At 42.4% G+C, this 72,089-nt stretch overlaps 2 protein-coding genes across 4 annotated transcripts; both read left to right on the top strand.

Annotated features, from left to right (window-relative positions):
- Nucleotides 1–2,228: 2,228 nt before the first annotated feature.
- LOC111973749 (piwi-like RNA-mediated gene silencing 2) lies at nucleotides 2,229–31,070 on the top strand. 2 transcript variants are annotated; one of them, XM_024001134.2, is made up of 23 exons: nucleotides 2,229–2,308; nucleotides 3,123–3,624; nucleotides 3,837–3,939; nucleotides 7,386–7,500; nucleotides 7,977–8,156; nucleotides 8,366–8,476; nucleotides 8,614–8,731; nucleotides 8,995–9,119; nucleotides 11,565–11,645; nucleotides 11,746–11,859; nucleotides 14,214–14,402; nucleotides 14,649–14,733; nucleotides 15,052–15,144; nucleotides 15,431–15,571; nucleotides 23,031–23,144; nucleotides 23,426–23,614; nucleotides 24,006–24,107; nucleotides 24,929–25,045; nucleotides 26,259–26,347; nucleotides 26,720–26,825; nucleotides 28,918–29,171; nucleotides 29,670–29,777; nucleotides 29,987–31,070. In XM_024001134.2, exons 2-23 carry the CDS (start codon nucleotides 3,151–3,153, stop codon nucleotides 30,141–30,143), a joined length of 3,165 nt encoding a protein of 1,054 aa, XP_023856902.1. In that variant the 5' UTR covers nucleotides 2,229–2,308; nucleotides 3,123–3,150; the 3' UTR covers nucleotides 30,144–31,070. The 2 variants fall into 2 exon arrangements, with proteins under 2 accessions (XP_023856902.1, XP_023856901.1); XM_024001133.2 differs by having other exon boundaries at nucleotides 2,237–2,352.
- A 3,465-nt stretch (nucleotides 31,071–34,535) lies between these two features.
- Nucleotides 34,536–63,513, top strand: LOC111974493 (poly [ADP-ribose] polymerase tankyrase-1). 2 transcript variants are annotated; one of them, XM_024002201.2, is made up of 28 exons: nucleotides 34,536–35,029; nucleotides 35,896–36,120; nucleotides 36,451–36,546; nucleotides 36,728–36,764; nucleotides 36,857–36,932; nucleotides 39,580–39,600; nucleotides 43,030–43,124; nucleotides 43,356–43,422; nucleotides 43,533–43,719; nucleotides 43,941–44,062; nucleotides 44,384–44,475; nucleotides 44,697–44,775; nucleotides 44,957–45,128; nucleotides 45,418–45,497; nucleotides 45,638–45,783; nucleotides 46,239–46,404; nucleotides 49,295–49,514; nucleotides 49,827–49,936; nucleotides 50,339–50,527; nucleotides 52,257–52,497; nucleotides 52,660–52,742; nucleotides 52,902–53,022; nucleotides 53,264–53,361; nucleotides 58,070–58,144; nucleotides 58,442–58,547; nucleotides 58,740–58,926; nucleotides 59,162–59,318; nucleotides 60,981–63,513. In XM_024002201.2, the coding sequence occupies exons 1-28, from the start codon at nucleotides 34,576–34,578 to the stop codon at nucleotides 61,065–61,067; spliced, it is 3,789 nt and encodes a 1,262-aa protein (XP_023857969.1). In that variant the 5' UTR covers nucleotides 34,536–34,575; the 3' UTR covers nucleotides 61,068–63,513. The 2 variants fall into 2 exon arrangements, with proteins under 2 accessions (XP_023857969.1, XP_023857971.1); XM_024002203.2 differs by lacking the exon at nucleotides 39,580–39,600.
- The last annotated feature ends 8,576 nt before the right edge of the window (nucleotides 63,514–72,089 follow it).

Raw genomic sequence — 72,089 nt, 5'->3', positions numbered from 1 at the left:
ACAAAATTAATATTATAACAATGCTATTCTATATAGGCCTATATAACTGTTTAAAAAACAGATTCATTCCCAAAGGTGTTCATGAGCTAGGTCCTTTATTTATAAACTGAATATCAACTGTTGGGGGGACAAGCTCACGCAACTCCACACACAGCTGAGTGGAAAGAAATGTGTTCTAATAGGCCTAGTCACTGCGCAACATTCCTAAACGCAATCTCTGGAAAATATTTTGATGGCAATTATTTAAAAGAACAGCATCCCAGCTTTTCAGTGCTGTATGATTTATTTCCCAACTTTTGCGCAATAGGCAGCGCTTTATAATCTTGAGTGTCTTGCATGACAATAAAAAAGTAACCGCGGGAAGCGCGTCGGCCATTCGAATGCATAAACGGTAGGCCTACATTCACTGTAAAATTCACACAATTACACTGTATTTACGAACACAAAATCACATCATTTTATTAGTGCCCGTGGTAGTTTTTTAGGACATTAAATAAGCAACAAGATCATATTCAGTGTCTGTGAACTAGCTAATTGTGGTAAACAATGCAGAGGAGCAACCCCATGCTCCAGCCATGTAGTCACGATGCTGCATCAGGCTACAGGTGCTAATGCTTTTGCAAAAATAGAACACCTGCCTGATAATATGGAACATGTACAGGCCCTAAAGATATTGCTTTTCATCAATATGGGCCAATTGAGATATCGCGCGTGACTACCATATTTCAGTTACCATGTGTGACCACATATTATCAATTATATTTACTACTCAAAAAATGGCAACTGCCTGCAACACAGGGTATGTTCAATTTTATCTCGTTGCAACACATCAAGCAAATCTCTCACAGCCCCTTGTGTACAGCTATCAAAAGTATGAAGGAACTGTAATCCAAACAGCAGGCCCACCTTCCATCTTCCATTCAAGTGATTTGTGCTGCTGATTTCGGTGATATCTTTCTAACCTTTATTTACCTAGGCATATATTCTATCCTGTTATCATCCAGCAGCAGCATCAGAAGATTTAGAGGACCGCAATGACAAGTCACAAGACAAAACGTTTTACTTGTCTCAGGTGCCCTCTAGTGAGTTTATACATTCAGAGAAACAAATAAAAACGACTTGCTACTGTAGCCTATAACCATACTATATAACCTTCAAAGTCAATGGTAAGTCTGACTGATGATTAGCATTGATGCATGCAAAACAACTGTCTTACAGGTCATGGCAATGATGGGCATGTTTAGAATTGTCCATAGCATCTTCTACAAAATCATGTAAAATATTATAAAATAGATAACATTTTTACAGCATCATTTGTGGAAATGTATGCTGTCAAATAAAATATTGCATCATAATTTTCTTACACACATATATATATATATATATTTATTTTATTCACTTGTATTTTGTCAGACTAGCTAGGTTTCCATCCAATTGCTGACAGAATTGTATGCAAATATTCTAAAATCGGCATATAATCATGCGCATTTTCCCACCAGAGATGTTTCCATCAAATTGACTTGTTGCAGATTAAAGGCTGTGCATGATGACATAGTGCATATAAAAATACATTTTGCTTTTAAATGACCAGGTACCGAATAAAAAATACAAATTAAATGGGCTCCCATCGCTTTTTCAACTCAACTCTTTTTGGGCTAGCGTTGTTGGCTAGAGCGCACTTATAGACTACATGATAATATTTCATATTATTATGGACAAAGAAGCGAGATTATTTTAATTTGTCCAACGGCAGCCAAGCATTGATTATCATGTCACCAGAATAATACCCTCGATATTTACTCCAAAAAGCATCAAACTCAACCTTGCACTTTCATCACCCTGTGAAGTAATCCACAGGCCTAAACTGCATGTTTTCCCGTAAAGTCCTAGTGTGGACCACACAATCACAAATGTTATCGTGTGACTCCCAAGTTTACTACGATATGATCTGATTTGATGGTTATTTTGTAAATATTTGTGCATAAAAGCGTTTCTGCCGATATTTCTCGCATAATTCATTTTACCGACACAAAAATATCCCACCTTGTCTAGCGTATTTTGATTTGTTGACATTTGGAAAATTTACCGGAAAATGTTAATTTCCATCCATCAGCCGGTCATGAAATGTTGTATCCGACATTGAGTCTACTTTACTCCATAAAAAGGTTTGACGGAAACCTGGTTACTGACAGCTCTCGAGAGCCAATACACTTTTGACAAATTTGTTCGATTAACCAATACTTTATTACCATGGGCGTGTCCAGGTGGCCAAACTTTTCCCGGTAATTTTGACTACAGATGGTAAACGGTCTGTACCAATGTTGAGAAGAAAGTGCTCCATACGCATGTAAAGTCAGTATAAGTTGATGAAAAATAAGATTTGGAGTTATATTTGAATTGTAAAGAACGTACGACGCAACGAAATGTGCATTTACGTTCCTAAAAATGTTTATCTCTCGGCTCCCGTTTTTCCCCTGGTGCATTTGCTTGTAATCAAAAGCAAGCACGCTAACTAGCTAAAGTTAGCTAGCTAATGTCGAACCTGTTAACATTCATTCGCTTTTGCTAAAACATACATTGCTAGCTATTGCAATATTTAATATACCTTTGGTGTGAAATGTAACCATCTATTCTAGCAAGTAGCTATTAGTCTCGTACATTTTAGGGAGAAAATATGCAGGCAGGTAACTAGCTTATTCCCAACTGGGGTGTATTCATTATGGAAACAGTAACACGTGTGTACGGTGTCTGTTGCGAAACGTTTTGCAACAAAATCGGCGTAATGATTACAGCTCTTGGCTGAAACCGCTTGCGCAAGCGTCGAGATTGGCATTACGACGTTTGACCTGACATTAACAATAATGGTGTCTGCACCTTGCTGATTGTACTCAACTCAGAGGTATACTCAACTCAGGTGGTTCTCCGTCTGAGTTAGGTACACTCGGCAATATGCTCCCTGTCTTGCCCCGTCAATACATTTATCATAAATGTTTTGATACTAACAAAGTAGCTAGTTCTTTCATTATGACTAAATACAAATGACATGCCATCTGGAGCATTCACATGGTGTAGCAAGTTTACACAATTCCCCTTGCCAATAAGCCTTTGCATTTGCACTACAGGCATTGCATGTGAGAGGAGCTAGCTGGAATGGATCCAAAGAAGCCTTGTTTCCCAGGCCTCCCTGGTACAACCCGCATTCCTTGGCTGCAGCAGCAAGCATGGGGTCGAGGACTGCGGTCAGATGAACCAGCAATAGGACGAGCCAGAGGTCTTATGTTTGCAGCAGATGGGTCTGCTGGCTTAGGACGAGCCAGGGGTTTCACCACCGCTGGTGATACACTGCTTATGCAGTACGGGAGAGGAGTGCCCTTCCCAGTGAGCGATCCCTCCATTGGCTTTGCCAGGGGGATACCCATGCCTACATCAGAAGATGGTGGGATTAGCCGCACTAGAGGGTGGCTTCTCTCGACAGCTGATCCGACCGTAGGTGTGGCAAGAGGGGAACCCCTTCTTGGTTTGGGGCCTCACCCTGGACAAGCCACTCCAGGTCAGCTCGCAACGCAAGACTTGCCTGAAGAGATGCCAAGTCTGCAGGCAGAAGAGGAAGTAGTAGCCAAACAGGTTTGTGTTGTGTTCCTTGGGGTTGTAAAGTCTTTCTCCTAACTTCTACCCAGACCAGGGTTCAAGGGGGTTTGCACTTATAGGTCTAGTCTATTAGTTCCATGCAAGCCCTGCAATCAAGGGCAGATTAAGTATTTTAAATTGTTAAAATACCATTTTAGCCAAGTAATTTTTTTCTCTTATAGTTCTTGTAACGATATTGTAATTGGCAGGTGGACATGCCCACCCAAGGCCAGGGGTCGTCGCTGGTGTCCATGTTCAGAGGCATGGGGATCGATCCCTCAAAGACCTGGGGCAGGGGAGGGCTGCCAGTGGGTGAGTAATCTTGAGTTTATGAAAACTAGGTTTATATTCCAAATGGCACCCCATTCCCTATGGGCCGTGGTCAAAAGTAGTGCACTACATAGGAAATAGGTTGCCATTTGGTACATAGCCCATAGATGAAGGCATACTGGATCAAACTAACTGGGAAGAGTATCACGTGTTCCCCTCCAGCTCAAATGGCATGGGTTAAGAGTAATGGTTGGCCTTTACATTTAATAAATTAGAACATTGGAAAACCATCATATTGATGCACTCTGATTAGGGCTGGGCAATATGGCCTAAAAATCATCCTTTTCCCCCCCTAACATATGGGCGATTCACGATATATCTAGATAAAAAAAAATATATGTTTTCTCTAAATAAGTGTTGTACAATTTAAAGGTAAAATACACTGCATTTCAAACAGTCAGAAATAATCAAATTAATTCAGGGCTTGTGAAGCTATACCTAAGCTAAATACACTATATATACAAAAGTATTTGGACACCCCTTCAAATGAGTGGATTTGGTTATTTCAGCAACACCTGTTGCTGACAGTTGTATAAAATCGAGCACATAGCCATGAAATCTCCATAGAAAAACATTGGCAGTACAATGACCTTACTGAAGAGTTCAGTGACTTTCAATGTGGCACTGTCATAGGATGCCACCTTTCCAACAAGTCAGTTTTTCACAAATTTCTGCACTGCTAGAGCTGCCCCGGTCAACTGTCACATTCTGACTAGACAGGGCGCATGCATCCGCGTGTTGATTTTGTCCATCCACACCAGATGCAAGCAGAAGACGCAGGTTGAAATATCAAAACGAACTCTGAACCAACTATATTAATTTGTCGAAACACAAACATTCATCGCCATTTAGCTAGCTAGCTTGCAGGTGCTAGCTAATTTGTCCTGGGTTATAAACATTGGGTTATTTTACCTGAAATACACAAGGTCCTCTACTCCGACAATTAATCCACAGATAAAAGGATAAACCGAGTTAGTTTCTAGTGATCTCTCCTCCTTCAGTCTTCTTCTTTGGACTTTATATGGCGGTTGACAACCGACTTTCAGGTGCATTAACACCACCGACTGGAGTGTGGACCGCAGTTCATCTTTCAATCACCCACATGGGTGTATGCTCCTAAAAACCAATGAGGAGATGGGAGAGGTGGGACTTGCAGCGCGTCAAGTGTAAAAAAATAGAACCAAGTTCTATTTTAGAGCTTTGCTATGCAGACGCTCGTTGGTGCGCGAGAGCAGTTTGTATGAAATTATTGAATAACATGTATGTGTACATTTATTTTGCAACGCTCACGCATGTAACGCGGGGGGTGAGGTCACTATGTAAGTGCTGTTATTGTGAAGTGGAAAAGTCTAGGCGCAACAACGGCTCAGCTACGAAGTGGTAGGCCACACAAGCTCACAGAACGGGACTGCTAAGTGCTGAAGCATGTAAAAATCGTCTCCTCGGTTGCAACCCACACTACCAACTTCCAAACTGTTTCTCGAAGCAACGTCAGCACTGTTCGTCAGGAGCTTTATGAAATGGGTTTCCATGGCCGTGCAGCCGCACCCAAGCCTAAGATTACCATGCGCAATGCAAAGCTTCGGCTGGAGTGGTGTAAAGCTTGCCGTCATTGGACTCTGGAGCAGTGGAAACGCGTTCTCTGGCGTGATGAATCATGCTTCACCATCTGGCAGTCTGAGGGACTGGGTTTGGCGGATGCCAGGAGAATGCTATCTGCTCGAATGCATAGTGCCAACTGTAAAGTTTGGTATGGCTGTTTCTCATGTTTCGGACTAGGCCCCTTAGTTCCAGTGAAGGGAAATCTTAACGCTACAGCATACAATGAACACCTTTTGGGATGAATTAGAACACTGACTGCGAGTCGGGCCTAATCACCCAACATCAGTGCCCGACCTCACTAATGCTCTTGTGGCTGAATGGAAGCAAGTCCCTGCAGCAATGTTCTAACATCTAGTGGAAAGCCTTCCCTGAAGATTGTAGGCTGTTATAGCAGCGAAGGTGGGACCAACTCTATATTAATGCCCATGATTTTGGAATGAGATGTTCGACGAGCAGGTGCCTACATACATTTTGGTCATGTAGTGTATAAGCCTGCCACAACCATAATCATTTTATCAAAATAATCACTGATCTGTCAAGTTAATGAAAATGCCCTTTTGTTACAAATGTAACTAGAACCATGCATAATGCACATTCACCAATAATGGCTATGTTCTTGTAGCAGGCATTAAGCTATAGAAAAGTAACACAGGTCTCATCAGCAATCTCTCAAGCCCATGTGCTAGTGATTAGCCAGATAATCTTTATTTCAAGTTTAGCCAACTTGGATCTATTTGCTAGATACCAAGGTTGAACAGTTGAATTGTTATGTGCACACTCTTCTCTGTCGCCAACTATTTGCAAAGCATGTTGGCCTGTCCACTTTGTTTAGATGTTGAAATCAAGTGGCGTACCTTATTTCTCAGAATGAGAACGAGTTGCCAAATCCTTATATAATTGTTTTATGCTTATTGCACATTTATAAAACAGACTAGACAGCTACTATAAGTCTTTGGCTAAAATGCTGCTAGCAGTATGTGGTACCCCAGTGCGACAAACTACATTCATTTACCAGAATCAATGTCCATTGATACTCTTGTTTTCATAGTGTCTGCTCTGCGTGCAATTTGAGTAGTTGAGGCACAAAAAAAAGTATTGTCAGAAAAGTTAACTTCGCCTCTATTATAGGAAAATAATGTCTCAATGTGTTTTGGTGTCCATATAACCAATTTCTGTTCGACCAAACCTCAAATGCAAATAGCGAGTTGAAACCGCTTTTCAGAGAGGAAAATGTGATCTCTCAATTTTGGTGGTGTGAGTGGCAGGGGGAGGGGCTTGGTGTGTGTGTAAACCAGAGGAAGAGGTGAAGCAAGAGTGCTAAAATCTGTCCAAAATAAGCCAAATGCGTTTCTATGGGCTTATTTTGGACCTTAGCTTTCGCTTGGCTCCCCGCCTTAAGGACATCCTTTCCCATTGTTAGGGTGGAGACAAGTGCATCTCATCTTTATATACAGATCTCTGGTGTAAATGGGAAGGTGCATGCAGCAAAGGAGACAATTCCAAAAGGATATGAGAACAAGTGGACATAAACACTAATAAAAACGAAAAATAGGAATTTGGAATAATGCTCAAAAACATAAATTCGCATTAATCGCCTTAACTCTGATGCACTAAAGTTGAACCATTTTTGTTACGCAATAAATAGATTTGCCTTATCCAACATAGCCTCTAAGTTCTGAGCACTGTCAAAATGTAGACAGAATCAAATAGTAATTTGAGCTTTAAAATATTTAGGGAGGTCGCTTGATTTCCTTATGCTCCAACTGAGGCCTTGAGGATGAATCCACTGAATCTTCTTGTGTGTTTTTCTCTGGTGTTTGGCGCAGGGAGGGGTGCTTTTGGAGCAGAGCTCCAACCACAGACAGCCCCTGTTGGAGCAGTAGCAGTCGCCGGCCCGGGTGGAGACAGATTCCCTGAGGACATGATGGGCCAAGGTAACAGGTGAGAAGGAGATGATGAGCTCAAACTCTGCGGCTTAACCTGTGGCTAAAGCAGGCCAATTCCTCCATGCTACTAAGGTCTTTAGGGGCCTGGCAGTAATGCTTCTAGAATGCATCATTCATGCTGTGCACATACACAGGTCCCTCTCACATATCCCCATCCTCTTCAGTATATGCCCATCTCATTTCAAATTATTATTGAATTATCCATTGTTATTGTGGAGGTAATCAGACTTTCCACTTTTCGGTGTGACTCATTGTCAAGGTTCGTTCCTGATAATTCAAAGACAGATAATGAAAATTGAGAATTTTTTCTTCAGACAAATAGATGAGCAGTAAGATTGATTCGATAACAGATCTCATTATTTATGGTGAAACGCTTTTTTTTCTTCTATATATTATTTAACACACTTATGGATGGGAATTAAAAAAAAAAAATCAATCAAGAACTTGTAATGCGTCTGTTTCTGTCTGCAGCTTCCTTGGCCGAGGTGTACCATCTCAGATGGTGGGAATGGGACGAGCATCGATGCCCCCCTTGGGTACTGGGAGGGGACCCACTGTGCCCCCTACTCTCCCTCCATCCCCACCCAAAGAGGCTCATATGACTCCAGGTTGCTCTCAAACTAAGGGAGAACTTAAGATGGAGGCCACCTGGTAAGTACCATCAAAGTACCATTATTTGTAAAACCATGTAATGAAACCATCTATTATGAAGTAAATTATGTTGCTTAAAAGGATGTTACTGTTGTTGAAGGCAGTCAAATGATGCAGAAATGTATTTAGGTCAATTATGAATTGTTTTATGAGGACTATAACTATTGTTAGGCCTATTCATTGAAAGGTTATTTCCTCTCCCTTTGCAGTGAAACATTACACAAGACTGGTACCAAAGGAACGCCATTGCCCATAGGCTCAAACCACATCACCATTCACTGCAGGAATGAGGCAGTCTATCAGTACCATGTCACTTTCACGTAAGTACATGTATTAAGAGAAAAGTGTTAGCTGAATTCATATTTAATGCAGCATTCCTGTGTAAAATATCTGCTCTGGGAATATCATTTGGTCTGTTAAAGAGGAGTAACTTATTACATTTTGTCCCACTTTTCAGTCCTAATGTGGAGTCGATGGGTATGCGATTTGGCATGATGAAGGACCATCGCCCCACCACTGGGGAGGTTGTTGCTTTTGACGGCTCAATTCTCTATCTCCCTGTGAAGATGGAAGAGGTATGTTACTTTTCTCTGTCTGGCCTACTGTGTCTGTGACTATAGATGTGCAGATAATTGGCTTATACTTGTAAATACACAAAACGGGAACAGTTGCTTACGCATTTGAGTTATAGTAACTATACTGTTTTAAATGTGTCTTCATGCAACTACACCCAACATTAACGCGCAATACCGATGTGGCACATAGGGTAGCTAAACTCCTGTCTTTAGCTATCTTCTCCTCTGCCCCATGTTGTGATGTTAATCTTTCCTCCATACAGGTGGTTCACCTAAAGAGTGTGAGACGAACTGACAACCAGGAGGTTGACATCAAGGTCCAGATGACTAAGATCCTACCACCCAACTCTGACCTGTGTATCCCCTTCTACAACGTGGTGCTGAGAAGGTAACAGGACCGTCCTTATTCATTAGGGTAAAACTTAGCCATCATTAGGGCACACTGTAGCAAAATATTTTACAATGGAAAACAATGTTTCTTATTGGACAAGTTTGTGTAGTCCCTGCTGTTTTTCTGTTGGCTTCCATTTTGAATCTAATAATAACACACTGGTGCTGCAATATAAACCGCTAATTGCCTACCACTAATTGACATTTTCACTTTAAATTAGGATAAATTGGGGGTGTTTTTCAACAAAAGGCCTGTGGTCTACTTATGAGGGAAGTTCTCTGTGCGCTAAGCTGGCCTTAGTGAAGCCATATTGTCAGTAATGAGCTAATCTATTATCTATTGTGCTTGCTTGATAGCTTCATGCAATAACATGCTTTATTGAGAGGCTTCAGCTGTTTTACACAGAAAACCAGACTTCTTTTAAAACGTTCCATTTCCCCCTAAATCCTAAAGATTTTTCACTGAAGTAGCGAATTATACACTGAACAAGAGTATAAATGCAACGTGAAGCTGATTAAACAGCATGATCATTGCACAGGGGCACATTTTGCTGGAGACAAAAGGCCGCTCTATAATTTGCCGTTTTTATCTCAACTCAGATGCCAGGTTTTGAGGGAGCGTGCAATTGGCATACTGACAGCAGTAATGTCCACCATAGCTGTTGCCAGAGAATTTAATGTTAATTTCTCTACCAGAAGCTGCCTCCAACTTTGTTTTAGAGAATTTGGCAGTACGTCCAACCATCGTTGTGTGGGCGAGCGGTTTGCTGATGCCAACGTTGGGAACAGAGTGCCCCATGGTGGCGGTGGGGTTATGGTATGGGTAGCCATAAGCTACGGACAATGAGCACAATGGCATTTTATCAATGGCAATTTGAATGCACAGAGATACCGTGAAGAGATCTTGAGGCCCATTGTTGTGCCACCATCACCTCATGTTTCAGCATGAGGTGATGTTACACAATTCTTAGAAGCTGAAAATGTCCCAGTTCTTCCATGGTCTGCATACTCACCAGACATGTCACCCGTTGAGCATGTTTGGGATACTCTGGATCGACGTGTACGAGAGCGTGTCACAGCCATTGAAAAGGAGTGGGACAACATTCCACAGGCCACAATCAACAGCCTGATCCACTCTTTGAAAAGGAGTTGTCACGCATTCGTGAGGTCGGACACTGATGTTGGGCGATTAGGCCTGGCTTGCAGTCGGCGTTCATCCCAAAGGTGTTCGAAAGGGTTGAGGTCAGGGCTCTGTGCAGGCCAGTCAAGTTTTCACACTGATCTCGACAACTATTTTTGGATGGACCTCGCTTTGTGCACGGAGACGTTGTCATGCTGAAACAGGAACGGGCCTTTCCCAAACTGTTGCAACAAAGTTGGAAGCACAGAATTGTCTAGAATGTTATTGTATGCTGTAGCGTTAAGATTTCCCTTCACTGGAACTAAGGGGCCTAGCCCGAAACATGAAAAACACCCCCAGACCATTATTCCTCCACCACCGAACTTTACAGTTGGCACTATGCATTCAGGCAGTTAGCGTTCTCCTGTCATCCACCAAACCCAGATTTGTCTGTTGGACTGCCAGATGGTGAAGCGTGATTCATCACACCAGAGAACGCGTTTCCACTGCTCCAGAGTCCAATGACCGCAATCTTTACACCATTCCAGCCAACGCTTGGCATTGCCCATGATGGTCTTAGGCTTGTGTGGGCTGCTCGGCTATGGAAACCTATTTCATGAAGCGTCTGACCAACAGTTCTTGTGCTGACGTTGCTTCCAGAGGCAGTTTGGAACTCTGTAGTGAGTGTTGCATCCGAGGCCAGACATTTTTTTACATGCATCAGCACTCTGCGTTCCCGTTCTGTGAGCTTGTGTGGCCTACTACTTCTCTGCTGAGCTGTTGTTGCTCCTAGATGTTTCCACTTCACAATAAAAGCACTTACAGTTGACCGGGGAAGCTCTAGCAGGGCAGAAATTGGATGAACTGACTTGTTGGAAAGGAGGCATCCTATGACAGTGCCACTTTGAAAGTCACTGAACTCTTCAGCAAGGCCATTCTACTGCCAGTGTTTGTCTATGGAGATTGCATGGCTGTGTGCTCGATTTTATACACCTGTCAGCAACGGGGGTGTCTGAAATAGCCGAATCCACTAATATGAAGGGTGTCCACATCGTTTTGGCCATACAGTGTATCTGTGACCAAAATATGCATATCTGTATTCCCAGTTATGTGAAATCCGTAGATTAGGGCCTAATGAATTTATTTTAATTGATTGATTTCCTTATATGAACTGCAACTCATTAAAATCTTTGCATGTTGCGTTTTATATTTTTGAAAAAACAAAACATAAAATCCCCCCCAAAAAAACGTCTTGCTGGCTTTACCAAATGTTACATTTGTCTGGTGCAACAAGACATTGTTCTCCCCATGTGTGTTGTCAAGGGTAATGAGGATCCTGGGACTGAAGCTTGTGGGGCGGAATCATTACGATCCAAAAAGCGCAGTCGTACTTGGGAAGCATCGGTAAGTAATTAGATTAGATTAGAAATTATACTCCAATTGAAATCTCAATGATCATAGCAGCTGACTCAAGCCCCTTGGTTTCTGTCTTCTGTTATCCTAGGTTGCAGGTGTGGCCAGGTTACTCAACGTGCATAAAGCACACTGATGGAGGCCTGTACCTCCAGGTGGATGTGTCCCACAAAGTGCTGCGAAATGACTCTGTCCTCGACTGCATGTGAGATTATTTCAGTGCACCTTACACCACATAGAAAAATTGTTGCATTACGTAATTTACTAACTTTTGTGATACTCTAAAATATGCATGATAAATCTCTTCTCTTGCCAGCTATTTGTTCACATGGTGTGTATGTCCACATGATGCACTGTCTACAGTACGTGATGAGTTCATAAAAATTTAAACAGGCCATATTCTTACGCTGGTCATAGAGATATTTACAAATAGCATATTCATTGATACACCATGTACAGTTGAAGTCGGAAGTTTACATACACCTTAGCCAAATACATTTGAACTCAGTTTTTCACAATTCCTGACATTTAATCCTAGTAAAAATTCCCTGTTTTAGGTCAGTTAGGATCACCACTTTATTTTAAGAATGTGAAATGTCAGAATAATAGTAGAGAATTATTTAATTCAGCTTTTATTTATTTCATCACATTCCCAGTGGGTCAGAAGTTTACATACACTCAATTTGTATTTGGTAGCATTGCCTTTAAATTGTTTAACTTGGGTCAAATGTTTCGGGTAGCCTTCCACAAGCTTTCCACAATAAGTTGGGTGAAATTTGGCCCATTCGTCCTGACAGAGCTGGTGTAACTGAGTCAGGTTTGTAGGCCTCCTTTCTCGCACACACTTTTTCAGTTCTGTCCACACATTTTCTATAGGATTGAGGTCAGGGCTTTGTGATGGCCCCTCCAATACCTTGACTTTGTTGTCCTTAAGCCATTTTGCCACAACGTATGCTTGGGGTCATTGTCCATTTGGAAGACCCATTTGCGACCAAGCTTTAACTTCCTGACTGATGTCTTGAGATGTTGCTTCAATATATCCACATAATTTTCCTACCTCATGATGCCATCTATTTTGTGAAAAGCACCAGTCCCTCCTGCAGCAAAGCACCCCCATAACATGATGCTGCCACCCCCGTGCTTCACGGTTGGGATGGTGTTCTTCGGCTTGCAAGCATCTCCCTTTTTCCTCCAAACATAACCATGGTCATTATGGCCAAACAATTCTATTTTTGTTTCATCAGCCCAGAGGACATTTCTACAATAAGCACGATCTTTGTCCCCATGTGCAGTTGCAAACCGTAGTCTGGCTTTTTTTATGGCAGTTTTGGAGCAGTGGCTTCTTCCTTGCTGAGCGGCCTTTCAGGTTATGTCGATATAGGACTTGTTTTACTGTGGATATAGATACTTTTATACCTGTTTCCTCCAGCATCTTCAAAAGTTCTTTGCTGTTCTGGGATTGATTTGCGCTTTTCGCACCAAAGTACGTTCATCTCTAGGAGACAGAACGCGTGCCTCTCCTTCCTATGACGGCTGCGTGGTCCCATGGTGTTTATACTTGCATACTATTGTTTGTACAGATGAACGTGGTACCTTCAGGCATTTGGAAATTGCTCCCAAGGATGAACCAGACTTGTGGAGGTCTTAAAAAAAAGAATCTGAGGTCTTGGCTGATTTCTTTTGATTTTCCCATGATGTCAAGCAAAGAGGCACTGAGTTGAAGGTAGGCCTTGAAATACATCCACAGGTACACCTCCAATTGACTCAAAGTATGCTAATTAGCCTATCAGAACCTTCTAAAGCCATGACATAATTTTCTGGAATTTTCCAAGCTGTTTGAAGGCACAGTCAACTTAGTGTATGTAAACTTATGACCCACTTGAATTGTGATACAGTGAATTATAAGTTAAATAATCTGTCTGTAAACAATTGTTGGAAAAATTACTTGTCATGCACAAAGTAGATGTTCTAACCGACTTGCCAAAACTATAGTTTAACAAGAAATTTGTGGAGTGGTTCAAAAACTAGTTTTAATGAATCCAACCTAAGTGTATGTAAACTTCCGACTTCAACTGTATATTTCAACACACATCAACAAGCTTTCACAGAAAGTAAATCTGTCTGCTCATAGAGGTTTGGACACCGTTTTAAAGTGGTTGAGACATATTATCTCAGGGACTTGAGACTGCGGGGGTATGTCTAAGCTAGGGCACTAAAGGGTCACATGCAAGGAACAAATGAGTTTACAATTTAGTCATTTAGCAGATGCTCTTTTTCAGAGCAACTTAGTGCATTCATCTTAAGGTAACTAGGTGAGACAACCACATCATATAGTAAGTACATTTTTCCTCAAAGTAGTTATCAGCAAAGTCAGTGGTAGAATAAAAAGACAAGTGCGAGTGTTATTCCCTTGTTTTTTTTCTTTTGTTGTTTTTTTACGTGGAGGTTATAAATGGAATGACATGCAGAGCATAAATGGGGTGATTTTCAGGCCATATTGGGGTGAGTTGCGGGGCCCTGATTGGTAACCTTTGACCTTTTGACCCCTCTCCCATCCAGGAACGTGATCTACCAGCAAAGCAGGGAGAGCTTCCAGGATGAGTGCACCAAAGAGCTGATCGGCAGCATTGTCATCACCCGATACAACAACCGCACCTACCGCATCGACGACATTGAGTGGGGAAAGTCCCCCAAAGACACCTTCACCATGGCCGACGGCTCCACGACCACTTTCGTCGAGTACTACAGGTAAGGCTGGAGAATTGTGTGCATTTGTTATGCAGAGTTCTTCTAGCGTTAGCGCAATGGCATGCTAGCTGTTCCCATAGACTTCCAGTCATTGAGCCAACAACTATCCATTTAAAAGCGCCTCGGCAGAAATGTGTGTGTATATATAAAGAAAATTACATATTTTTTGCAGCGGTAGCCACTGCTGCTAAATGAATATAAGGGAAAAACTTGTCTGTTTTAACATTTTTCCTATAATCTGAACAGCAAAAACTATGGCATCACCATAAAAGAGATGGACCAACCCATGCTTATCCATCGACCCAAAGAGAGGTCCAAGCCTGGGGGAAAGGTAAAACTATTTCAAAGGATGTTATGAAATGTAGCTTTATCTTGACATAGTTCACTTTTTGTGCTTATTTATTTCATACTCATCGATAAACAGGATCTTGTCTTTCCTCACACACCCAACTACCCTGTAACAAAATACTTGTCTGTATCCTTGTAACAGAATGACACCTTGTGGCTTGAGTCTGTATTCATTACGTCTTTATGTTCTACTATCACACATGCTTTGTAGATAGTCATTTGAGTTTTTATTGAGTTGGAGCCATTTTCTCCATAAAGATACAATATACATTATATTTAATTGTGTGTTTTTGTCTTACAGCAAGTCATAACCGGCGAGATCTTGCTTCTGCCAGAGCTCTCCTTTATGACTGGAATCCCTGACAAAATGAGAAAGGACTTCCGCGCCATGAAGGTAAAGTCATTGTGTCGGCAATGAATTCTCCCTGGGGAGTGTTCTATGACATCCACTGTACATGAAGGCAACACAGTGATTTTGATAACGCAGCATTTGATAGCAATAGTAACCAGCCAATTTTTCTATCAAAGACTTTAGCTGCGCTTGCTTTAGTTTTCCTGGCGCAAAGAAATCAATTGAATAGGGGGGCAAATGCTATTTGTACCCAGACACGTCACATAGTAACTGGGGCGGAGAGTCTAGTACTGTATAGATTCTGAAAGTGCTGGTTTTACCGTCCCAGGACTTGACGATGCACATCAATGTGAGTAGTGAGCAGCACACTCACTCCCTGAAGCAGCTCCTGAAGAACATCAACACCAACCCAGAGGCCCAGACAGAACTGTCACGCTGGGGGCTGGAGATCAGTCAAGACATCCTGGTGGTGAGCATACATTGCACAATCAAACAATACATTTCATTTATCTCAGAAACAAATTAGTTGTGTAGCTAAAGTCACACATAGAAAGACACAATTAACATGTATTTATCTGGTGATGAGTAGGTTGGGGCGGTTTTCAGATTTTCATACCGTTCCTGTACCATACTGGGGTATACGGCAGTGTACAGAATAGGTGCTATTTATTTCCAAATTAGATTTTTTTTAAACAACAGCACAAAAAATATTAAGTCATCAGGGATCTTGATCCAGGAGGGGATTATTTATCTCTGCTGTAACCACGAAGCTTGATCTGGCATGCTAGCTGCTTACCTAGTAAGTTAGCAAACCAAATGCATAGCTGGAGCCCTGAGCTGGAGATAATTTATTTGGCGGTATTTCAAAATACCCCAGTATACGGTATACCGCCCAAGCCTAGTGGTGAGTAGGGTGACCACATATCCCGGATTATACAGGACAGTCCCACATTTTGGCCCTTTGTCCGGCGACCAACAAGCAGGTCCCCACAGCAACTTTCCCAAGCCTCCCCCATTTCTCCTTCACCCAAATCCAGTCAGCTGATTTTCTGAAATAGTTGCGAAATCTGGATTTCTACAAATCAGCTGGGCTAGACAATCTGGACCCTCTCTTTCTAAAATTATCCGCCGCAATTGTTGCAACCCCTATTACTAGCCTGTTCAACCTCTTTCGTATCGTCTAAGATCCCCAAGATTGGAAAACTGCTGCGGTCATCCCCCTCTTCAAAGGGGGAGACACTCTAAACCCAAACTGTTAGACCTCTATCTATCCTACCCTGCCTTTCTAAGGTCTTCGAAAGCCAAGTTAACAAACAGATCACCGACCATTTCGAATCCCACCGTACCTTCTCCGCTATGCAATCTGGTTTTCAAGCTGGTCATAAGTGCACCTCAGCCATGCTCAAGGTCCTAAACGATATCATAACCGCCATCGATAAAATACATTACTGTGCAGTCGTATTCTTCGACCTGGCCAAGGATTTCGACTCTGTCAATCACCACATTCTTATCAGCAGAATCAACAGCCTTGGTTTCTCAAACGACTGCCTCGCCTGGTTCACCAACTACTTCTCAGAGTTCAGTGTGTCAAATCGGAGGGCCTGTTGTCCTGACCTCTGGCAGTCTCTATGGGGGGTGCCACAGGGTTCAATTCTCGGGCCGACTCTTTTCTCTGTATACATCAATAATGTCGCTCTTGCTGCTGGTGATTCTATGATCCACCTCTACACAGACAACACCATTCTGTATACTTCTGGCCCTTCTTTGGACACTGTGTTAACTAACCTCCAGACGAGCTTCAATGCCATACAACTCTCCTTCCGTGGCCTCCAACTGCTCTTAAATGCAAGTAAAACTAAATTCATGCTCTTCAACCGATCGCTACCAGCACCTGCCCGCCCGTACAGCATCACTACTCTGGACGGTTCTGACTTAGAATATGTGGACAATTACAAATACCTAGGTGTTTGGTTAGACTGTAAACTCACATTAAGCATCTCCAATCCAAAATTAAATCCAGAATCGGCTTCCTATTTCGCAACAAAGCATCCTTCACTCATGCTGCCAAACACACCCTCGTAAAACTAATTTACAAAATAGCCTCCAACACTCTGCTCAGCAAATTGGATGCAGTCTATCACGTGCCATCTGTTTTGTCACCAAAGCCCCATATACTACCCAACACTGTGACCTGTATGCTCTCGTTGGCTGGTCCTCACTTCATATTCGTCGCCAAACCCACTGGCTCCAGGTCATCTACAAGTCTCTGCTAGGTAAAGCCCCGCCTTATCTCAGCTCACTGATCACCATAGCAACACCCACCCGTAGCACACGCTCCAGCAGGTATATTTCACTGGTCACCCCCAAAGCCAATTCCTCATTTGGCCACCTTTCCTTCCAGTTCTCTGCTGCCAATGACTGGAACGAATTGCAAAAATCACTGAAGCTGGAGACTCATATCTCCCTCTAACTTTAAGCATCAGCTGTTTTTTTTTGCAACCAATTCAAACACCTTTTTTTTTTTTTTTAAGGGTATATTTGTCCCGTATTTCAGTCAGACATTCCGACCTGCCTCTTGCAGTCATGTTGCGTTTATGAAAACATACACTATATATACAGAAGTGTGTGGACAGCCTTTCAAATTAGTGGATTTGGCTATTTCATTGCTGACAGGTGTATAACAGGTGTATAAAATTGAGCACAAAGCCACGCAATCTCCATAGACAAACATTGCCACCTTTCCAACAAGTCAGTTCGTCAAATTTCTGCACTGCTAGAGCTGTCCCGGTCAACTGTTAGTGCTGTTATTGTGAAGTGGAAACATCTAGGAGCAATAACGGCTCAGCCGCGAAGTGGTCTGCCACATAAGCTCACAGAACGGGACCGCCGAGTGCTGAAGCATGTAGTGCGTAAAAATTGTCTGTCTTCAGTTGCAACACTAACTACCGAGTTCCAATTTGCCGTGAAGCAACGTCAGCACAAGAACTATTTGTCGGAAGCTTAATGAAATGTGTTTCCATGGCCAAGCAGCCGCACACAAGCCTAAGATCACCATGCGCAATGACAAGTGTTGGCTGGAGTGGTGTAAAGCTCGCCGCCATTGGACTCTGGAGCAGTAGAAAAGCGTTCTCTGGAGTGATGAATCAACCTTCACTTACTTGCAGTTCGAATGACGATTCTGGGTTTGACGGATTGCAGGAGAACGCTACCTGCCTGAATGCCTAGTGCCAACTGTAATGTTTGGTGGAGGAGGAGGCCCTTTCCTGTTTCAGCATGACAATGCCCCTGTGCACAAAGTGAGGTCCATACAGAAATGGTTTGTCGAGATCGGTGTGGAAGAACTTGACTGGCCTGCATAGAGCCTTGACCTCAACCCTATCGAACACCTTTGGGATAAATTGGAACACCGACTGTGTGCCAGGCCTAATCGCCCAACATCAGTGCCCGACCTCACTAATACTTTTGTGGCTGAATGGAAGCAAGTCCCTGCAGCAATGTTACAACATGTAGTGGAAAGCCTTTCCAGAAGAGTGTTATAGCAGCAAAGGGGAGGACCAACTCCATATTAATGCCCATGATTTTGTAATGAGCTGTTCGACAAGCAGGTGTCTACATTGTTTTGGTCATGTAGTGTATGTGACGAGACGTAGGCCAATGTCATAGGCCTATCGTCAACCAATCATATTTCTATAATCCTTTCGGGCTAAATTCCAGCTAAACTTGGAGAGGACAGTTAGGCTTAATAACTACAAAAAAAAAGAATCTGCTTCTGAAGATATGGTAATTTCATCAAACTTGCGAGGCTCTCGTGCTCATTAGTTGCTCTTTCCACATATTTGCTTCTACTTCATTCAATCCTGTTTTTAAGTCTAAGTAGATTTAAAAAATCTACTAGCCACTCAAGATATTTTAGCTGGTAAAAAAAATCTTTCATAGTTAAGTACAAAAAAACAACAGATGAGCATGCTTTCGTAAACAAGAAATGTATTAGTAAGAAGTAATGTGGTGTAATGCTCACTTTCATTTTTTGTGACCGGAGTCTTTTAATAATCAAATATCAGAGACAATGTTCAGATGTCCCTTTTAAGGCCGGGAGGTTACCTAGTTAACGTGGCCACTGGAGTCCTATCACATGTCTGTTTGTGTGAGATTTAGAATCTGGCTAGGATGTCTGTTCGCTATCAATTGATGCAGTCGACTCTAACGTTCGAAAAACAACTGAACTTGTGAACAAAACAATGTAAATAGCCCCAAAAAATCACAAGGACAAAGTCTCACTTAGTAGACTGTCAAGTAAACTAGACCAACTTTTATGCCTGTGCCATCAGCACTCATTGCGCACATCTCCTATGCCAGGCAGTTTATGCTCGAGGTGAGAGGATTTGTATTTCTTTGTGCAATTAGCAGCTATGAAACAAAAGGGCAGGAATACTTAAACAGCTACCGCAGCATTGTTCTAACTCGCACATGCTCATACTTTTGACAATTTTTATTTGCGAATGTAATGCTCTCAATGTAGAGCTCTGCAAATTGACCACCCACCAACGTGGCTGGTGAAATAGACGTTCTTACCCGCCAATAACTAAACCTACCCACATTTGGCAGGTGTGCATTTTATGCCCTGGTATAACGTCAATGTTACACCAAAAACACCACCACATTTCTTATACGATTTTAGAAAAATGATGTAATGTGGCCAAAACTCAACAGTGCCGACCACTAGGCAGAATATGCTTTGATTGAAACAAAATTAAGGAAGGCTTTATACTTTAACACCATCTACTACACTGTCCCGCAAAATCATCTTGTTGTCACGCTTTTGGGTATTTTAAATGTGGTGAGACTACACACAGCTCATTACATAATAGACAACATTCTCACTCACACATTTTTCAAAAATGGTCGGGTGCTGGATCGTCGTGAGTGAAATCCATTGACGGTAAATGGACAAGAAGTCAGTCGTGTGTTAAATTAAATGCACAGTTTAAGATTACGATGAAATTTAATGAAGTTCTTCTGGTCCTTAATCACTTGCTATGGTTAGGTCTATTTGGCTTGTCCTGTATGCAGAAAGGTTCCCAGCACAGCTCCCAGGGGCCACGTTGAAGCTGAGTTTAGCCTTCGAAAAACTACTTAGAACTGTGAAAAACAGGGTAACGTTAAATGTTGTCGTCCCCCACGAATGATGTAGCGCCCCCCCCCTGGGCCATTTAGTGTAATTTTGTAAATGGTGGATCTCTATGGCAAGACCCAACTTTTGTCAAAATCGGGCCAGTGGTGTCTGAGATTGCAATGGTCAGCTAGACTTATATCCCTGAGCATGTGTGCCGTATTTAATCTCACTGAATAAAACAGATCAAGAGATATAAGCATGTGCCTGTTATAGCACCACCGTGTTGTCGATATGAATGTTCTTGCATATGTTGAGTCTTGACAGTGTTTGCAACTTGTGTACCAAATGTTACAGTACAAATATCCTTGACTGATTTATGTGCCAGACCACACTCATGTTGTTTTAGGTACTAGCCTGGAAAGGATTACATTGAGACCTTAGTCCATAGATGCCACATATCAAGTTTTGTGCAGATTGATCATTCGGTGCCATAGGATTAGTGTTTTAAGTGTTTTTTTTTGTTTGTTTTTTTACAACATTTTCAATTCCAACATGTATGACCTTATGGGTCCCTGAGGAAAACGTGTTCCTTGTGAGGAGAGGCACCTATGTCCCGAATTTCATGACTTTAGGTCAAACAGGGTTTCGGGGTGACCTTTCAGATTTTGCATTTTCAATCGCTTGTTATAGCACCACCATCTGGCCAATCAGAGTAATTTAGTAAAATACCAGATCTCTGGCAAGACTCATCCTTCTCCAAAGTTTAGTCAAAATTGGGATAGTGCTGTCTGAGATATCGCGCGTGACGAATGAACGTACTAACGGACGTAGACGGATCCACAGTCTCCACCCTGATTTTCATCTTGGGGACAAACGGCTTATCCCTTGATGTTTACCCACAAGAGTATGTCATAAATAGTCTAAAACCTGCTTTTAAAAGTCATGGAATAAAAGCAATTCCCAGGAGTGAATCTAAGTTGATTAACAATTGGCAGTGACCTGCTGGCATCTCCTAATGGATTAGAATAGCTCTTAATGGGTTAGAAAGTCTCCTAAAATACCTGGTGAGTTAATCAGACTCGAGGGTAAAGAATGTTTATACAGAGCTCTTACCCTGACCCCTTAACCACAGTAGTATATATCCACTACTCTCTGGTTTTACTTTTCCCCACGCTGGAGACGTTCTATGCATACAGGCTCACCGACCTTTCTTTGTGTAACTATAAAAAGTAGTCAAGTAATAAAAGCAATTCCCAGGAGTAAATCTCAGTTGATAAGCAAGATATTTTTTTCCACTAGCACCGGCTGTCGGCTATACATCCGATTACGGACTCATTTTCAGCTGGCTACTTTTTCCACTTAAATTAATAGGCAACTTTTCAATTCTCTTCAGAAAAAAAGTCATGCTATTTGTATTTGAGCAAAATGAATGACCGTTCATTCAAGCACCGCTACACACCCGCGAGTCCCAAATACCCGAGCGTACATGAGTTGATGCCTTCACACAGCACATGCGAGCTGTCCTGAGCAAAAAGCGCCCATCAATCTACTCGCTGAGCTTATTTATTTTAGGGAAAGTGATTTACAGAAGTTAACCTTCAATAGTGAACATACTAGCAATATGATGGCTACTGTGGATAGTCTGCAAAAATAAAGCTACAAAAAGATGCCTAGCATTCGTCTTCGCTAGCCTACTGTAGCCATGTAGATATTTATTTTGGAATGTTTGTCTAAGAGGCAATGTTCTATTTTCAAATCTTCTCAAAATGACACGCTTTTGAAGCAAAAATTTATGCAATTAATACATCGCAATTCTAAAGAATAGAGTAGACTTGTATTGCTAAATTATTACATAGCATCTTAATACATATCATAATAACCAAATATAGCCTATTAATAGCTGAATATAGAGCAAAAGCATGCCAATCTATAGGTCCTGCATGACCCCAATGCATTTAAGAACTATACCATGTCTGGGCCAATAAATTATGTTCGGGCCAGTAGATTTTTTTGGCCAACTAGCCTGGTAACTTAGTTATATGTCCAAGATATCGCATCGGTGCAAGTAAACCAAAGATCTCACTTGTATTTCCGATATGCAGTCCATCAGGATTTGCCAGACAGTGGCGTTTTTAAGTGAGTAACTCGTCAGTAGCCTATCGCATCGGTAAGACGTTCATTTGGCTCCCTAATTTGCATACTGGTATGCTTTTTAGCAATTATCTGCAGATAAATTGTTGAAAACATTTGAAGATGGTGAATCCTCCTCACTGCAGGAACAATAGGTAGGCTAGTCGAGAGTGGTTCAAAATATGATAAAAGAAAATGGATTGAATGGTTCTAATAGTTAATGATACTTATGTGGGATTTTCAAAGAATATTGATTTTACCTGTGTTGCAGATAGCTGAGAAAATGCCTTAAAAAGAAGCTTGAAGCCTGTGGAAGTCAGCAGACTCTTACAGGATTATTTAAATGCCCAGTGCAGTCAATTACATTTTTCCTGTGTTTTATATCATATTGTACAAGAGCTGATTTAAAATAACACTTTAAAAGTGTGAAAAAATGTGATCAGTGTTATTTCCTGATAGTAGCTGGACTACAATCTAGCATTAGAATGAGCAGAGGCCACCAAAATAGAGCTTGTTCGGAAAAAATGGTGGGTGGGGGGGCCTATTTCTTTTACACACACTATGGCTAGGGTGATAACCGACAATTATTGACCCCGACCATACTGATCACTTATCGCAGGCATTTGTTTTGGGTGGGGGTGGGTGCTTGTGGAAAACTTGAACTATTCTCTGTTGTTCCATCCAGACTACAGGAAGAATTCTGCCTCTGGAGACCATCTGTCTGCAGTCAGTGTCCTTTGTCACCGGAGCTGATGTCAGCTGGTCCAGGGAGGTTATCAGGGATGCTTCTATCAGTTGTGTGAGTCTCAGGGTCAAAGGGTCAAGTACAGCACACTAATGATGTCAGGGGAATGACTAGCTTACTGTAATTTGTGTGTATTGCACTCTGTTTTAGGGTTGATTTAAGGATATTCAGTCTCCTACGCAGTCACTTTAAACATTTTGTTTTAGTTGAAGAAAAATAAACTGAGGAATCAAGAAATCAGCCTGGCTCTGGCCAATCATAGTGCACTATATAGGGAATAATGCCATTTCAGGCTCACACTTCTCCTCTGGCCCGTTCTGTTGTTTTTCTCTCAGATCCCCATGAACTGCTGGGCCATTTTCTACCCGCGGCGCTGTGCTGAGCAGGCCGAGGAGCTAGTGTCCTGCTTTGGGAAGGTGGCCGGACCTATGGGCCTGAGGCTGGATCGGCCCATCCGCGTGGAGCTGAAGGACGACCGCACCGAGACCTACGTCAAGAGCATCCACTCCCAGCTCACTAGTGAGGTAGGACATGACACTACTGCCTCTGAGCACCTTAGAACAGTCTTTTTTTGTGAACAATTGTTGTTATTGAATCACAGAAGCTGTATATAGGCCATGAAGAGAAATACAGTAAAAAAATTCGGAACATTTTCCCAACCTCTATTATACCCCAAACTTCAAACATTCGACTAGTAAAAATGTGGATGTTAATTTGTTTCACTAATGTATCTCAACTTTGTGGTTATTTCTATGATGCTGTTTGAGTTATTCACATCAGTAATACATAAACACTGGTGGTAGGGAGATTTGTCCTTTCATTCTAAAGCACTTTGATGTGGAAAAGCACTATATAAATCCTATTAATTATGAATCTATTATGAGCTTTCTCTTTTTACCTTGGCCCATTTTTCAGCCCAACGTGCAGTTGGTAGTGTGCATCATGACAGGCAACAGAGACGACCTTTACAGTGCCATCAAGAAGCTGTGCTGCGTCCAGAGTCCCGTGCCCTCTCAGGTTAACCATGCCACACCTCCAGACAATTCACTATTGATCTTCATTTAGCCAGGATCGTCCACTCCGCAACAAACACACAACATACAGTAAACGTACAAATAATAACATGACTAGGTGCCAGCACTGTTTTTCTTTACCTACACCTCGGCAGTGGTAGAAAAAGTACCCGATTGTCAAAGTTGAGAAAAAGTAAAGATACCTTAATTGGAAATGACTCAAGTAAAAGTCTAATTATTTGGTTTTAAATATACTTAAGTATCATAAGTAAATGTAATTGCTAAAATATGCTTAAATATCAAAAGTAAAAGTATAAATCATTTCAAGTTCCTTATATTAAGCAAACCAGACGGCAATATTTTCTTGTTTTTTAAATTTACGGATAGCAAGTGGCACACTCCCAACACTCAGGCATAATTTACAGACGACGCATGTGTGTTTGCTGAGTCCGCCAAATCACATGCAGTATGGATGACCAGGGTTGTTCTCTTTAATAAGTGAGTGAATTAGACCATTATCCTGTCCTGCTAAGCATCAAAATGTAACGAGTACTTCTGGGTGTCAGGGGAAAGTGTATAGAGTAAAAAGTGCATTATTTTCTTTAGGTGTGAAGTAAAAGCAAAAGTTGTATAAATAGTAAAGTCGAGAGACCCATAACTGCTTAAGTAGGGCTACTTTACACCACTGTAACTCGGGTCCTATAAGATCTGTGAATACTAAAGGTGTAAGGTTCAGGGAAAGAGGCAAGGAACCAAAAGGTTTATCAACTGTCTAATGCAAAGGTTAATCTAAAATTAAAAATGTAAATTTCTTTGGCTTTGTAGGCCATTAACGTCCGGACCATCTCCCAACCCCAAAAGCTGAGGAGCGTAGCCCAGAAAATCCTGCTGCAGATGAACTGCAAACTGGGAGGAGAGCTGTGGACTGTGAACGTCCCTCTGGTTAGTGTTATATTTTTCACTACTGGTAAGGTTTTGGCTGACGTTGACTGTGTTTTAAGTTTGGTTGTAGGGATGCTATGTGTCCACTAGATGGAGACAGTGTGTTGATGGAGCCAGAGAGACATGCAAGTCAGAATTAAAGCTTTGCATAAGATAAAGCGAGACACAATCAGGAATTCAGAACAAGTCACAAATACCTTATTTTATACTGTAATGTACAAAATGAACACCAATTTACCCATAAAGTGACACAAATGCCAATGGAATAATATAAAACAAGTAGAGTTTATGCAAAATGACTTTTTCAGTAAGCGTTCTGAAGAGGTAAGTTGTTTTTGTTTTTTGTCAAGTCAGCTGTTTAAAAATGTACCTGCAACTTACGGTTCTGGTAAATGCAGAGCACCTCACTTTACTCTTTTGGATGCTGGAGCGGAGGAGAGATGTGACCAGGATTATGTGTTGCCATCAACAGCTACAGGTTGTAGGGCCCTATAAAATTCTTGTTGCGGAGAATGTGGATGGAATCCAGACATTAAAACGGAATTCAAAATATTCAAAAATGTTTTGAACTTAGTAGGAAATCAACTAAATATAATTTTTATCATAAAACATGAATAATATGCATGAGTGATTCGTATTTTCTTTCAACTTTCTGAAGAGGCAACGGCACAGGAATGCCCTGGCTCTGACTGCACAGGAATGCCCCTGTGTGTCTTTGTCTACCACTTTATGTTGCTGTTAGCGATGATGCTAACTTAATGACAACCGTCTTCTGGTAGATGGAAAGGCTTTCCCTAAAACCTTCTCAATTAATTGTTAACTACGAAGTAACCTATGCCCACCTGGCAGAAGGATATCATGATTATTTGCATCGATCCATTGGCCATTTGTTTAGCAAATTCTGCAATCACGAGTGCTACAGAAACATCAGTAACAATGCTAACCAAACAACGGTCTCTGGCTGATGCAGTTGATTTTAAAGGGTAGCTACACCCCAAAATCTACATTTCTCAACCTTAACCTCAAAAGTGGTCTCCTGAGGTGGTTTAAACATTGTTGTGGACTTAGAACATCCAATTTGGTTGTTTTTCTATTAAACAACAGAAGGGGGGTTGTCAATAAGTGATTGCATTCAAACGAATTTACCCAGCTGTTAGATTTTCTGTTTTAGTGTAGTATTTTTAGCATCTGTCTTTGCTTTATGTTTTAACAGAAACATCTGATGGTGATTGGAGTGGACGTCCATCACGACACCAGCAAGAAGAACAGATCAGTCATGGGCTTTGTCGCCAGCCTGAATAGGTAAACACACCCCCTAAAAGACACACCGCACAGTAACATATCAGTGGATGCAATTAACATAACTTAATTGATGGCTTTTCTGACAAATTATAGTTGTATCCCAAATGGCACGCTATTCCCTATATCAGGGATGGGCAACTTTGATGGGAGTGAGGGCCACAAAAAATCTGAACTGATGAGGGGCCACAGTGGCTCGTGGGTCTGTGTACCCACACATGCAGTCAGAGCCAGACCTAGCCTTTTGGGCTTCAGATGGCTACCCTATATAGTGTACTACTTTTTACCAGGCCCCACAGGGTGCACTATATAGGGAATAGGGTGTTATTTGGGATCCAACCTATGATATTTCCTCCTATTCCTCCCCTCCCCCAGCCTGCTGACTAGGTGGTACTCCAGAGTGACCTTCCAGATGCCCAACGAGGAGATCATCAACGGGTTCAGAGTGTGTCTGCTGGCTGCACTGCAGAAATACTATGAGGTGACTGTTTTAAAATAGGCCTACTATGAGTTGTGATGCCTTTTATTTATTTTTAACACAGTGTACTAAAGGCCTTTCAGCCCAGCCTGGTATATATACACACACTACCGGTCAGAAGTTTTAAACACCTACTCATTCAAAGGTTTTTCTTTATTTTTACTTTTCTCTACATTGTAGAATAATAGTGAAGACATACAAACTATGAAATAACACATAATGGAATCATGTAGTAACCAAAAATGTGTTAAACAAATCAAAATTATTTTTTATATTTGAGATTCTTCAAATAGCCACCCTTTGCCTTGATGACAGCTTTGCACACTTGGCATTCTCTCAACCAGCTTCATGAGGTAGTCATATGGAATGCATTTCAATTAACAAGTGTGTCTTAAAAGTTAATTTGTGGAATTTCTATTATAAACTGGGTGGTTTGCGCCCTGAATGCTGATTGGCTGACAGCCGTGGTATATCAGACCGTATACCACAGGTATGACAAAACATGTATTTTTCCTGCTCTAATTGCGTTGGTAACCAGTTTATAATAGCAATAAGGTACCTCTGGGATTTGTGGTATATGGCCAATATACCACTGCTAAGGGCTGTATCCAGGCACTCCGCGTTGTGTTGTGCATAAGAACAGCTCTTAGCCGTGGTATATTGGCCATGTACCACACCTCCTCGTGCATTATTGCTTAAATATAGAACAACCCCTCTCCCCAAAGAGTGTAAAAAGAGTAGGCCATTACCACTTTAAGAATAATGAATTATTTAGACCTTGCCAATGCATTGATATTAAAACTATTATTACATTCTGAAATACGTGCGAGTAATGTGGCCATTGCCTGACTAAATAGGTTGGATGTATGGGGATTTTTCTGTAGCATGTGGCCGACACAGGCACACGTAATAAAGCCATGAATAGTGGTAGCATTAATCTCACAATTTTGAATCTCGCCATCGCTTTTTTATGAGAAAGTGACCAAAAACCTTTCTTAATGGAAGGATTTGTATGGAAAGCCAAGTTGAAACCAACATTGGATGTTGTCTTCCTCATAACCGCACATGGTTTTACCGCAACAGAGTAGCGCAACGCCATTCAATTGAAGCGGCGGGAAACAAACAAAAGTGGCCACATCTCTCACAAAAATGTATTTAAAAAATAATCACTGATAATTATAAGGGAACAGGAGAACTTATACATTGGCTACAATAATTTCAATAACTTTTCAAGCATCAAATTGAAGGTAGTCCTATTCCAGTACTTGAATTTCTGAGCTCCAAATTCAGGTTCAATTAGGCTACTTCAATCCCCTTGCATTGTTTAAAATTGCAGGTGTAACATGGAAAACAAAATGCATTTGTCATTTTATTTCATTACCAGATCATATCGTGAATAATCCCACTAGGCTATGTAATTTGTCATTATATCCAGAATAATTAATTGGAATAGCGTTGGGTGTTGCGCAATAGTCTTTCCTAGACAATTGCGCCGCGCGGTAAGCTGTGTCCAGAAACATATGAAAACATGAACATGTTACCTTGATGCTAGGATATTAGATTGAACGTGGATCCAGGCACAACTGTCTTCACCGGTGTAACGAATGAGACACACATTGTCTGGACATTTTTCCAGCACTTGGACTGTTGCATCAGATGTGTGTACATTTTCACGGCGTAACTAATCAGCTGGACACCAAATGTGCATCCAACAAGTGTTATGCATAATTGAAGAACCACTTTAATGACAGTATCGAGTTTAGGTTTGAAGTATCACGCAAGGTACGGTGACTTTTTCATTTAGGACATTCAATTTTGCAATCGCATTTATTATTTTGGATTTGTTCCCATGAAACTATTTTCACCCGTAACGTAAGACACACCATTTTACGGCATTTCCCGGATCTCCATACAAAAAACTGTTCTGACAGCTAGATCCAGGATTCTTACAAGTTCAATTTCTAATTTAACTGATTTAATGCTTAATATATGATATAAAGACAACTTACTAGTGGCACAGCTAGCACTGCGTTGCAGTGCCTTAGACCACTGCGCCACCCGGGAGGCCATGATTTATGTTTTTATGTTTTTCCAGGTGAACCATAACTTCCCGGAGAAGATTGTGGTATATCGGGACGGAGTGTCTGACGGCCAGCTGAAGACTGTGGAGCTGTATGAGATCCCTCAGCTGCTCAAGTGTTTTGAGACGTTCCCTAACTACGAGCCCAAGCTGGCCTTCATCGTGGTACAGAAACGTGTCAGCACCAACCTGTACTCCTGCTCCGGAGACCGCTTTGGAACGCCTCCGCCAGGAACTGTCCTGGACCACACAATCACCAACAGGGAATGGTTAGTCCTGGCTCTGTCTTTAAGGGATACTTCAAGATTTTAGCGATGTGGCCCTTTGTCTACTTCCCCAGAGTCAGATGAACTCGTGGATACCATTTTTATGTTAGAGGTAGTTTCGTGAGCCAATGCTAACTAGCATTAGCACAACGACTAGCATATACCCATAGACTTCCAGTCATTGCACTTACGCTAGCTGGCATTGGGTTGTGAAACTACCTCAAACTTAATTCATTCTGGACACAGATACATAAAAATGGTATCCACGAGTTTATCTGACTCTGGGGAAGTAGACAAAGGACCTCATTGCCAAAATCCTGAAGTATTCCTTTAATGGAGCGCAATGCTGGTTCTCTTCCCCCTTCTCCCCCTCTGACCCTATCCATGGGGGGAGGGATGAACGACTGCATACTTCAGTGGAAAAGTGGACAGAATTGGGCTTAGGTCATCAGTTTTGTAACGCTTCATCATTTATCAAATTATTTCTTTTTCTCTCCCCAGGGTTGACTTCTACCTGATGGCGCACCACATTCGACAGGGCTGTGGCCTGCCTACACACTACATCTCAGTCTACAACACAGCAAACCTCTCCCCAGACCACTTGCAAAGGTAATGTTAGATGTACAGTGAATTATGCCACCATAAATCTCTAGTTGGCAGTAAGGGCCAAATAGTATCTGCCAGTTTACATAATACCTCAGCTATTGTTGATTTTATACGTTGGTGGGTGGATTGGATGCGTCACATAAAGGCCTGTCATTCTTGCAGCATTAACATATAACCTTGTTAACACAATCTAACCCTTGGTCTCACTCCAGGCTGACCTTCAAAATGTGCCACCTGTACTGGAATTGGCCCGGGACTATCCGAGTGCCTGCGCCGTGCAAGTATGCCCACAAACTGGCCTTCCTGTCGGGCCAGTACCTCCACTCAGAGCCAGCTATCCAGCTGGCAGACAAGCTGTACTTCCTCTGATGTGTGCCTCCTTAGCCTCAGCCCCTCTAGAATGAGCATACCAGTCTGCACAACAATTAACAGGTCGCAACAGAGAAAGCTGTGAAGAAGAAGAAATGGAAGGAGGAAAATAAATGAGAAAGGGGGAGGCTTTCACATTATGACTTTTGGATCAGATAAAACCATTTGTTTTGTTTTGTTTAGCAGCCAGTGTTCTAATGGTGTCTGACATAGACCCCACCCCACCCCCAGGCACTGTTGTCGTAGAAACTTTGTGTCCTATTGCAGGTGGTATGTTGGAATTTAGAGAAAATGCTCTGTTTTTAAATTGAATCTATTTTTGCCACATGAAGTAATCCAGCGAGGTATACACCGCCATTATAGAGTATCATTGTCAATGAGAGAAGACAAATGATACTCTTAAGATGGCGGGGTATAGATTGTTGGACTACTTTGCGCAAAAATTTATTTAATTTAATAATGAAGGATTTCCTAAATTCCAATGTTCCCCCTGCAACTAGCCATGGGAGTTCAGAAAACACTGACTCGAGAACGAAGAAAGTATTGACTAAAGGTTAGTCAAAGATTCTGATTATGGCTACTGATTACTGCTACACAGCAGCTTGTTCATGCCCTCAGACACAAACTTTCGCTCTGCTGCTGAGGTTCGATTTTACATGGCTAACCGTTTGAGAGTTAAGAAATATTGCTGCTTTGAGGAATGGGAACAAACGTTTATAAAACAAAAAAAGGGCCAGTTTTCCACTGTTTGCATGACCCACAGAGACCAGAGGAGATTTTATTTTTGTGAAGTGATAGTGTGAAATTCAAGTCTGTTTTAATTTAATACAACCATAGTGGGTTTTATTTGTGTTGTCCTCTGTTTTGTTGCTCCAGATACATTGCTGTTGCAAATAAAACTGGTGTGTGTATGGTAAGTTTTCTTAAGTTGTTAGTCTTGTCTTTTTTTCTAGTTTGTTTGTGGGGCTATTCCCCAATTGTGCTGCATGTCCAAGTGCTCAAAAAGCTTTCAATGAAATTGACTTAGTCCAGTAGATGTGCTGTACCATCTCTGTAGTTGTATAGGTCACTAGGCACAGACCAGAACAAAGTAATTTGCCATAATGCCGAAAGGTTATCACTTCGAAAGCTACCAGCAAAAACATGGAAGTCTTTCACTTTGACAGGTGATACTGACTGATGATAGATAAATAGAGCTGGAGGAGAGAAGCTGTCACTGCATAACTGGAAGCATGATTAAGTCACAGGAAATGTAAGGGCTGTTTTTGTTATTTTAATGCCCACCACTGGGGGGGAAACAGATGGATGAAAATGGCTATGTGATGGAAAATCTGATAGAAATGAAAGATCTGGTGTGACTGAATGATGGCTGAGGGGCCAGGATTGATGTAGCCACAGGGAAAGTGTCTGCCTTGGACTTCACTGGTATCTAATGCAATGGCAGGAATCTCTATGGGAGGAGTTGACGGTAGGGATTGATGATTACCCCATAGTATGCACAGTAGGCTGGAGGTATCAGTGGATGGAGCAGGCAGGTGGGTGTTTGGAAGGGCAAAGTGAGATCAGTTTCAGGAGCTGAATAAGAAGGTGGATATGAGAGGGGATGTGGATAGTATAAATAATTGGGTGAGAACAGTTAGTGGGGGAAGCTACTGAGGCTATACCTAAGAGTTCAGGGAGGAGGAGGAAAGCAGTCCCGTGGTGGACAGAGGAGTGTGGGGTAATGGTGAGGAGTAGGAACAGGGCATTTGGAGTACTGAAAAGGACATAACTTCCAACATCTGATTCAGTATAAGCAGGCTCTGGTGAAGAGAACTATTCGTCAGGCAAAGAGGTCATGTTGGCTTTGGTGCTGTGACACCATTTGAAGGGCGACACCTGTGGGAGAAGTGTGGGGGATGATTAAGAGGATGAAGGGAGTGGGATTATCCAGTGTTGACAAGTGGGAAGGATGTGGCAGTAACAGATGCGAAGGCAGAAATGATGGCCGAAGCATTTGTCCAAGTGCATAGCTAGGCAAATTTGTCAGAGGGGGAGGGGGAGAACGAGAGAGGAGCATCCTGGGGTGCTGGATAGGAGGATGTAAATTATGTGTTGAATGCACCATTTACAATGGCAGAGGTGAAAAGGGCAAAAGGTAAGGTTGGGTTAACTTCACCTGGGAAGATGTGTGCTATGTTATGTTTTCCCATTTTAGTGATGCACTGTATAAGGTATTGGTGTTGTACAACAGAGTGTGGGAGGAGGGGAAACTACCAGGCAGTTGGAAGGAGACAGTAGTGGTACCAATCTGGAAGCCAGGGAAGGACCTAACGAGGTTAACAGGCTATCTGCCAGTAGCTTTAACATCACATGTATGTAAGATTATGGAACGTATGATTACGAAGAGGTTAACTTACTTTCTGGAGAGCTAGTATCGCCACATCAGAGTGGGTTCAGGAAGGGTGGGGGAACTATGGACCCAGTTCTCTGCTTTGAATCAGAGGTCAGGAAGGCTGAGGTGAACTAGGAGATTGTTGTAGCTGTCTATTTTGATGTGAAGGCATACGATATGATGTGGAAGGAGGAGTTGTTAACCAAGCTTGATATTATGAGGGTAGGAGGAAGAACGTACAACTGGATAAAGAATTTCCTGTTTGAAGGTCTATCCAGGTGAGGGTGGGGAAGTCTATCAGGGAAGATAACGGTACACCGCAGGGGAGCGTGATTAGTCCTATGTTGTTCTCAATCATAATCAATGATGTTTACTTTCAGATACGGACGGATATTGGGAGGTTGTTATTTGCAGAAGATGGGGCCTTATGGAAGAGGGGAAGAAATGTGCCATACATAGTCAGGAAGGTAAAGGAAACAAGTGATGTAGGTAGAGCGGTGGGAATTAATGTGGGGATTCAGGTTCTCTGTCGAGAAAACTCAGACAGTGTTCTTTAGCAGGAGGAAGGTGGGAGATGAGGTATGCTTGAGGTAATATGGGAGAAACTTGGAGACTATGGCAGTATAGCATATGGTTCGGCAGCCCGGACCTCATTGGAAAGACTAGATGTCATACCGGGGCAAGCACTTAGAATATGTAGTGGGGCGTTTCGGACCTCCCCAGTATCTGCACTACCGGTGGAGATGGGGGATATGCCATTGCAGATTAGGAGACAGCAGCTGGCAATGAATTATTGGGTCAACCTACAGGGACATGGGATGTCTCAGCCTGCAAAAGGGATTTTACAGGCATGCTGGGAACACGAGCGAAGACAGAACACAAGCTTTGGGTGGGTGGGTAATACCCAGGCTAAGGAGATGGGATTGTATGGAAGGGAGTTTAGTCCAATGGTAGCTATTCCTGTAAATACACCATGGCTACTCCCACCTCCAGTAGTTGATCTAGAAGTGTTGGAGAGACGACAGAAAGATAGGGAGAGTGTTGATCCATCTGATTTGTTTAAGAGACGTCTGGATACTGTGTATCAGAATTTTGTGGCTATTTACACAGATGTTTCAAAAGATCCAAGGACAGGAAACACTTGGTCAGAATTTGTAGTGCAGGAATGTGGTGTGGCAATCAGGAAACATATTACAGATAATCTGGTTGTATATACGGCAGAGCTGATGGCCATACTGTTGGCCTTGCAGTGGGTGGAGGAAGTCAAACCAGACAGGGTAGTTATTTGCTCTGATTAATGTATAGTGAGTCTCCAGTCCTTTAGCTCACGTAGCAGACAAGACCTGCTTTATGAGGTGCTACAAACCCATTGCAGGATTAGACAAATGAGTACAGATAAGATTTACTTCGGTTCCAGCCCATGTGGGGGTGGAAGGAAACATGGCAGTTGATGTACAGGCTAAACAAGCACTTAGTAGTGGGAATGTTGAAGTTGTAGTTTCAATGACCAAGGCAGAGGCAAAAAGACTGATATGGACAGTGATGTTGCAGAGATGGCAGGAGAAGGATAGACAGGCATTTATTTCATGTACAGAGGAAGGGGAGGGGAGGACAGCAGGAAGGGACAGAGGAGAGGAGGCTAATTTTACAAGATTAAGGGTGGGATACAGCCAGTTGAATAAGACCTTAAATGTGATAGGAAAGTATCTAACAGGAAAGTGTGATTATTGCCAGGAAACAGAAATCGTGGAGCATGTGTGGGCAGTATCAGGGGGGAAGAGAGAGGTTGAGATCTAGTATGAGAGAGAAGGGATACAGGAAATTAGTTTAAAGGGTATATTGAGTAGAAGGTCATTAGATATAGTCTCAAATATTGTATATGTTTTATTAAGAGCAACGGGCTGACAGGTAGGATTTAGTTTCTCCCTGTCGCTGGCCCACACTCCATGACAGTAGGTGGCGGTAATGCACCATAACGTTGGATGCCAACCGCCGATAAACCACACTGAAGAAAAATAAGAAAAAGGCTGTTTTTGTTTCCAGTGAGCTGCTGCGAAAATGGCGGTGTCTCGTCGCTCATCGCAGCAACAACAGCAGGGTAACCTGCAATCTCCGCCACGAAACAGTTCTCTTTCTGTAAGTCCTCCGGACTCTCTGCCAATTGATCTTGTGGCAGCGACGTCAATGCCCCCGGATGGTGAGCGTGGATGCAGTGCAGGCATGGAGAATCCTTCGGGCTCTCCGGATCTTCCAGCCCCGGCCCTCAGCACTGGGAGCAGCACAAGCCCGACCACAACAACCTCCGGCGGGGAGAGTAGTAGTGTCTCGAGCCCCGGTTCAGGAGGCATGAGCCCCGGCGACGGCAGTAGCGGGGCCGGGGGAGCTTTCAGGGATCTATTTGAGGCCTGTCGGAATGGAGATGTATCCCGTGTGAAGAGACTTGTAGACTCGGTGAATGTGAATGCGAAGGACATGGCCGGGCGAAAATCTACCCCTCTGCATTTCGCTGCAGGTTAGCTAAGCGTTAGCAAGCTTTGTTTTTGTTGTCAGCGCGAGCTGGATCGTTGACGTGTTTTCACACATCGCCTTACTTGTGCGTGCTAAAATATCACAATCTGTAGTTGTCACGACGGGAATGGCTCTCTAGTTATTAGTTAACAATACATGTTCATGTTTTTATTCTCTAACGTTAACTATCTGGCTAGTTTGCCAAGACCAAGGCCCATCGAAAACGGCTAGCAAACTATAACGCTAAAAACAGTTTGGCACACCTACCGATGGGGACAGAAGGCCTCAAATCTAACTCATCCCTCGTAGCTGCTAACTACTTACTAAGTGTAAACAAAAATTCACAGATGTGTTGTTTCATGGGTGTTAATACATTTAATAATTGGCGACCCCCAGTGTTTAACTTGTTTTGTTCTTACCCAGTACTAACACACCCCTGTTCAGCAACGCAATGGTTGGTTACCAGCTGATTTATGGAATCCGGACTGTTAGTGCAGGGCTTGGACACAATTGTGCACCCCGTTTTGACATTCTAGAGGAGCTGCAAAAAATTGTTTAGGTTGTTGATATTGTGCTCTCTGTAATGTTGTTAGTTTTCTTTTGTAGAAGCGACATTACTTTACCATTTAGGGCCAAACCTCTTAACCGCTACTTGTACTTATTGTACTTATGCTAAAATGTTTATTCTATTCTACTGACCCATTTACTTTATGTTGGTATTCTTATCTTTATTTCTTATGGTTGTTGCAATGTCGAAGGAACCTGCAAGTAAGCATTTAGTTGGACGTGTATACCACGTGTCTCCTTTACATACACCTAATGAAACTTAACTTGTATGCACTGACCAGGTTTTGTCTGTTGCCATGTCAGGTTTTGGACGAAAGGATGTGGTTGAGCACCTTTTACAGACTGGAGCTAATGTGCATGCTAGAGATGACGGTGGTCTCATTCCCCTTCACAACGCCTGCTCCTTTGGCCATGCCGAGGTGGTCAGTCTCCTGCTGTGCCAAGGTGCAGACCCCAATGCACGGGACAACTGGAACTACACACCTCTGCACGAGGCAGCCATCAAAGGCAAGATTGATGTGTGCATCGGTAAGGATGGATTACTATGATGATGGTCTGTTTTGTTTTTGAATATAATGAGGGTGACATGCACATCCTAAACTTGAGAATACCTGTGAGGTCCACACAATATTGCTGCGCCCAGTGCTTTATTCCTGCACCCAAATATACTATTTTGTTTCTTTCAACACTTAACTTTTCCAAAATTAACAAGGTTTATGTTGACTATATTGAACAACTTAAGTAATCTACAAGGGTGCTTAGATGCATGACTATAGTTAAATTAAAGTACTCAACTCAAAGGTATAAGACTATAATTGAATTAAAATATTGAAACTGTTTCCTGTCTCCTTCACAAAGTACTCCTCCAGCATGGCGCCGATCCCAACATCCGTAATACGGACGGCAAGTCTGCCCTAGATCTGGCAGACCCCTCTGCCAAGGCTGTGCTTACTGGTGAGTTTCATACAACTATCCCCTTTCAGTCAGTTATCTCCCCCATTATGTTGGGTATGTTCCAGGTTGTCTTTCTGTTTTAACTTGACTGCAACTTTAACGACCTGGACTGTAACCTTTTTATGTGAATCATGGCTTGTCTTGACTTTGTGCTGTTCTAACCTGGTATTTTTGTATTCAGGTGAGTACAAGAAGGATGAACTCCTGGAAGCAGCAAGGTCAGTGCTATTTTTATGTTACCTATCACATCTTTACACATGTTATAATGCAACATATGTAATGTCTCTCCTCTGTTGTCTGTGTGCTACAGGAGTGGCAACGAGGAGAAACTGATGGCACTACTGACCCCGTTAAATGTCAACTGCCATGCCAGTGATGGCCGCAAGGTAAAATATCACCATCGCAACCTTCCATCCCCACACATTATGTTAATGTTGTATAATATTGTAGCAGATGCTTGACATGTTCATAAGATTTGCGTGACCAACAGCAACAAAAGTATGGAGAAACTCTGTCAGCCTAATTACCAAAACAAAGTCACTGTGGTGTGGGGATTAAAAACACCATCTAATCCTAGTCTGCATAATTTGAAAAGGATTTGTCATTGGATTGGATTTAAGCAGGGGAAGCTTGACTCAATTTACTGTATTGACTTAAAGGGATACTTGGGATTTTGGCAAGGAAGCCATTTGTCTACTTCCCCAGAGTCAAATGCACTAATGGATACCATTTTTATGTCTCTGCATCCAGTATGAAGGAAGTTAGATGTAGTTTTGTGAGCAAATGCTAACTAGCGTTAGCGCTATGTCTGGAAGTCAGTGGGAAAGATTTTTATAACCAAACCAAGATGGACCACAGCCTGTCGTTTCCAATAGGACCAAATAAGTCATAGTGGGCAGAACAAGCAAGGAGGTGGGCAGAGCCAAGCAAGAGCTAGCGAGATCCTACTGGCCCGTTCTAGCAAGCGTCTGCATATTTCCTTTAGGTAACGCCTACTCAGTGACGTGCACGTATGCAATAACTCAATTCACCTTTGCATTCCTTCGAAACAATGCCATTTTTTAAACTTTGGCAAAGGGTAAAGTCTACAAAACTTAGTCCACTCTGTTCATAACAGATTGTAGTTTTGGCAACAGAAAACTGTATTGAGATCAAATGTTTCATCGATGAGACAATTTGCTAAATGTTGGCCAAACCATCTCCTTTCATCTTCTGCCGGCCACTGGGCTTCCTCTCACTACTATATTTTGTAGTAAGTGGAAACACCAAGCGGGTGCTTCATATTTATACATCTGGTGAAATATCTGTGTCTATGGTATCTATTAGCATGCTAGCAATTACCATAGACTTCCAGTCATTGCGCTAAAACTAGTTACCAATTGCACTAATGCTAGTTAGCAACTTCTTTCACACTGCACACAGAGACATACAAATGGTAATGGTATCCACGTGTTCATCTAACTCTGGGGGAGTCCTTCAGTATCCCTTTAACGGTTATCTATCAACATGGATTTCTCTGATATTTGACCTAAAAGATGCCCATCTGTCTAAATATTTTTAGCTCCTGTGATCAGAGTCGAAATGTCATCCGTTTGTTTCATTGTATATAAACATATCTCACCCTGTTCAACCATCCCCTGTGTGTAGAAGTTAAGTAAAAAATGTTTTTCTGTGGTTAAGACGAAGGCTTTTATCTTATTTTCTACTCCTTCTGTGGTTAGGTATTGCTCCAAATATTTTTGGCGGGTGGGTTTGGTAGGAATTATTTTCACTTTTATTTTGGTCCCTCAGTTACCCCTAACCCTAGAAACACTGATCCTCTGTCTTCTACTCACCCAATGTTTTCTATAACCAAGTTGTCCCTATATCCATCGAATTTTTCTAATTCCTAAGAAAACTGTTATCTTGAGCGCTAATTGAATATAATAGCTCTAAGCCTTCAGCTCTTTTTTATTTTTATGTAGGCCTAAAAATCTGTTTAATATTAGGTCATGGTTAACCACGTCCATTCATATTCTATCATGTAGGGTATATGTTATGGGAACTTCATTTTAAATCATTGCATTCTGCCTCCTTTAGCACACTGTGTCATTGACTTGTTGTCATGACTCGTGCTGGGCTTTGTCGACATACTGTAGATAGAGTGCCTGTTTAGGATTATAGAAATCTTTGCGTTGTTGTTTTTATCTGTTGATGCGTGAGTGTTTAGATCAAAGAGCATTGTGCTTCACCAGAGCCTTCCTTTCTCTACTCAGTGCATCACGACTAGACAATTAACTTCAGTCTGAGGAAAGTGTGTACTTGAAAAGTCAGAAGGCTCTACTTTGCATTGGTAATTGTGGCATTGGACTGGTTATTTTTGATTTTAAATTTTTTGTTTACCCCTTTTCCTGTTTGGCACCAGTTTTTAAATATTCAATTTTTCACCCCCAGTGCATTTTCATAAATAGGCGAGTCCTCGTCAAAAATCTCCTAGTTGGCAAGAAACCATATCTTGGTCTCCTTTTCGTAATTATGAGTAATGTGTACTCTTGAGGCTATTGACTAGGATGAGCAGTATTTTTCTGCCATTGTAATTCACTCTGGCTAACCAGGTCCCAAAAGTGGATAAATTAAAATCCTAATCAATATTCTTTGATATATGTTTTCCAAGCACATTACCTTGTTCTCAACTGACATTTAGGAAATCCTTATTTTTTTCTAATCATAGCAGCTTTTCCTCCTCCATCTCTGATTTGTTGGCGGAACATATTTGGGTTTATGACTGGGCCATTTGTCCTTAGGGGATAACCAGGGAGCCTGGCTGCCTTACTAAGAATACCTCGGAGTCACATTTCCCTTAAGCTGTGTACTCATTGTACCTGGTGTCTCTTTGAATTTATATAAAGTGATAATTCTGGTGTGTCTCTCAATTACTTTAAAAGGGTGATGGGCTAGAAGTATTCTCTCTTGCTGTGAAAGAAAAATGCTACAATTTAGTAATTTTTTGTTTTGTTTTGTTTTTTGTGTGAATCTGGCAACATTGTCGATCAGTCAACATCCCAAAAAATGCTGGTAAGTTTATCTCGATAACAGCCACCTGATTGTTGCACTTTTGTGATGTACATTTTTTCTTTAATCCGTGTTGTATTTGACCAATACGCTGGCTCTCACTCATAATTGCACATCATGGACCTGGGTCTACTGGTCACTTTCATATTCCCCACCCTAATGCTCCTGTGTGTGTGTGTGCCAGACCTGGGTTGAAATATGATTTGTTGTCTTTCAAATACTTTAGCTGTGCGTGATTGAGCTTGTCTGGTGCAATAGTAATGATGGAGTAGGACTAGTCCCCAAAGTGTAAACTACACCCATTTGACACTTCTGGCAGTCTCAATCAAATTCGGAAAGTATTTGAAAGAAATCAGACGTGCCTACTATATTTGAACCCAGGTGTGGTGTGTGTGTGTGTGTGTGTGTGTTTTAGTGCGTGTGGTGGAGGTTGGAAGGTGGTTCTAAGGCCATGGCCGCTCTGCTTGTTGGATTTGGAAAGGAGCTCAAATTCCACATTGCCTGCTTTTCGAGTGCTCCCTCCTCCTTTCTGCACCCCTCTAACTGCTTTACACCCTTTCACCTCTGCCAAGTTTCAATCACTTCTTGCTCTTCAATCATTCTATTTATTGTAGGCCTGTGACTTTTTTCTTTTTTGATAATCATACGTGCATGTCTGGAAGCATCCACCTGCATTTTGTCAATCAGTTCTTGTACTGTTTGTGATTTCGTCACTGTCCACTTCTCACTTCTTCTAGTCTTGACTAGGTCATATTCCTTGGTTAAAAACGAAACAAATCATTCCTCATCTTTAAGTGCTGTGCCGTCGTCGCTGCTCATGCTTTTTGTATTGATGCTTTTCTTTTCTTGTGATTGCCTTCATCAAACACTGAATGATCCTATTATTAGTCAGGGCCCGGTTTCCAAACAGAACCGAAGACCTGTCATTGCCTTAAGATGCTTTTGGGAAACCGGGCCCTGATTTGATTTGGATAATCTGTTGTGTTCTGGTGATTCAGTGATCATCCTCACTATGTCTGAGTTGTGCAGTGGTCTTATTTTAATACCAGTGCATGAATGCTACTGTTTCTTCCTCTCTGTCTGCGAGGTCAACTGTTGGTAGACTCATGGGTGGATAACCGGTATCTATGACACAGCTTTGCATACACTAACGTTGTAATGCTTGGTTCACATAGGCATCATGTGATTTGGAATGGGCATACACATTTTTATGAATACACAGTAGATTCAAGCCTTCCTTAGCCAGCCTTTTAGCAAGCGTTATGTTTTGTAAGGGGTGTAGTTGAGGGACAAACTCCGTTTTGACTAGCTCAATGTTTACATTTCACATTAATTTGATGCATGTTGGAAGTCAGATTTCCCTTTTGTCCTTTATTTTCAGAGGTAAGCTCGCGTCAGTGTGTGACCTAAGAAGTATATTTTTAAGATGCATGATCTGAGACTTGCTGTCAAACTTGCATAGTTAGTGCTAAGCGATTAACCACTTTTTTTAGGGGTGGGGCTATTAAACAACTATTTGACCAAAGTCTGTTAAACTCCTTGAATTCCATTTAGTTTAGGTTTTTTGTGAGACGAACGTGCCGTTTCTCTAGAGAGAAATCAAATAATTCACGAGAGAAGTCAAGAACTGGGAAGCTGGGCTGAAGGGAGTTGTAGTTTTCATTAAGCAAATATTCAACCTAATTCTGCTCAGGAATGTGGTAATTACCTAAATCAAATTTATTTATATAGCCCTTTCTACATCAGCTGATATCACAAAGTGCTGTACAGAAACCCAGCCTAAAACCCCAAACAGCAAGCAATGCAGGTGTAGAAGCACGACGGCTAGGAAAAACTCCCTAGAAAGGCCCAAACCTAGGAAGAAACCTAGAGAGGAACCAGGCTATGAAGGGTGGCCAGTCCTCTTCTGGCTGTGCCGGGTGGAGATTATAACAGAACATGACCAAGATGTTCAAATGTTCATAAATGACCAGCATGGTCAAATAATAATAATCACAGTAGTTGCCGAGGGTGCAACAAGTCAGCACCTCAGGAGTAAATGCCAGTTGGCTTTTCATAGCTGATCATTAAGAGTATCTCTACCGCTCCTGCTGTCTCTAGAGAGTTGAAAACAGCAGGTCCGGTGAACAGGGTAGGGTTCCATAGCCGCAGGCAGAACAGTTGAAACTGGAGCAGCAGTACGGACAGGTGGACTGGGGACAGCAAGGAGTCATCATGCCAGGTAGTCCTGAGGCATGGTCCTAGGGCTTAGGTCCTCCGAGAGAGAGAAAGAGAGAATTAGAGAGAGCATACTTAAATTCACACAGGACACCGGATAAGACAGGAGAAGTACTCCAGATATAACAGACTGACCCTAGCCCCCCGACACATAAACTACTGCAGCATAAATACTGGAGGCTGAGACAGGAGGGGTCGGGAGACATTGTGGCCCCATCCGATGATACCCCCGGACAGGGCCAAACAGGCAGGATATAACCCCACCCACTTTGCCAAAGCACAGCCCCCACACCACTAGAGGGATATCTTCAACCACCAACTTACCATCCTGAGACAAGGCCAAGTATAGCCCATAAAGATCTCCGCCATGGCACAACCCAAGGGGGGCGGGGGGGCGCCAACCCAGACAGGAAGACCACGTCAGCGACTCAACCATAATGACCATAACCCATTGCGCCTGTTCTTTCCATCTTGGACAGAGATGGATACACTTTTATGCCTGCTACGTTAGGTTAGATACACACAGACCGCATGAGGGAGGAATGTACACAACACCACGAGAGAGGGATAGAGACAGTTTGTGAAAGTATGCCTTATCTACTTTGAAGAACTAATAAAACATTTAAAAATGTCAGACTGCTCTGCAGCATACTTAAGCAGGCTAACCTAGCTAAATAGGATGACTAATGACAGTACGGTATGGAGAACACAGAAATAATATTGTCTGGCTGCTACTGCCTGAGCAGAGATAATGACTTTAAGGAATTAAAAATCAAGTAATCAAATAACTAAGTAACATACACAACTGATATTTTAATATTTCATAGTAATTTCCTTGATGTCCACTCATAATGAACCTGGCAATTGAATGTTCACTATTTTTGGCTTGGGAATTTCCTTTTAAAAGCTCTAAAATCATTTTAATGTCATTATTTCTTAATGCATTTAATGTATAAATATATTTATTTTGTAATAATCAAACCGAACCGACTTCAAAAAGCACTAGTTGTTGTTTTAGGGTGGGCTACAACCTTTCTGAGCTTGCATCCTTCCACCATTTACCTTGACTGCAATGAAAACACACAGACCACCTAGTGTATACAGTTTGCTTCCAAGTATAATCAGCCATTCACTCACTCTGGCTCCCTAAAGGCAGTGTGTTCTGAGGTGCATTGACTCTGGGCTCTGTGTCTAATAACATGTCCTCTTTTCCAGTCCACCCCACTGCACCTGGCGGCTGGTTACAACCGCGTACGCATCGTCCAGCTACTGCTGCAGCACGGGGCAGACGTCCATGCCAAGGACAAAGGGTAAGACAATTCTGAAATAGACTGCATCGCAAAAACATCATATAGGCCCTGGTTAAAAGTAGTGAATTATATTAGGAGCCATTACCCTGTTTCCTCATCTAAGCCCCATTCTCAGACATTTTCACAGCTGAGAAAGTCAACCATATTGTCATAGTGATAGAATATGTTAATTTGTAGAACTTGAAATGAATGATGATCATTCAATTAAAAGGCTGTATATTTGTCATACAGTGGCCTGGTCCCTCTTCACAACGCCTGCTCCTATGGACACTTTGAGGTCACAGAGCTTCTTCTCAAGGTAAGGGTTTTATAGACCTGTCATTGAAACCCAGCTTTAATTTGACTTTTAGAATGTCGAATGCTTTTATTGATGGAGAATGATGGATTAAATCGTCTATGTGTTTACAGCATGGAGCGTGTGTGAATGCCATGGACCTGTGGCAGTTCACCCCTCTCCACGAGGCTGCATCTAAGAACCGTGTGGAGGTGTGTTCTCTGCTGCTGAGCCACGGGGCCGACCCCAACCTGCTCAACTGCCACAGCAAGAGCGCCGTGGACTTGGCCCCCACCCCCGAACTCAAAGAGCGGCTCACCTGTGAGTTCTGCTGGGAGACATGCATACACACACCCCTTATACATGTTAACAAAGAAGAAAAACATACTTATATACACACACACACACACATCACTCCCTATTCACAAAGACTATAGACAGCACACAACACACTCTCACACGCCTTCTAAACTGAAGATAAGGCCTGCCTGAGCACTCGGATCTTCTCACATTAATGTCAATATCCTCTTTCTACCATCCAGATGAGTTTAAAGGTCATTCGCTGCTCCAGGCAGCTCGGGAGGCAGACATGGCCAAAGTGAAGAAGACTCTGGCTCTGGAGATCATTAGCTTCAAACACCCACAGACCAACGAGACAGCCCTGGTGAGATCCATTCTCCTTCTGGCTAATGCTCGATGTCACAGTGCTGACACCTAACAGTATCTCATAATGTACAGCTATGGATGTGTCACAAATGGCAAACTATTCCCTTAAGTGCACTACTTTTGAAAAGTGGTCTGCGGTCAAAAGTTGAGCACTATATAGGGGACAGGGCTGCCATAATATTATGTCTCTATCAGAACGCGTTTGTGTGACATGCATAGCCTAGGATGACCACTATAAAACGAGTACAAAACCTGAGGGATTTTGCATAAACCATGTGATGGACAGTGATTCATGGAAGGTGTTGTCCCTCTGTTTCAGCACTGTGCCGTTGCTTCCCCTCACCCCAAACGGAAGCAGGTGACCGAGCTGCTACTGCGTAAAGGTGCCAACGTCAACGAGAAGAACAAAGAGTAAGACACCATTAAAACTCAGAGACCATGTATCAGTGTTTCTCCTACCACTGTATAAGATGCCCCTCCCCCCAACAAAAATAGTTTAGTACCTATTGTTTTCAATTGAGAATGTTGGAGTTTTTGGGACTTTTGCACGACGCCTGGAAACACTGCCATATGCATTCAAATAGCCCCATAGTGAGGTACGAATGGTTGTCTGTCTCTCGTCCTGTCTGTAGCTTCATGACGACTCTGCATGTAGCGGCTGAGAGAGCACACAACGACATCCTGGAGGTGCTGCAGAAACATGGAGCCAAGGTGAACACTGCATGGTCTCTCTATTACCATATCATTTAATGTACCTTTTCATCTAGCTCTTTTCTCTCCTTTCGCTCTCACTTGCCTCTATCTGATAACGTGACTAAAAAAAATTCATAGCTGTGAGTATGTTGCTGTTTGAGTGACTGACTCTTCCCTCTGTCCGTCTCCCTCCCTCCAGGTAAATGCGGTGGACACCCTAGGGCAGACAGCCCTCCACAGGGCAGCCCTGGCGGGCCACATCCAGACGTGCAGGCTACTGCTGAGCTACGGGGCCGACCCGGCCATCGTTTCCCTGCAGGGCTTCACTGCCTCACAGATGGGTAACGAGGCCGTGCAGCAGATCCTCAATGGTACAGCAGTAGAGCGTCTTGGTTAAATACAAAGATCACCTTTCATATTCTTCTATCTACATTGTGATTGACAATGTTGCTTGTGTGGATGTAAGATGCATGGCCTTAAATTCTAGGCTATGCTAATCAATGTTGGAAAGTTAGCAAGTTGTATAACAGAGAAACTATTGATTTATGTTGCCCAATCATTTTAGTGTTTTATTTTTATTTTTTATCTCTCGTTTTTATAATAATTTTTAAAAAAAGTCTCGGTATGTGTTATTTAACAATGTTGGTCTCTTCCCTACAGAAAATATTCCAACTCGTAACTCTGATGTCGACTACCGGTTTCTGGAAGCCGCCAAGGCTGGAGATTTGGACACTGTGCAGGTAAGCTGATCAGCTACATCGTCTCAGGTTCGTGAGTTCAATCCCGTTACATGCATCAACGATGCTTTACATACTACCACGAATCCAAGATGTCTCCCTCAATCCTCTCTCACACTTGATCTTCTGTCTGTGTCTTGTAGCAACTCTGCACTCCTCAGAACGTGAACTGTCGGGACCTGGAGGGTCGTCACTCTACCCCTCTGCACTTTGCTGCAGGCTACAACCGTGTGGCCGTGGTGGAGTACCTGCTACATCATGGCGCTGACGTACATGCTAAAGACAAAGGGTACGTGTCATCCTCCTAGTCCACCCTAGGCGGACAATGTAGCCTAGCGGTTAAAGCGTTGGGCGAGTAACTGAAAGGTTGCTGGTTCGAAACCCTGAGCCGGACAGATTTAAAAAAAATCTGTATCTATATATAATCTCTCTGGCTGTCTGTCCTTGAGCAAGGCATTTAACCCTAATTGCTCCTGTAAGTCACTCTGGATAAGAGCGTCTTCTAAATGATTAAAATGTTAATGTATTACCTCGGTCTGTCTGTTTTTACAAGACTGCTGCTTTTGCTTTAACCTCAGATAGTCAATAAAAAGGCTTTCATTCTGTTTTGAATAAGTCTTTATCATTGGATTTTATTTAGCATTAAATACACACGGTACTTGAAACTTTCAATGATTGAAATACATCATTTATAGGATCTCTGTTCCTTCAGTGGTGTAACTAGTCAGTCTCTCTGTCCTGCAGTGGTCTGGTGCCCCTCCACAACGCCTGCTCCTACGGTCACTATGAGGTGGCTGAGCTGCTGGTGAGACACGGGGCATCGGTGAACGTAGCTGACCTCTGGAAGTTCACCCCTCTCCACGAGGCTGCCGCCAAGGGCAAATACGAGATCTGCAAACTGCTGCTCAAGGTTAGTCTTGCTGTGCCTCTTCTGAAATGATCAGGACCAAATGGCCTGAGGCTATAAGGAGGCATTTATATAGTCAAAACAGTGAAGTATCTATAGCTACGACAGAACAAACTATTAAACTATGAGATTTTTGTATGTATACTGAACAATATGTTAAGTGTTGGTCCCATGTGTCATGAGCTGAAATAAAAGATCCTAGAAATGTTCCATGCGTACAGAAAAACATATTTCGCTAAAAATTTAGGTACAAATTTGTTTGCCTCCCTGTTAGAGCATTTCTCCTTTTCCAAGACAATCCATCCACCAGACATGTGTGGCATATCAAGAAGGTGATTAAATAGCATGATCATTACACAGGTGTACCTTGTGCTGGGGACAAAGGCCACTCTAAAATGTGCAGTTTTCACACAACACAATGCCACAGGTGTCAATTTGTTTTTGACTGCAGTTGGGCATCGTAACCAACTTCAGTGGTCAAATGCTCACCTTCGATGGCCACTGGCATGCTGGAGAATTGTGCTCTTCACAAATGAATCCCAGTTTCAACTGTACCTGGCAGATGATAGATGTGGTATCGTGTGGATGACTGGTTTGCTGATTTCATTGTTGTGAATAGAGTGCCCAATGGTGGTGGTTGGGTTATGGTATGGCATAATCTACGGACAATGAACACAATTGATTTTATTGATGGCAATTTGAATGCACAGACATACCGTGACAAGGTCCTGAGGCCCATTGCTGTGCCATTTATCCACCGCCATCACCTCATGATTCAGCATGACAATGCACCATGTTGCAAGAATCTGTGCACAATTCCTGAATGCTGAAAATGTCCAAGTTCTTCCATGGCCTGCATACTCACCAGACATGTCACCCATTGAGCATGTTTGGGATGCTCTGGATCAATGTGTACAATGGCGTGTTCCAGTTCCCAACCACTTCACACAGTCATTGAAGAGGAGTGGGCCAACATTCCACAGGCCACAATCAAATGGTCAAACCAGACACTGACTGGTTTTCTGATCCACACCCCTACCTTTTTTAAGGTACAGTGGGGCAAAAAAGTATTTAGTCAGCCACCAATTGTGCAAGTTCTCCCACTGTAATTCTCATCATAGGTACACTTAAACTATGACAGACAAAATTAGGAGAAAAAAAATCCAGAAAATTACATTGTAGGATTTTTTATGAATTTATTTGCAAATTATGGTGGAAAATAAGTATTTGGTCAATAACAAAAGTTTATCTCAATATTTTGTTATATACCCTTTGTTGGCAATGACAGAGGTCAAATGTTTTCTGTAAGTCTTCACAAGGTTTTCACACACTGTTGCTGGTATTTTGGCCCATTCCTCCATGCAGAGCTCCTCTAGAGCAGTGATTGTTTTGGGGCTGTTGCTGGGCAACATGGACTTTCAACTCCCTCCAAAGATTTTCTATGGGGTTGAGATCTGGAGACTGGCTAGGCCACTCCAGGTCCTTGAAATGCTTCTTACGAAGCCACTTCGTCGTTGCCCGGGCGGTGTGTTTGGGATCATTGTCATGCTGAAAGACCCAGCCACGTTTCATCTTCAATGCCCTTGCTGATGGAAGGAGGTTTTCACTCAATCTCACGATACATGGCCCCATTCATTCTTTCCTTTACACGGATCAGTCGTCCTGGTCCCTTTGCAGAAAAACAGCCCCAAAGCATGATGTTTCCACCCCCATGCTTCACAGTAGGTATGGTGTTCTTTGGATGCAACTCAGCATTCTTTGTCCTCCAAACACGACGAGATGTGTTTTTACCAAAAAGTTATATTTTGGTTTCATCTGACCATATGACATTCTCCCAATCTTCTTCTGGATCNGGACTTTCAACTCCCTCCAAAGATTTTCTATGGGGTTGAGATCTGGAGACTGGCTAGGCCACTCCAGGTCCTTGAAATGCTTCTTACGATGCCACTCCTTTGTTGCCCGGGCGATGTGTTTGGGATCATTGTCATGCTGAAAGACCCAGCCACGTTTCATCTTCAATGCCCTTGCTGATGGTAGGCTTTGTTACTTTGGTCCCAGCTCTCTGCAGGTCATTCACTAGGTCACCCCGTGTGGTTCTGGGATTTTTGCTCACCGTTCTTGTGATCATTTTGACCCCACGGGGTGAGATCTTGCGTGGAGCCCCAGATCGAGGGAGATTCAGTGGTCTCGTATGTCTTCCATTTCCTAATAATTGCTCCCACAGTTGATTTCTTCAAACCAAGCTGCTTACCTATTGCAAATTCAGTCTTCCCAGCCTGTCTTCCCAGCCTTCCCAACAATCACTGCTCTAGGTCTACAATTTTGTTTCTGGTGTCCTTTGACAGCTCTTTGGTCTTGGCCATAGTGGAGTTTGGAGTGTGACTGTTTGAGGTTGTGGACAGGTGTCTTTTATACTGATAACACGTTCAAACAGGTGCCATTAATACAGGTAACGAGTGGAGGACAGAGGAGCCTCTTAAAGAAGTTACAGGTCTGTGAGAGCCAGAAATCTTGCTTGTTTGTAGGTGACCAAATACTTATTTTCCACCATAATTTGCAAATAAATTCATTAAAAATTGTGATTTTCTGGATTTTCTTTTCTCATTTTGTCTGTCATAGTTGAAGTGTACCTATGATGAAAATTACAGGCCTCATCTTTTTAAGTGGGAGAACTTGCACAATTGGTGGCTGACTAAATACTTTTTTGCCCCACTGTATCTGTTACCAACCGATGCATATCTGTATTCCCAGTCATGTGAAAACCATAGGTTAGGGCCTAATGAATTTATTTCAGTTGACTGATTTCCTGATATGAACTGTAACTTAATGGAATTTTTATTGTTGCTTGTTGCGTTTTTATATTTTTGTTCAGTGTATATTTATGTTTCTCCAGCATGGAGCGGACCCCACCAAGAAGAACCGTGACGGCAACACTCCTCTGGACATGGTGAAGGATGGCGACACGGACATCCAGGACCTGCTGAGAGGAGACGCTGCACTGCTGGACGCTGCGAAGAAGGGCTGTCTGGCCCGCGTCCAGAAACTCTGCAGCCCAGAGAACATCAACTGTAGAGACACACAGGGACGTAACTCCACCCCCCTGCACCTCGCAGGTACTGGACGTACCAGCGCTCAGAATCTATTTATGGGATCAAATACATTTTCTACTTTTATAAAGCACTCTTTACATTAGCAATTGTCAGTGCTTTAGTTACCCAGCCTAAACCCATAATAGCAAGCAAAGCAGTGGAATCAATTCATTTAATAGCAAATGTGGAACCCATACACAGATGTTTATCTCCTTACATACAATTATGACAGGCAGATCATCAAACCCTGGGAATTTAGATCATTTGGAGCTATATTATTACTTAGACACATTACAGAAATATCTTTCATGTTGTCATGTTTCTCCCCTCCTGTAGCTGGCTACAACAACCTGGAGGTTGCGGAGTATCTCCTGGAGCACGGGGCTGACGTCAATGCACAGGACAAAGGAGGCCTCATCCCCCTGCACAACGCTGCCTCCTATGGGGTGAGTCCGCACCAAGTCTACATCAGGCCTTGGAACCCATTGTACATGCTGTACGGTTTGACATAAGTTTTCTTTTTAGCATAGACAATGCATACAAAACACCTACCCTGTGACCTTCTGGCCTAAAATATGTAACAGCTTGGAGGATTTCTTAGAAGGTATTGTATGCATTGTTTAGGTTACAAAACCTTATAGAAAACCATACAGGACAGGACAAAACACCCACACTGTGAAAGTGACCTTGTGGAAAGCTTAGATGTCATCAGTTTTTGGGCATGTCATGATTAAATCGTGTTGCTGGTCTCTCCTCTCGTGTCTCCTCATCTGCTACTTCTATCTTCTCTGCTCCTCTCCACTGTCTCTCATCTACTCCTCTCCTGTCTCTCCTCTTCTCTCTTACAGCACGTGGACATTGCTGCACTTCTGATAAAGTTCAACACATGTGTGAACGCTACAGATAAGTGGGCCTTCACCCCGCTCCACGAAGCAGCTCAGAAGGGCCGTACCCAGCTGTGTGCTCTGCTGCTGGCCCACGGAGCAGACCCCAGCATGAAGAACCAGGAGGGACAGACCGCACTGGACCTGGCTACGGTAAAACGTCTTGCTCTCCGACTGTTAGAGCAGTTAGCAATGCCACAAAATCAAGTTTTTTTTTGTTGTAAATGGCAGGCATTGGCTTGAATTATGATATGCCTACCATTTGTCCCCATCTACAGTGCATTCGGGAAGTATTTAAACCCCTTGACTTTTTCCACATTTTGTTCGGTTACAGCCTTATTTTAAAATTGATTAAAAAAAAAAATCTCATCAGTCTACACACATTACCCCATAATGACAAAGCAAAAACTGGTTTTTAGAAAGACCCTTTACTCAGTACTTTGTTGAAGCACCTTTGGCAGCGATTACAGCCTCGTCTTCTTGGGTATGATGCTACAAGCTTGGTACACCTGTATTTGGGGAGTTTCTACCATTCTCCTCTGCAGATCCTCTCAAGGTCAGGTTGGATGGGGAGTGTTGCTGCACAGCTATTTTCAGGTCTCCATAGATGTTTGATCAGGTTTAAGTCCAGGCTCTGGCTGGGCCACTCAAGGACATTGAGACTTGTCCCAAAGCCATTCCTGCATTGTCTTGCATGTGTGCTTAGGGTCATTGTCCTGTTGGAATGTGAACCTAAGCACAGGTCTGAGGTCCTGAGTGCTCTGGAGCAGGTTTTCATCAAGGATCTCTCTGTACTTTGCTCCGTTCATCTTTGCCTCGATCCTGACTAATCTCCCAGTCCCTGCCGCTGAAAAACATCACCACAGCATGATGCTGCCATCACCATGCTTCACCGTAGGGATGGTGCCAGGTTTCCTCCAGACGTGACGCTTGACATTCAGACCAAAGCGTTCAATCTTGGTTTCATCAGACCAGAGAATCTTGTTTCTCATGGTCTGAGAGTCTTTCGGTGCCTTTTGGCAAACTCCAAGCGGGCTGTCATGTGCCTTTTACTGAGGAGTGGCTTCCGTCTGGCCACTACCATAAAGGCCTGATTGGTGGAGTGCTGCAAAGATGGTTGTCCTTCTGGAAGGTTCTCCCATCTCCACAGAGGAGCTCTGAGTGACCATTGGGTTCTTGGTCACCTCCCTGACCAAGTCCCTTCTCCCCTGATTGCTCAGTTTGGCCGGATGGCCAGCTCTAGGAAGAGTCTTGGTGGTTCCAAACTTCTTCCATTTAAGAATTATGGAGGCCACTGTGTTCTTGGGGACCTTCAATGCTGCAGAAATGTTTTGGTACTCTTCCTCAGATCTGTGACTCGACACAATCCTGTCTCGGAGCTCTACGGACAATTCCTTCGACCTCATGGCTTGGTTTTTGCTCTGACATGCAATTTCAACTGTGGGACCTTATATAGACAGGTGTGCCTTTTCACATAATGTCCAATCAATTGAATTTATCACAGGTGGAATCGTCAAGTTGTAGAAACATCTCAAGGATGATCAATGGAAACAGGGTGCACCTAAGCTCAATTTCGAGTATCATTGCAAAGGCTCTGAATACTTATGTAAATAAGTTATTTCTGTTTTATATTTATAATAAATTAGCAAACATTTCTAAACCTGTTTTTGGTTTGTCATTATGGGGTATTGTGTGATAAAAAAAAATATATATATTTTTAATCCATTTTATAATAAGGCTGTAACGTAACAAGATGTGGAAAAAGTCGAGTGGTCTGAATACTTTCCGAAGGCGTTATATCTATCTTATATTAGGGATTAGGCCAACAATTCGAGCCCCTTCTCACCCATGACTTCTCTCTAAATATGTCCTCCTCTTTCAGGCTGATGACATCCGTGCCCTGCTGATGGATGCTATGCCCCCAGATGCCCTGCCCAGCTGCTTCAAGCCCCAGGCCACGGTGGTCAGTGCAGGCTCGGTCATCTCCCCAGCCTCCACGCCCTCTTGCCTGTCTGCAGCCAGCAGCATCGACAACCTGGCTGGGCCCCTCAACGAGCTCGGGGCCACAGGGACCTCCGGAGTGGCCGACGGGGCCGCGGGCTCTGACAGGAAGGAGGGGGAATGTGAGTATAGATGAAGAGCCTTGATCAAAACTGAGCTGGGTTTTAGCAAGCAGCTGATATTCTACCAATTTTGGTAGAATATGGTTGAAATCTTAGTCAGTAGAGATGAATCAATCATTTTACTCACATGCTGAATTTGCTCTTGTGGTGTTTGTATTCCAGTGGCGATGTTGGATATGAACATCGGTCAGTTCCTGAAGAGCTTGGGTCTGGAGCATATAAGGGAAATCTTTGAGAGAGAACAGGTGAGTGTTCATTGATTTGGGTTTCATGTTATAATTTTTCATTTAATAGGGCTTCTAATTAGTCTGATATTTTATCTATCTTTGCCCCACTTGGAGTAGCTGTTGTCATGTTACAGTTCAGGATCCCTGCTCTGTACGAAATGTCCTGTTCTTTCCCAGATCTCTCTGGATGTGCTGGCTGACATGGGTCACGAGGAACTGAAGGAGATTGGGATCAACGCTTACGGCCACCGACACAAACTCATCAAGGGAGTGGAGAGGCTGCTGGGGGGACAACAAGGTCAGGACATTCCCAGAGAAATCTCTGAGGCGCTGATGTGATTCCCATTTATTGTTGCATCAAATACTTCCCAGACTTTTCTTCCTATTCCTGGAATGGAGATTCTCTATTGAAAGTTATTTGTAGTTCAGGATTAGGCCTAATATGTCTCTGGTATACTTGCCCTTAAAGTATAGGTGGAAAACCACCCCAATATTTAACCAAGTATGAGTGCGTAACAGGTGCTTTGTTTGTTCTCCAGGTGCCAACCCGTACCTGACATTCCACTGTGCCAACCAGGGCACGGTCCTCATCGACCTAGCCCCTGACGACAAAGAGGGCCAATCAGTGGAGGAGGAGGTGGGTACAGACAGATGCGTGTGTGTGTCAAATGAAATGTTATTTGTCACGTGCCGAAAACAACAGGTGTAGACCTTACTGTGAAATGCTTACTTATAAGCCCTTAACAAACAATGCAGTTCAAGAAATAGTTACGTTTATTTAGTAAATATTTTCTTAGGTAAAAAATGTAATTACTTAACATAAACAAGGGGTACCGATACCGAGTCAATTTATGGGGGTACAGGTTAGTCGAGGTAATATGTGCATGTAGGTAGGGGTAAAGTGACTATGCATAGATAATAAACAGTGAGTAGCAGCAGTGTAAAAACAAATGGGGGGGTCAATGTAAATAGTCCGGGTGGCCATTTGATTAATTGTTCAGCAGTCTTATAGCTTGGGGATAGAAGCTATTAAGGAGCCTTTTGCACCTAGACTTGGCACTCCAGTACCACTTGCCTTTTGGTAGCAGAGAGAACAGTCTATGACGTGGGTGCTGGAGACTGACAATTTTTAGGGCCTTCCTCTGAAACCGCCTAGTATGTAGGTCCTGGATGGCAGGAAGCTTGCCCCCAGTGATGTATTGGGCTGTACGCGCTACCCTCTGTAGTGGCTTGCGGTCAGATGCCGAGCAGTTGCCATACCAGGCGGTGATGCAACCGGTCAGGATGTTCTCGATGGTGCAGCTGTCCAACCTTTTGAGAATCTGGGGACCCATGCCAAATCTTTTCAGTCTCCTGAGGGGGAAAAGGTGGTGTTGTGCCCTCTTCAAGACTGTCTTGGTGTGTTTGGGACCACGTGGTAGTTTGTTGGTGAAGGAACTTGAAACTCTCCACTACAGCTCCTTTGATGTTAATCGGCCCTCCTTTTCCTGTTGTCCACAAGCATCTCCTTTGTCTTGCTCACATTGAGGAAGAGGTTGTTGTCTTGGCACCACACTGCCAGGTCTCTGACCTCCTCACCGTTGTCGGTGATCAGGCCTACCACTGTTGTGTCGTCAGCAAACTTAATGATGGTGTTGGAGTCGTGCTTGGCCATGCAGTCGTGGGTGAACAGGGAGTACAGGAGGGGAATAAGCACTCACCCCTGAGGGGCCCCAGTGTTGAGGATCAGCCTGGCAGGTGTGGGGTTGCCTACCCTTGGGGGGCAACCCATCAGAGTCAAGGATCCAGTTGCAGAGGGAGGTGTTTAGTCCCAGAGTCCTTAGCTTAGTGATGAGCTTTGAGGGCACTATGGTGTTGAATGCTGAGCTGTAGTCAATGAACAGCATTCTCACAGAGGTGTTCTTTTTGTCCAGGTGGGAAAGGGCAGTGTGGAATGCGATTGACCAAAATTATGTGGACACCTGCTCGTTGAACATCTCATTCCAAAATCCTGGGCATTAATATGAAGTTTACCCCCCGTTGCTGCTATAACAGCCTCCACTCTTCTGGGAAGGCTTTCCACTAGATGTTGGAACATTGCTGCAGGTACTTGCTTCCATTCAGCCACAAGAGCATTAGTGAAGTTGGGTACTGATGTTGGGCGATTAGGCCTGGCTCGCAATCGGTGTTCCAATTAATCTCAAAGGTGTTCGATGGGGTTGAGGTCAGGGCTCGGTGCAGGACAGTCAAGTTCTTCCACACTGATTGACAAACCATTTCTGTATGGACCTTGCTTTGTGTACGGGGCATTATCATGCTGAAACAGGAAAGGGCCTTCCCCAAACCGTTTCCACAAAGCTGGAAGCACAGAATCGTCTAGAATGTCATTGTATGCTGTAGCATTTAGATTTCCCTTCACTGGAACTAAGGCGCCTAGCCCGAACCATGAAAAACAGCCCTAGACCTTTTTTCCTCCGCCACCAAACTTTACAGTTGGCACTATGCATTGGGGCAGGTAGCCTTCTTTCTCCTGGCATCTGACAAACCCAGATTTGTTCGTCGGATAGTCGGATGTGAAGCGTGATTCATCACTCCAGAGAATGTGTTTCCACTGCTCCAGAGTCCAATGGTGGTGAGCTTTACACCACTCTAGCCGACGCTTGGCATTGCGCATGGAAACCCATTTCATGAAGCTCCCGACAAACAGTTATTGTGCTGACGTTGCATTCAGAGGCCGTTTGAAACTGAGTGTTTCAGATTATTGATGTTTTTTACACTCTACGGGCTTCAGCAATCGGCGGTCCCATTCTGTGAGCTTGTGTGGCCTACCACTTTTGCTCCTAGACGTTTCCACTTCACAATAAAATAACTTACCGGGGCAGTTCTAGGAGTGCAGAAATTTGACTTTCTGACTTGTTGGAAAGGTGGCATCCTATGACGGTGCCACGTTGAAAGTCACTGAGCTCTTCCATAAGGCCATTCTTCTGCCAATGTTTGTCTATGGAGAATTCATTGCTGTGTGCTCGATTTCATACACCTGTCAGCTACGGGTGCGGCTGAAATAGCTGAATTCACTAATTCAAAGGGGTGTCCAAATAGGTGCGTGTGTGTTCTAGAAAATATTAAAAATAAAGAAAAGAAACTCTGGAATGAGTAGGTGTGTTCTAACTTTTGACTGTGTGTGTTATTTAACACGCACAGTACCAGTCAAAAGTTTGGACACCTACTCATTCCAGGGTTTTTTTCTTTATTTTTATTTTGTAGAATAATAATGAAGACATCAAAACTATGAAATAACACACATGGAATCATGTAGTAACTAAAAAGTGTTAAACCAATCAAAATATATTTTATAGTTGGAATTCTTCAAAGTAACAGCTCTTTGCCTTTGACAGCTTTGCATTCTCTCAACCAGCTTCACGTGAATTGCTTTTCCAACAGTCTTGAAGGGGTTCCCACATATGCTGAGCACTTGTTGGCTGCTTTTACTTCACTCTGCGGACCAATTTATACCAAACCATCTGAATTGGGTTGAGATCGGGTGATTGTGGAGGCCAGGTCATCTGATGCAGCACTCATCACTCTCCTTCTTGGTCAAATAGCCCTTACACAGCCTGGAGGTGTGTTGGGTATTTCTGCTTTTGAAAAACAAATGATAGTCCCACTAAGCGCAAACCAGATGGGATGGTGTATTGCTGCAGAATGCTGTGGTAGCCATGCTGGTTAAGTGTGCCTTGAATTCTAGATAAATCACTGACGGTGTCACCAGCAAAGCACCATCACACCACCTCCTCCATGCTTCACGGTGGGAACCACATATGAGGAGATCATCCATTCACCTACTCTGCGTCTCAAAAAGACATGGCGGTTGGAACCGAAAATCTCAAATTTGAACAGTTGATGTTGAGATGTGTCTGTTACTTGAACTCTGAAGCATTTTTATGGGCTGCAATTTCTGAGGCTGGTAACCCTAAAGAACTTGTCCTCTACAGCAGAGGTGACTCTGGGTCTTTCTTTCCTGTGGCAGTCATCATGAGAGCCAGTTTCATCATAGCGCTTGAATGTTTTTGCACATGAAGAAACTTTCAAAGTTCTTGACATTTTCCACATTGACTGACCTTCATGTCTTAAAGTAATGATGGACTGTCATTTCTCTTTGCTTATTTGAGCTGTTTTTGCCATAATATGGACATGGTCTTTTACGAAATATTGCCTTTTTCTGTATACCACCCCTACCAACACAACTGATTGGCTCAAACGCATTAAGAAGGAAATACATTCTTTTAAATTAACTTTTAACAAGGCAGACCTGTTATTTGAAATGCATTCCAGTTGACTACCTCATGAAGCTGGTTGAGAGAATGCCAAGAGTGTGAAAAGCTGTCATCAAGGCAAAGGGTGGCTACTTTGAAGAATCTCAAATATAACATAGCTTNACCTTGTCATAACACAACCGATTGGCTCAAATGCATTAAGAAGGCAAGAAATTCCACAAATTAATTTTTAACAAGGCACACCTGTTAAGTGAAATGCATTCCCGGTGACTACCTCATGAAGTTCGTTAAGAGAATGCCAAGAGTGTGCAAAGCTGTCATCAAGGCAAAGGGTGGGTACTTTGAAGTACCTCAATTAGAAAATATATTTAGATTTTTATATAACACTTTTTGGGGGGAGGGAGGGGGTTATTACATAATTCCATATGTGTTATTTCATAGTTTTGATGTTTTCACTATGATTCTACAATATAGAAAATTGTAAAAATAAATTACAACCCTGGAATGATTAGGTGTCCTAACTTGTGACTGGTACTGTCAAAGTATTAATGTTTAATATGTGTAGCCTAGAAAATAGCCTAAATCATTTTTTTTTTTTTAAGCATCTAATCAACAATGGCATTATTTCCTTCCAACTAATTTCTTTTTTTTCTTCAACTACAACCAGTTTGGCCCCAAAACATTTGCAAGGTCATATTGACAATTTTATAAAATGTTTTATTTATTTTACAATTTCATGCTGAAACCCTCATATTTAACAACAATGGTATCCATTAAGTTGACTGTTTTAAATTTAGGATGTTTTACTGCTTTGTCATTCAGTTTTTCCTTTATTTAAATAAAATTTGTATACATGTTAAACAGGGGGCCAGAGATAAGACGCCTCTTATCTGAAGTACCCGGGAACGCCACTAGATGTCGCCTGAAAAAAATGATATTCCTTGATGGTTACCAAAATTCTAATAGTTTCTGATCATATACCCTCCCTTTGCAACCCTACTCAAGGGTGAAAGAGTGCCATGTTTGGAGAAATGTAATGAAATCCTGTATTTTTTTAATGATTTTAACTTTCTTTTTTCTTCTCTGCTCAAGATGCAAAGTAGCATCAGAGAACACAGGGACGGAGGGAACGCAGGAGGGGTGTTCAGCAGATACAACATCATCAAGGTCAGCTTTACATTCAATTACAGTACAACACACTCTACTATCTACATTTGCTCATATGATGGAGCTCGTTGAGATAGAAATACACATCTTTACTTTGGAAATATACACATCTTTACTTTGGAAATACACACATCTTTACTTTGGTACTACCCTTGATCACAGTTATTGGTTGGTAAGAATCCACTATGGTTTCAGGAGCTCAGGTAGTGTTAACAAGCCCATCTTCTGAAAGGGAAGGAATATTAGAAGTCCTCAGTATTGCTTCTCTAGTTGATTCCTGTTTGTGTGTCCATGCAGATCCAGAAGGTGGTCAACAAGAAGCTGCGGGAGCGATACACACACCGCCAGAAGGAGATCTCGGACGAGAACCACAACCACCACAATGAGCGCATGCTCTTCCATGGTAACAAGACATATTCATATTATAACCCGTTTTGTTTTTTACCACGCTTTTTGTTATTTCTGAATGGCAATAATGTCTTAACTGATCATCCCTGGATAAATGTTAACCCTGTATAATTTATTTCTTGTTTTTAGCGAGTCAATTTCAATCGTATTTGACATTGTTCTTGTTTCATGTTTTTTGGTTCTCCAGGTTCTCCGTTCATAAATGCCATCATCCACAAAGGCTTTGACGAGCGGCATGCGTACATCGGAGGAATGTTTGGAGCGGGGATCTACTTTGCTGAGAACTCCTCTAAGAGTAACCAGTATGTTTATGGCATCGGGGGCGGCACCGGATGCCCCACTCACAAAGACCGCTCCTGTTACCTGTGCCACAGGTGAGACATGATCTATAGAAAGAACACATTTAGGTGCATTTAAGGCTTTACTACTCTAACTCATGAAAGAGAGCACTTGATGACTCGATAGCACTCTATACCACTGTTGCCAAACTAGTTCCCTTCGATCAATTAATCAATCAATTCCGGCCTTCATCAGAGCTTTGATAATTGTGAAACATCATTAGTGAAACATAATTTGACACCTCTTCTCCCTGTTCTTTGTGACCTCCAGGCAGATGTTATTCTGCCGTGTAACCCTGGGGAAGTCCTTCCTCCAGTTCAGTGCCATGAAGATGGCCCACGCCCCCCCTGGACATCACTCTGTGATTGGCCGGCCCAGCGTCAACGGCCTGGCCTACGCAGAGTATGTAATCTACAGAGGAGAGCAGGTGAGACCTCAACTCCTTTCAATACAACTTGAATTATACCCAAAGGCAATTCCAGACATTATGGACACAGATTAAGCCTGGACCTGGACTAAAAAGCATCCATAATGGAAAATAATTTGTACTCATTACACTGAACAAAAATATAAACGCAACACGTAAAGTGTTGGTCCCATGTTTCATGAGCTGAAATAAAATGTCCCTGAAATTTTCCAAACGCACGAAGGTATTTCGCAAATTTTGGGCACATTTGTTTATATCCCTGTTAGTGAGCGTTTCTCCTTTGCCAAGATATCCATCCACTTCACAGGTGTGGCATATCAAGAAGCTGATTAAACGGCATGATCATTACACAGGTGCACCTTTTGTTGGGGATAATAGAAGGCCACTCTACAATGTGCAGTTTTGTCACACAGCACAATGCCACAGATGTCTAAAGATTTGAGGGAGCGTGCATTTGGCATACTTAATGCAGGAATGTCCACCAGAGCTGTTGCCAAAAAATTGTATCTTCATTTCTCTAAAACAAATTTGGAGCCGGCTTACGGTAAAGAATTTGGCAGTACGTCTAACCGGCCTCAAAACCGCAGACCACATGTAAACACGCCAGCCCAGGACCTCCACATCCTGCTTTTTCACCTGTGGGATCGTCTGAGACCAGTCACAGCTGATGAAACTGGGTTTGTGCAACTGAAGAATTTTTGGTCAAACTGTCTCGGGAAGCTCATCTGCGTGTGCGTCGTCCTCACCAGGGTCTTGATCTGACTGCAGTTCGGTGTTGTAACCTACTTCGGTGGGCAAATGCTCACCTTTTGATGGCCACAGGCACCCTGGAGAAGTGTGCTCTTCACGGATTAATCCTGGTTTCAACTGTACCGGGCAGTTGCAAATAGCTTGTATGGCATTCTGTGGGCTAGTGGTTTGCTGATGTCAATGTTGTGAACAGAGTGCCCCATGGTGGTGATGGGGGTTATGGTATGTCAAGGCATAAGCTACAGACAACGAACACAATTGCATTTTATTGATGGCAATTTGAATGCACAGAGACATCGTGACGAGATCCTGTGGCCCATTGTCGTGCCATTCATCTGCCGCCATCACCTCATGTTTCTGCATGATAATGCACGGCCCCATGTCGCATGGATCTGTACACAATTCCTGGGAGCTGAAAATGTCCCAGTTCTTCCATGGCCTGCATACTCACCAGACATGTCGCCCAATGAGCATGTTTCGGATGCTCTTGATCGACGTGTACGACCGTATGTAAGACAACGTGTTCCAGTTCCCGCCAATATCCAGCAACTTCACACAGCCATTGAAGTGTGGGACAACATTCCACAGGCCACAATCAACAGCCTGATCAACTCTATGTGAAGGAGATTTTGCGCTGCATGGGGGAAATGGTGGTCACGCCAGATACTGACTGGTTTTCTGATCCACTTCCTTACTACTATATTTTTGAAGGCATCTGTGACCAACAGGCAGGCATATCTATATTCCCCAGTCATGTGAAATCCATAGATTAGGGCCGAATGAATTTATTTCAATTTACTGAATTCTTTATATGAACTGTAACTCAGTAAAATCTGTGAAATTGTTGCGTTTAATATTTTAGGTCAGTGTATTTGCTCTTCTCATTGACTTCTGTCCCATGTGTGTTTGCAGGCCTACCCAGAGTATCTCATCACCTATCAGATCCTTAAGCCGGAGAGCACAGCCACGTCTGCTGCAGGAGCGGAGCAGAAGTCTTAGTCCTGCACCACCAGACCAATCTCACACAGTTACTGAACACAGTCCTCCTGACCCACAACACACAAGACTGAAGCTTTTTAGTGTTTTGTCTCTGTGCTTTTTTGTTTTATTGTAATGTCTAAACTTTTTTTTTTTTTTTTTTTTCACAGCCTGAGTTCCAGTTCAATTCTTCTTGTTCAGTAGAGTTAACAGTAGACTGCTCAGATGACATATGAAGTATACTGTAATATATTATCTCCTGCTTGTGGTGATAGTTTTTCGGTTTCCTTTGCATTGGCTGCATGCATAGACAGACGCATGTATGGCCCAATAGCGTGTGTGTGTTCCCCACTAGCTACCCCTGGAGAGGGTTGTAGAGATTCACCCTCTCGTCTGCCCTACAGTGTCAGAATATTAACAATTAGCTACCATTCTCACCTTATCATGCCTTGTGACTTGGAGAATCACCTCTCTTCAACCCTGTTGTTTTCAACCAGAGTATGTAACACCTGTAATACTGGCCTGCCCCAGCCATCCTTACATACATACATACATACATACATACATACATACATACATACATACATGCATACATACATACATGCATGCATACATACATACATACATACATGCATACATACATACATGCATGCATGCATGCATGCATGCATGAATACATACTATACATGACCAAAAGTATGTGGACACCTGCTCGTCGAACATCTCATTCCAAAATTATGGGCATTAATATGGAGTTGGTCCCCACCTTTGCTGCTTTAACAGCCGCCACTCCTCTGGGAAGGCTTTCCACTAGATGTTGGAACATTGCTGCAGGGACTTGCTTCTATGCAGCCACAAAAACATTAGTGAGGTTGGGCAATTAGGCCTGGTTCGCAGTCGGAGTTGCAATTCATCCCAAAGCTGTTTGATGGGGTTGAGGTCAGGGCTCTGTGCAGGCTAGTCGAGTTCTTCCACAGCAATCTCCACAAACCATTTCTGTATGGACCTTGCTTTGTGAATGGGGGCATTGTCATGCTGAAACAAGAAAGGGCCTTCCCCAAACTGTTGCCACAAAGCTAAAAGCACAGAATCATCTAGAATGTCATTGTATGCTGTAGCATTAAGATTTCCCTTCACTGGAACCAATGGACCTAGCCCGAACCATGAAAAACAGCCCCAGACCATTATTCCCCCTCCACCAAACTTTACAGTTGGCACTATGCATTGGGGCAGGTAGCGTTCTCCTGGCATCTGCCGAACCCAGATTCGTCCGTTGGACTGACAAATGGTGAAGCCTGAATCATCAATCCAGAGAACTCATTTCTACTGCTCCAGAGTCCAATGGTGAGGAGCTTTACACCACTCCAGCCGACACTTGGCAATGCGCATGGTAATTTTAGGCTTGTGCGGCTGCTCGGCCATGGAAATCCATTTCATGAAGCTCCCTATGAACAGTTCTTGTGCTGGCTGACGTTTCTTCCAGAGGCTTTTTGGAACTCGGTAGTGAGTGTTGCAACCGAGGACAAGTGATTTTTACGGGCTTCAGCACTCGGTAGTCCTGTTCTGTGAGCTCGTGTGGCCTACCACTTTGCGGCTGAGCCGTTGTTGTTCCTAGACGTTTCCGCTTTCCAATAACAGTACTTACAGTTGACCGGGGCAGCTATAGCAGGGCAGAAATTTGATGAACTAACTTGTTGGAAATGTGGCTTCCTATGACTGTGCCATGTTGAAAGTCCATTGAGCTCTTCAGTAAGGCCATTCTACTGCCAATGTTTGTCTATAGAGATTGCATGGCTGTGTGCTCGATTGTATACACCTGTCAGCAACGGGAATGGCTGAAATAGCCAAATCCACTAATTTGAAGGGGTATCCACATACTTTTGTGTATATATATATATTGTACATACTGTACAGCCATAGAATGGCTTATGAAATGTGTGAACCACCCAGTTTATAATGATACAGATAACACTAGTACCACGTGAATTACTCAACGTTATTAATAGGATTGCTTTTCATGGACTCGTCTTGAAAACCTTACTATTTGCCTGAGGCATATTCCAGATAGAGCAGGACATCAGGAGAACCATAGAACTAGAATGAGGAATTCTAATTCTACCAGAACACACGTTTAATGGGAAGAGAACAATTATCTACTCACACGCTATTATTATTATTATTATTGTTCGTTGCACAAGAAAAGATGTGAACTCCACATCCCGGATTGCCATGGTCTTATTCAAATCCATGTGTAAGGATTTGCACTTTTAAATAGAAAACTATTTAAGTTATTTGAAATTAATTGCAAATGTTATGGGGGGGGGGAAATGTATGTACAGTTTGTGTAAATGGATGTGTATAACTTGATGTTTTAACTATGTAATTTGAGTTTTATTGTAAATGAAGTCTAAATTTCGTTCTGGTCTTGATTCTCTCTACCTTTTGAATAAACATTGTCCACGTAAGAGCAGTTTGCCAAGACTTTATTCACATGTTGGCTGATTATTCTCTACTGTTTTATAAAATAGTATTCAGTTATTATAGAAAAACATCTGATACAAAACTTATATCAAAATATCTTCGCTAATGATGGCAGAAGTTATACATGTTGTAGAGAAAAGTAATTACACAGAGCTGATAGATGACCCTTAAAAGAACAAAAGTTAAAAGATACATGAGGCATGGATACCTTAAAAAAACAAATCCCAACAGCTTGAGCAGTTCAACACCTGATTAGTTATTACAGCGCCATAGATAATACAAACGTCATGTATTTAATAAGAAGCAAGTCAGAATGTTTTAAAACTAGAACCATTACAAAACAGTAGCTACAAGAGTTTTCTGCAATGAGTTTCTGGCTCTCTGTCGAATGTCCTCGTGGCTGGTGAAGGCTTAACGTCTTCTTGAGTCTCTGGCACTGGAGTAGGGTCTATGGTTCGAGTACTAGTTGGTCTTACTGGAGCTGCCAGACAAAGATATAATGAACCAAGCAGCAAAATGAAGGTGTTCATACTGAACATTCACCTGTGAGACAATGATTGTTTATTGACAAATATGACTCGTTTTGTTAACTTAGCTTGAGCATTTCCAATTTCAAAGCAAAATCAAGCATTCCATGAATAAATCATGTCATAAAATCTTAAGTAAAAACTGATGAGAGAAGGCCTCATCAACATAGCTTTACCTTTGAAAAATGTTTTTGGGTCTTACTTCTGTTGCGTAAAATTGTTTGTTGTTATGCCAATACACTTTACCCCTTTTAAATATTTTTTCATGGCCTTTCAGCCAATCAAAATACCACTTACATTCCAATCACATCTATAAGGGTGTTTTCACATTTTGCAAACCCTATCAGTGTTTTGTGGTTTAATTTCTAATTAACTTAAGATTGATATCTCAACAAATAAGTTTGTCTCATGAGGATGTAATTTACCACATGCAAAAACAATTCCCCACATGGTATCTTGGTGAAACAGGTACTACCCAAATGTTTGTATATGTCACCATCTTCTAAATTAGGACCACTCTAGGCCAACCTCTGTACAGTAGCATCCAGAACTTTCCAATTCCCTGGTGTTATAGATGAAGCTGGGAAAATGTTTCATGAGTTGGATCTTTTTCAATACAGCCCATCTTTACCTCATTCAAACATTATTTTCAAATGAAATATTCCCATGGGTGTGAGCATACTGCACTAAGGAGGATAGAGGGTTGCCTATAGCGGAGGGGGGCAGGACAAGAATGCAGTTCCAAGAACAGGTACTATATACAGTGGGGAGAACAAGTATTTGATACACTGCCAATTTTTCAGGTTTTCCTACTTACAAAGCATGTAGAGGTCTGTAATTTTTTTATCATAGGTACACTTCAACTGTGAGAGACAAAATTCCAGAAAATCACATTGTATGATTTTTAAGTCATTCATTTGCATTTTATTGCATGACATAAGTATTTGATCACCTACCAACCAGTAAGAATTCCGGCGCTCACAGACCTGTTAATTTTTCTTTAAGAAGCTCTCCTGTTCTCCACCCATTACCTGTATTAACTGCACCTGATTGAACTCGTTACCTGTATAAAAGACACCTGTCCACACACTCAATCAAACAGACTCCAACCTCTCCACAATGGCCAAGACCAGAGAGCTGTGTAAGGACATCAGGGATAAAATTGTAGACCTGCACAAGGTTGGGATGGGCTACAGGACAATAGGCAAGAAGCTTGGTGAGAAGGCAACAACTGTTGGTGCAATTATTAGAAAATGGAAGAAGTTCAAGATGACGGTCAATCACCCTCGGTCTGGGGCTCCATGCAAGATCTCACATCGTGGGGCATCAATGATCATGAGGAAGGTGAGGGATCAGCACCTGAAGAGAGCTGGGACCACAGTCTAAAAGAAAACCATTAGTAACACACTATGCCGTCATGGATTAAAATCCTGCAGCGCACGCAAGGTCCCCCTACTCAAGCCAGCACATGTCCAGGCCCGTCTGAAGTTTGCCAATGACCATCTGGATGATCCAGAGGAGGAATGGGAGAAGGTCATGTGGTCTGATGAGACAAAAATAGAGCCTTTTAGTCTAAACTCCACTCGCTGTGTTTGGAGGAAGAAGGATGAGTACAACCCCAAGAACACCATCCCAACCGTGAAGCATGGAGGTGGAAACATCATTCTTTGGGGATGCTTTTCTGCAAAGGGGACAGGACGACTGCACCGTATTGAGGGGAGGATGGATGGGGCCATGTATTGCGAAATCTTGGCCAACAACCTCCTTCCCTCAGTAAGAGCATTGAAGATGGGTCGTGGCTGGGTCTTCCAGCAGGACAACGACCCGAAACACACAGCCAGGGCAACTAAGGAGTGGCTCCGTAAGAAGCATCTCAAGGTCCTGGAGTGGCCTAGCCAGTCTCCWGACCTGAACCCAATAGAAAATCTTTGGAGGGAGCTGAAAGTCCGTATTGCCCAGCGACAGCCCCGAAACCTGAAGGATCTGGAGAAGGTCTGTATGGAGGAGTGGGCCAAAATCCCTGCTGCAGTGTGTGCAAACCTGGTCAAGAACTACAGGAAACGTATGATCTCTGTAATTGCAAACAAAGGTTTCTGTACCAAATATTAAGTTCTGCTTTTCTGATGTATCAAATACTTATGTCTTGCAATAAAATGCAAATTAATTACTTAAAAGTCATACGATGTGATTTTCTGGATTTTTGTTTTAGATTCCGTCTCTCTCAGTTGATGTGTACCTATGATAAAAATTACAGACCTCTACATGCTTTGTAAGTAGGAAAACCTGCAAAATCGGCAGTGTCAAATACTTGTTCTCCCCACTGTATGTACGTCTCTATGGTTCGGGTGGTGTTGTATTGGAACAATTGAGACATGTAATCAAAGGTTTTGGTTTCTTGTACGGTCATTTTTGCACAACGTGTTTATGGCTATTGCTCTACAGTGCTGTGTATGACTCATAGGCCAATGCGGTTCCTTTGCAATTAAATGATCTGTTTGGAAATATTTTTGTTCCTCATTTTTAAGCTATGTTTGATAAACGTTGATGTAAACAGTTCTGATTGGATGATCAAACAGCTACAGAAGCATTTATATTAAGTCTAGGTTGGTTTAGGCAATTCGGGGATTTAAGAATAATAGGACTCCTCTCCAAGGTAAGATAATACTCCTCATTTCTATTATAATTAACATTGTTAGGTTTCTTATTATTTTTGTCTTGTGAATTCAAGTTCACTTGATTTATCATATAAGGATTAACTACAAAAAAAGGCATTGTATTTTTATGATTTTTCTTTTAAAGATAAAGTCTGTATTCCCCCTTTAACAAAATGAAATCCTAATGAAATGCATCCGACACATTCTTATGAGTATGGATTTCATCTGAACAGGTTTCTGAAGCTGTAAGGATGAAAGGCATAGTCGTGTTTCTGGGACTTCTTGTTACATGTCATACTGCCCCGGTAAATGCGGTGCCAGATGAGAAACATGAAAGAGTGGCACGATCTGCACGTGATAGTGAAGAGGTAAGGCAATATAACATTTTCCTCGCTGCAGTTAAAGCAACAAAAATATATATATTTTGAGGGGGTGTTGCACACGGATACGGACATAGGCAGTACATTTACACTGCTTTTATACTGTTATGTTTTCTGGATGAATGGATTACAAATTGACAGGTCGGGGGTTGTTTTATAGGGACAGGACTTTCGTCTCTTGATGACTGAGATAAAACAGACCCTATCAAAAGTCAACCAACCCCCTCCTCAAACCCCAGCTGCCCCACAACCCCCTCAAACCCTCCCTCTGGATCTGGATATCACCAGGCAGTGATACAGCTCGACAGCATGCTCTCAATTGATGATTTGTCGCCATTTATAAGCTTTGTTTACATAGCAGGTTAGGATAACTAACGTGGCAGGTTAGACTAACTAACATAGCAGATTAGGTGAATGAGGTTAAGGTTAGGAAAATTGTTAAAATCAGACACACCGGTAGGATTACAAACGTTTACAAATCGTTTACTAGGCTACCTAAATTTTTGGCATAATCTAGTTACCACCAATGTTTGGAATACATTGATTGAGTTCGTTGACAAACCAGACCATTGGATGTCTTTTCACACAGAGATGTATTTGTCAAAGGTCCGTGGTGGGTCTGTGTAAACTATGCGATTAAATTGGAGACAGCTTTACAGCAGTGAATGTTCTATTCTCAGCCAGGCCCATCAAAAAAAACAATTTAATTCAATCTATATTTGAGCAAAATAAGTAGTTTTGTTGTGATTACAAGAAAATCCTAACAATTCAGGTGGAGCGCCACAGTCACGCAGAAAAATAAACTTTCTCATAAAGTGAGAATAATTAGTTCCCTGACTGATATAGCTGCTACTTAGAAATACTATAAAAGTAAATTAATAGATTACATGCACTGCTATAAAGCTGTCTCCAATATAATCGCATTTGGAGAAAGAGTGTACCGCTGCTCCAACGCTAACACTTCAGTAAGGCATTAGCTGCCATACCACTTGAGGCATGGTCTGCAGGGTTGACGTTGGTCTTAACATGTCTCCACTGCGTGACATCTGACAGTTCTCTGATGGTGCTTACATGGGTTGCTACAAATGTCTGAATTTTTTGGGTGTTCTTCATGTATTTCAAGACAGATTCACTGTCTGTCCAAAATGTACATTTCTCCAGTGCAGTGGCGGTCAGTGCCATTTAATGTGAGGGAGGATTTTTTTTCTTCTTCTTCACATGAGCATATTGGATGACTGTCATTCATATTCCATTCACCCAGTTCAATGTAACAGCGATAGGTTTAGGCTACTACATGATACTCAAATTTTCCCTATACCCATGAGATTTCTACAACCTAGCCAGGTCGAGATAAAAATTTGAGGGGACAGACAGTGATACATGGACAGACAGTGACACATTCAATACCACCTTGCATACTCTTGCCTGCATCTAGCTGATATAGAGTGTTATCATTTGTCCAACAGTTGCAAACGAGAGTATGTTTATCCCCATTTTGTTCCATTTGGTTCTGTTTAAGAAACATTTTTCCACAGAATCTGTGGAATGAATACACCCCTGATCACACGTAAACACTGTTCACTTGCATAGCAGCCACGTTGTATTCCGTCTCGCATCTATACGCTCTCCTCCTTTCACAATCATACAGTAAAGTTAGGGTACAGTAAAGTTAGTAAAGTTAGTAAGCAGTTTAGCACTCACACCAGCGGGCCCCGGTGGCAACAAATTAATAATACCAAAAGCTTACCTTGACTTGGAAGAGTTCCAGTGTTGTGTTGGATAGTCATAGCCAGCGAGCTAAAAGAGCATCCCTCTGTTTGAGCAGGGTGTCTGAGTAGGCTAAACTAGCTAGCTGCATTTGCGAGCTAAGTAAGTGAAACTGAATGTGAAAAAAAATGACAATATCTCTCTCTTCTCCTTCATTTTGGAAAAAATCTATTTGTTAAAAACTGTTCAACTGTTGTCTTTCTCTCTCTTTGAGTCAACTAAACACCACATTGTATGCACTACAGTGCTAGCTAGCTGTAGCTTATGATTTCACTACCAGATTCATTCTCTGATCCTTTGATTGGGTGCACAAGATGTTGATTCATGCTGCAGGAGCTCTGAAAGTTTGGAGGACGTCCTCCGGAATTTGTCATAATTAATGTGTAAGTCTATGGAATGGGGTGAGAACCATGAGCCTCCTAGGTTTTGTATTGAAGTCAATGTACCCAGAGGAGGACGGAAGATAGCTGTCCTCCGGCTACACCATGGTGCTACCCTACAGAGTGCTATTGAGGCTACTGCAGACCTTCATTGCACAATAGTGTGTTTTAATCAATTATTTGGTGACGTGATTATATTTAGTATAGATTTACTTAAAAAGGATAACTTTTTTAATGTTTTACAATTTATAGGATGGTCCCCCCTTCCTCCTCTGAGGAGCCTCCACTGCTCCTGTGTAAGCTGTAGCTCTGTAGTTAGCACTCTTTCAACACGCACTGTTAGCACTGTTAGCACTGCTGCAGCAAGTTCCATTCTTGGGATTGTAATCTGTTTCAACGGTGCTACTCTTGCCTTTCCCATTATGAAAGCTAAATGCACGTGATCTTCAGAATTGGTCAGTCTCAGGTAGCTTATGTTGCAGTACCCTGATTCACTTGCATCACAGAAGTGGTACAGTTGGGCTGACTTGATCTGTCAAAAGTTCATTGGCTTGATGCACCTGTTGTTGCTGAAGGCCTCACTCTGCTGTAGGTCTACCAGCCATCTTTGCCATGATTGGATGCAGGCCTCTGGAATTTCATCATCCCATCCATAGTTAAGCTTACATAACTCCTGCAGGATGTGCTTTGTGATGAATATGAACAGAGCTAGAAATCCAAGCAGATCGTACACAGAACTAACAGTACACAGAATACCTCTCCTGGTAAAGGATTGATTATTCATGGCCACTTGAAACTTGAATGTTTCCTCTTCTACACACCACTGAACCCTCAGGGCTCATTCTAAAGGGAGGATTTCTTTGTCTGAGTCGAGGTTCTTCACCTCCTTGACTCTCTGCCTCTTGAATCAAGGCCAACACAGTGGTTTGTTGCTGATCCATTTCATCAAGTGACATTCTTGAGTTCTTCGCACAGTACTATGGCTTGCCCTTCAGTTGGTACAGACTTCAAGCAGTCATCTACATAGAAGTTGTCTTTGATGGTGTCAACTGCTTCAGCTGAGAAGCTGCTCTTGTTATCTTATGCAGTCTTCTTCGGAGCATAACTATCACAACTGGATAAGGCCCCAAAACATACGCACTGTCATCCTGTACTCAAGATTCTGACTGACATCACTTCCTTAACACCTGTTAATCACCTTCCACGGTTCCATAAATGTTGGTGCATTTATCCCAATTAGCAGTTCAATGTCGATGTGAGATTTGAGATTACTGAACCTATTTCAGATAACTCCACTTCTTTACTGCTTCTTGAGTCGGGATATGCTTTTTCATGACCAGGATTTTGCCTTGGGTGTACAACTCTGGTAGTTCAATGAATTCTTTACCTTCTAGACTGCATACTTCGAAGCCAGTCACAATGGAGCTGTTGACTGTTTTTTATTGTCCCATAGTACGCAGAAAGATTCTGTTTTTTATCCTCCTTCACATACAACTTTCTTTTTAAAGCTTTAGTGCAGAAGCTTGCACTGCTTCCTGGATATAGGAAGGGGCTTTGTTCGAATTGAATACCTTCACCTGCACTGGTATGATGGGAAGAGTAGTGTGGTTGCCAACCCGTGTGGCCTTGCGTCTCCAGTGAGACCAGTGCGCTGCTCACTGACGTTTTCTGTTTATTTTCCTCCATCACCTTTCCTGTAGCCTTCTTCCTTGTTTCTCTGTATATGGATCATTTAGTCGGTACTGAATCTGTCTCCAAATCAGGACTTTAATTGTCTTTCTTCATATGCATGTATGTACTGAACATTAAGTATTTTTTCATGTTGCAAAAAGAAATTGCAGTTCAGATTAAAACTTGTTAGAACTCATTTTACACTATGTTGACATACTGTGTTGACATTATGTTGACATACTGTATACTGTATTGGATCTGACCCTTGTTAATAGATGAGCAATAGAGTTAGTCTTCAACTTCATGCTTCAACTTCAGATGTTTCATGATTGTGATTTTGATTTCAGGACTTGTGTATATTACATATTACCTGGACAACAATGTTACCAGCCTGTCCCAGATGTGGCAGAACATGGGCAGCCTAGACTACCCCACACCAGAGAAATTCAGACAGATGAGGAACATGGAAGTACATGAAGAAAAACACCTTCTTCCAAACACCCTCTGAAATAACTAATCTTACTCTCAACATGTAAGTTTGTATTTCAGTCAAAATCACATAACATTATCCTCTTAATTCTGAACGACAGCAATGTATGACCATGGTCAGTTACTATGGAATTAACTCTGGTATTTATAGCTGAGCTGAAATGATTGTGTTGATTTGACTCCAGGATCTTCAGGTGGATGGACCACTGCCCTTTCATGTGGAGGGTATCCTAACCCTGCATGTGCTCATGTGTATGTACGAGCAAGGCCAGGCCAAACCAGGTCAGTGCCACCATCTCACATGGTTTGTGATGACAGTATAATCCACTTCTTACTGATTAATTTGTATTATATTTCTCCAGATGGTATTTTCATACTGTACTGTTAAATCATCAATACCCGAACTCTATTTTATTGATCTCCTTCTAGTGTGGTGATGAGGATGAAGAAATTAAGGACGTGTTCTGTTTTATTTGTAAATGCATTAAGACGTTTGAGGTGGAGTTCTCTAATATATTTATTAATATTTTGAAATTTCACATTCAATAAGTAAAAGCTTTGTGAATTTTTTAACCATCTTGAACCTTTTTTAAAGCTCATCAGAGGGATAACATTAGAATGCTCATGTCCATGGACAATGTATTCACAAAGTCACTGACAACGCAAAGTTTTTTTCAATGTTTTTATTGTCGCC

Source organism: Salvelinus sp. IW2-2015, linkage group LG15 (genome assembly GCF_002910315.2).
Source record: "Salvelinus sp. IW2-2015 linkage group LG15, ASM291031v2, whole genome shotgun sequence".
Taxonomy (NCBI): domain Eukaryota; kingdom Metazoa; phylum Chordata; class Actinopteri; order Salmoniformes; family Salmonidae; genus Salvelinus; species Salvelinus sp. IW2-2015.
The sequence above is the reverse complement of the archived record's forward strand: the minus strand, read 5'-3'. Positions and strand labels throughout refer to the sequence as shown.

Bases quoted from the DNA above. Each gene is read 5' to 3' on its own strand.
- LOC111974493 (XM_024002201.2), top strand. From the start codon at position 34,576: ATGGCGGTGTCTCGTCGCTCATCGCAGCAACAACAGCAGGGTAACCTG. The intron at 45,784-46,238 runs GTACGTGTCATC...TCTGTCCTGCAG, and splicing joins GTACATGCTAAAGACAAAGG to TGGTCTGGTGCCCCTCCACA. The intron at 59,319-60,980 runs GTGAGACCTCAA...GTGTGTTTGCAG, and splicing joins TAATCTACAGAGGAGAGCAG to GCCTACCCAGAGTATCTCAT.
- LOC111973749 (XM_024001134.2), top strand. From the start codon at position 3,151: ATGGATCCAAAGAAGCCTTGTTTCCCAGGCCTCCCTGGTACAACCCGC. The intron at 8,157-8,365 runs GTAAGTACCATC...CTCCCTTTGCAG, and splicing joins CTTAAGATGGAGGCCACCTG to TGAAACATTACACAAGACTG. The intron at 15,572-23,030 runs GTGAGCATACAT...TGTTCCATCCAG, and splicing joins TCAGTCAAGACATCCTGGTG to ACTACAGGAAGAATTCTGCC.